Source organism: Triticum urartu, chromosome 6 (genome assembly GCF_003073215.2).
Source record: "Triticum urartu cultivar G1812 chromosome 6, Tu2.1, whole genome shotgun sequence".
In the NCBI taxonomy this organism is placed as follows: Eukaryota; Viridiplantae; Streptophyta; class Magnoliopsida; order Poales; family Poaceae; genus Triticum; species Triticum urartu.
Window position 1 is genome coordinate 559,839,475 of NC_053027.1, and position 72,089 is coordinate 559,911,563.

Sequence of the window (72,089 nt, forward strand, 5' to 3'; positions counted from 1 at the left end):
ATCTAGCTCTGCACTTGATTCACCTTCTGTTTTGAGTAAGCTTGCGACACCTACACCTGCTTCTGCTATTCGTTCTGATATGTCGCATGTTATTGATGATGCCACTTCTGCTATGCATGATACTTATGATGAAACTACCTCTATGCCTGATACTACTATGCCACTTAGTGATTTTCTTGATGAACAACTTGCTAGGGCTAGAGAAATTGAAAATATTGAATCTGATGAAAGTGATGATGAAGAACCACTTGCTATTCCTAAGGGTTATGTATTTGATCAAGATGCTTCTTTAGCCATTTTAGCTTGCAGAAATAGAACTGAACTTAAAAGATTATTAGCTAAATGGAGTAAGCAATCTCTAAATGCTAGAACGAAACCTGGCCCTGCTTTTGCTACTCCACCTATCTTTGTTACTGATAAGGATTATGAATTCTCTGTTGATCCTGATATAATTACTTTGGTTGAATCTGATCCTTTTCATGGTTATGAATCTGAAACTGTTGTGGCCCATCTTACTAAACTGAATGATATAGCTACCTTGTTTACTAAAGATGAGAGAACTTGCTACTTTTATATCCCTAAATATTTCCGTTCTCATTAAAGGGTGATGCTAAGATATGGTTTAATTCTCTTGATCATGGTTGTGTGCGTAGTCCCCAGGATATGATTTATTACTTCCCTGCTAAATATTTCCCTTCTCATAAGAAACAAGCTGCTTTAAGGGATATATATAATTTTGTGCAAATTGAAGAAGAGAGTCTCCCACAAGCTTGGGGGAGACTTCTCCAATTACTTAATGCTTTGCCTGATCATCCTCTTAAGAAAAATGAAATACTTGATATCTTTTATAATGGACTAACCGATGCCTCCAGAGATTACCTGGTTAGTTGTGCTGGTTCTGTTTTCAGGGAAAGAACACCGGATGAAGCTGAAATTCTATTGAATAATATGTTGGCAAATGAAAATAATTGGACACCTCTGGAGCCAATTCCTGAGCCTATTCCTAAACAAACTCCGAAGAAGAGAGGTATTCTATTTCTCAGTCCTAAAGATATGCAAGAGGCAAAGAAATCTATGAAAGAAAAAGGTATTAAAGCTGAAGATGTTAAGAATTTACCTCCTATTGAAGAAATACATGGTCTTAATTTACCGCATGTTGAAGAAACATATAATCCAAATCCTTTACCTATTGAAGAAACTCATGGTCTTGATAACCAGACACAGGTAGTAAAGATAAATTCTCTCTATAGTTATGATAAAGCTGCAATCCCATTTACTAAAATTGCTAGCCCATGCTTAGATGAGTTTGATAAATTTATGGCTAAGCAAGAAGACTTTAATGCTTATTTTGGTAGAAAATTCAAATATGCTTGAACACTTGGGTGATTATATGGCTAATGTTAAGGGTGAACTTAAACTTATTAGTAAACATGCTTCTATGGTCACCACTCAGGTAGAACAAGTACTTAAAGCTCAAAATGATTTGCTCAATGAATTGAATAGTAAAACTAATGATAATGTTGTTAGAGTTATGACTAGAGGTGGTAGAATGACTCAGGAACCTTTATATCCTGAGGGCCACCCTAGGAGAATTGAGCAAGATTCTCAGAGAAATAATATAGATGTACCTAGTTCTTCTAAAAAGAAGAAAAAGAAAAATGATAGGACTTTGCATGCTTCCAGTGATCCTATTGTTGAAACACCTTAGAATCCAAATGATATTTCTATTTCTGATGCTGAAACACAATCTGGTAATGAACCTAAAACTAATGATAATGTTAATAATAATGTTCATAATGATGCTCAACCTAGTAATGATAATGATATATAAATTGAACCTGCTGTTGATCCTTATAACCCACAATCAAAGAATCAACGTTATGATAAGAAATACTTTGTTGCTAGGAAACATGGTAAAGAAAGAGAGCCTTGGGTTCAGAAACCCATGCCTTTTCCTCCCAAACCATCCAAGAAAAAGGATGATGAGGATTTTGAGCGCTTTGCTAAAATGATTAGACCTATCTTTTTGCGTATGCGATTAACTGATATGCTCAAAACTAATCCTTATGCTAAGTACATGAAAGATATTATTACAAATAAAAGAAAGATACCGGAAGCTGAAATTTCCACCATCCTTGCTAATTACACTTTTAAGGGTGGAATACCAAAGAAACTTGGAGATCCAAGAGTACCCACTATACCATGCTCCATTAAAAGAAATTATGTTAAAACTGCTTTATGTGATCTTGGAGCCGGTGTTAGTGTTATGCCTCTCTCTTTATATCATAGACTTGATTTGAATAAGTTGACACCTACTGAAATATCTTTGTAAATGGCTGATAAATCAATTGCTATACCTGTCGGTATTTGTGAGAATGTGCCTGTTGTAGTTGCAAATGTTACTATTTTAACGGGCTTTGTTATTCTTAATATTCCTGAGGACGATAGTATGTCTATTATTCTTGGAAGACCCTTTTTGAATACTGCAGGGGCTGTTATTGATTGCACTAAAGGCAATGTCACTTTTCATGTTAATGGTAATGAGCACACGGTACACTTTCCAAGGAAACAACCTCAAGTTCATAGTATCAACTCTATTGGAAAAATTCCATCGATTATATTTGGAGGTTTTGAATTTCATCTTCCTACTATCAAGAAGAAATATGATATTCTTATTATTGGGGAGGTGCATATCCCCGTTGAGGTAACATAGTGTTATTCGAAATTTCTCCGGTTCCATGTTATTCAGAATGTGTTCGTTAACAAGACTTGATCAACCTTGTTAGTGGATTCCTTTTGATGATCATGAGAAGGATGAAACTAGAAGGCACAACCTTTTGTACCCCATTTTTACTTTCTGTTATTTATATTAAATAAAATGAAAATAAATATTTTTTGTCTGTTATCTGATTATCCATGCAATATAAAAATATCTCGAAAATAAAAGTTCCCCAAATGCCCTGAAAATTAAATATGAATTTTTTCTAGATTATTTAAGGATTTATGGAACAAAGAACACACCAGGGGGGAAAGACAGAAGAACCACATCGTGATGATGTGGAGGGATTTATTGACACTATCACTGTAGGGGAAACAAGGAAGGTTTCCGATGCACGAATCACTAGCTTACATTTTCCTGTTTTACGCTACTTTGCATTATTTGCTAGTCGTTGCTTAATTGGTCGTGGAAACTGTGGAAACCTGAGTATCCCTGATATTATTATTTTGCACCACGGTCTATACGGTGATAACTCTTTTAGTATGGGCAGCATTATTGCCAAACGGTTAAGTCTGAACCGTACCAAGGGCCCCATCTTTGGAGGCATCTATGCTACATGCCTAGCTGCACATTTTAACATACCTATTAGTCATGATGAGAAGGAAGAAAAAGTGTTGCCCCATGTTTATCTAGATTATAAAAGTATGGTAGCACATGATTTTATTGTTAAGAATAGGGAAGGAGAGCTTAAATATCAATTGTTCTTTAATAAACATTATCCTGAGACTATTACCTTGCCTGCTCCTTCTTTGTTTGATTTGACTGTAGGCATGCACCTTATTCCGTTGACGGCTATCCACGCCTACCGGAACCCTGCACCAGCCGAGGAGCCAGAGCCTGAACCACAATTTGATCCTTCACAACAGTCTAATTACCAGTGGGATCCGGAGATGATTGTTAGCCAGTGGCAATCTAAGCCTTCTTCTTCCTCATCATAGTACGACCCCAACAACTATTATTATGGATATCAGCCAGGCTAGCGGTGGCCATAGACCAACTTAGGCCAAAAGCCTAAGCTTGGGGGAGTACGTATTTCCCACCGACATTACATTTATGCTCACACACTCATTGCTAGATGTCGGTGCTTATACTTTTTCATTGCATCATCCATGCTAGTTTATTTCCCTTTTTATGCTTTCTTCTTGTGTGTTTAATAAACCTTACGACAAAACAAAAAAATTAGTTGTAGTTTTTAATCAGTTTACTTTCCATGCTTGTAGTAGTAACTAAAAAGAAAACCCAAAAAGATTTCCTATTCTTCATTTGCTTGTTGGGAGCTTTCCCGTGTAAATAGTTTTATTTCTTTTATTTTCTTCGGGGGTCGATAGGAGAAGACCATAATTAAATTGTTGAAGTGGCTCTTATATGCATTATTGTTGATCTGACAAAAGAGCTCATATTGCCTTGTCTTCTCCTGTTTATTGAATGCGTGCAGATTCCAACTTAGTCCAATGCACGTGCACTATTATTATTATTCACATCGTTCGGCCGTGCAAGTGAAAGGCAATTATGATGATATATGATGGACTAGCTAAGATGAGAAAAGCTGGTATGAACTCGACCTCTTTTGTTTTTGTAAATATGATTAGTTCATCGTTCCTGATTCAGCCTATTATGAATAAACATGTTTGCAATGACAACTAGAGATCATACTTCTTGTGCCATGCCTGATTGGCTATGAGTTATAATGGTTTACCTTGCGTGCCAACATGCTATTAAAATGGTTATGATGTGGTATGATAGGGTGGTATCCTCCTCTGAATGATTTAAGTGACTTGACTTGGCACATGTTCACGCATGTGGTTGAAACAAAATCAACATAGCCTTCACGATATTTATGTTCATGGTGGATTATATCCTACTCATGCTTGCATTTAGTGTTGATTAATTTTAATGCATGTTCATGACTGTTGTCGCTCTCTAGCTGGTCGCTTCCCAGTCTTTTGCTAGCCTTCAGCTGTACTAAGCGGGAATACTGCTTGTGCATCCAAACTCCTTAAACCCCAAAGTTATTCCACATGACTCCACTATACCTACCTATATACGGTATCTACCTGCCGTTCCAAGTAAATTTGTATGTGCCAAACTCTAATCCTTCAAATAAATATCATGTTTTGTATGCTCGAATAGCTCATGTATCAAATAGGGCTGTCTGTATCTTCCATGTTACGCGGGTTATTCTCAAGAGGAGTGGACTCTGCTCCTCACTCACGAGATAAATGGCTGGTCACCGGGGTGCCCAGTCCCATGCTTTATGCAAACTAAATCAAAATAGTTGCAAACAAAACTCCCCCTGGGACTCTTGTTAGTTGGAGGCACTCGTTGTTTCGAGCAAGCTATGGATTGATGCGTGTGGTGGAAGCGGGAGCATAAACTTTACCATTCTATTTGGGAACCGCCTATAATGTGTGTAGCATGGAAGATATCGCCATATCTTGGTTGTTATGTTGACAATGAAAGTATACCGCTCAAAATATTATTCACCTCTGTTTCAAAACCGAGCTCTGGCACCTCTACAAATCCCTGCTTCCCTCTGCGAAGGGCCTATCTATTTACTTTTATGCTGAGTCATCATCCTCTTATTAAAAAGCACCAGTTGGAGAGCACTGTTGTCATTTGCATTCATTATTGTTAGTTTACATTGAGTATGACTTGACTGGATCTCTTTTACCATGAATTACAATGTCTATTCAGTCCTTGGTCTTTAAAGGTGCTCTGCATTTATGTTTTGCGGTCTCAGGAAGGGCTAGCGAGATACCACCTTGTTATATCATATTATGATTGTTTTGAGAAAGTGTTGTCATCCGAGTTTTATTATTATGGCTCGCTTGTTGATTATGCTATTGATATGAGTAAACTTGAGACCTATGCGTTATTGCGAATGTGGTTAGTTATAATATTTGCTGAAAACTTGAATGCTGGCTTTACATATTTACAAAAACAAGAGCAAACAGAGTTTGTAAAAGTTTTTCTTTATCACTTTCAGTTTGTCAACTGAATTGCTTGAGGACAAGAAAATGTTTAAGCTTGGGGGAGTTGATACGTCTCCAACGTATCTAGTTTTCCAAACACTTTTGCCCTTGTTTTGGACTCTAACTTGCATGATTTTAATGGAACTAACCCGGACTGACGCTGTTTTTAGCAGAACTACCATGGTTTTATTTATGCGCAGGAGCAAACGTTCTCGGAATGACCTGAAACTTCACGGAGACACTTTTCAGAAAATAAGAAAAATACCTGCCAAAGATGAAGGCCATGGGGCCCACCACCTTGCCACGAGGGTGGGGGCGCGCCTGCCCCCCCTAGGACGCGCCTCCCTACCTCGTGGTCCCCCTGCTGCCTATCCGACTCCAACTCCACCTCCATATATTGAGTTTCGATGAGAAAAAAATCAGAGAGAAGAAATCATCGCGTTTTACGATACGGAGCCACCGCCAAGCCCTAAAACCTATCGGGAGGGCTGATCTGGAGTTCGTTCGGGGCTCCGGAGAGGGGAATCCATCGCCATCGTCATCATCAACCATCCTCCATCACCAATTTCATGATGCTCGCCGCCGTGCGTGAGTAATTCCATCGTAGGCTTGCTGGACGGTGATGGGTTGGATGGGATCAATCATGTAATCGAGTTAGTTTTGTTAGGGTTTGATCCCTAGTGTCCACTATGTTTTGAGATTGATGTTGCTATGACTTTGCTATGCTTAATGCTTGTCACTAGGGCCCGAGTGCCATGATTTCAGATCTGAACCTATTATGTTTTCATCAATATATGAGTGTTCTTGATCCTATCTTGCAAGCCTATAGTCACCTATTATGTGTTATGATCTGTTAACCCCGAAGTGACAATAATTGGGATACTTACCTATGATGACCGTAGTTTGAGGAGTTCATCTATTCACTATGTGTTAATGCTTTGTTCCGGTACTCTATTAAAAGGAGGCCATAATATCCCCCTTAGTTTCCGTAAGGACCCCGCTGCCACGGGAGGGTAGGACAAAAGATGTCATGCAAGTTCTTTTCCATAAGCATGTATGACTATGTTCGGAATATATGCCTACATTATATCAACGAACTAGAGCTAGTTCTGTGTCACCCTAGGTTATGACTGTTACATGATGAACCGCATCCGGCATAATTCTCTATCACCGATCCATTGCCCACGAGCTTTCCATATATCGTGCTTCGCTTATTTACTTTTCCGTTGTTATTGCTATCATCACTACAAAATACCAACAACATTACTTTTACTACTGTTACCTTTTGCTACCATTATCACCACTATCATATTACTTTGCTACTAAACACTTTGATGCAAATATTAAGTTTCAAGGTGTGGTTGAATTGACAACTCAGCTGCTAATACCTGAGAATATTCTTTGGCTCCCCTTGTGTCGAATCAATAAATTTGGGTTGAATACTCTACCCTCGAAAACTGTTGCGATCCCCCATACTTGTGGGTTATCACCATACATTATTTTGCTCTCTTCATAGGTAGATGCATAAATGGTAAAGATGAGGCATGTCACGTGTGTGTCCCTGACCTCAGTATTCTTAGGAGTGCTGTGTTAGGAGACAAATCATATAATTTGGGAGCCATTGTTGCACGTAGGTTGCATCTGAATAGACTTAATGGAGATTTCTTTGGTGGAATTTATGCAACCCACGTAGATAATTTTCTTGGTATAGATGTGCGCGAAGATCATATTGAATTACCTCCTGCCTACCTAGATTTTAATGCTATGGTTCACCACCAGTTTGTCGAGAGGAACGAATCACCTATCCAGTATCGACTAATCTTTGACAGACGTTGTGCTGTCCGTATTACTCTCCCTGCTCCTGCTTCCTTTGATTATCAGGCAAGAGGAGGATATACTATTGCCAGAGAGGAGGCACATGAGTACGAGAGGAGAGAGGAGGCTGCTCGTCGCCATGCTGCAGCTCAGCAGGCGATAGCTGCTGCATCACAGTATGACCCCAACAACTATTATTATGGATATCAGCCAGGCCAGCCATGGCCTCAGACCAACTTAGGCCAAAAGCCTAAGCTTGGGGGAGTACGTATTTCCCACCGACACTATATTCATGTTCACACACTCATTGCTAAATTTCGGTGCTTATACTTTTTCATTGTATCATCCATTCTAGTTTACTTTCCTTTTTCATGCTTTCTTCTTGTGTGTTTAATAAACCTTAAGAAAAACCAAAAAAATTTAGTTGTAGCTTTTAATTAGTTTAATTTCCATGCTTGTAGTAGTAATTAAAAAGAAAACCCAAAAAAAATCATGTTCTTCTTTTGCTTGTTGGGAGCTTTCCCGTGTAAATAGTTTTATTTCTTTTCTTTTCTTTGGGGGTCGATAGGAGAAGACCATAATTAAATTGTTGAAATGGCTCTTGTATGCATTATTGTTGATCTGAAAAAAGAGCCCATATTGCCTTGTATTCTCCTGTTTATTGAATGCCTGCAGATTCCAGCTTAGTCCAATGCACGTGCACTATTATTATTATTCACATCGTTCGGTCGTGCATGTGAAGGGCAATTATGATGATATATGATGGACTGGCTGAGATGAGAAAAGCTGGTATGAACTCGACCTCTTTTGTTTTTGTAAATATGATTAGTTCATCGTTCCTGATTCAGCCTATTATGAATAAACATGTTTGCAATGACAACTAGATATCATAGTTTCTTGTGCCATGCTTGTTTAGCTATGAGTTATAATGGTTTACCTTGCGTGCCAACATGCTATTGAGATGGTTATGATGTGGTATGATAGGGTGGTATCCTCCTCTGAATGATTTAAGTGACTTGACTTGGCACATGTTCATGCATGTAGTTGAAACAAAATCAACATAGCCTTCACGATATTTATGTTCATGGTGGATTATATCCTACTCATGCTTGCATTCGATGTTGATTAATTTTAATGCATGTTCATGACTGTTGTCGCTCTCTAGCTGGTCGCTTCCTAGTCTTTTGCTAGCCTTCACCTGTACTAAGCGGGAATACTGCTTGTGCACCCAAACTCCTTAAACCCCAAAGTTATTCCACATGAGTCCACTATACCTACCTATATACGGTATCTACCTGCCGTTCCAAGTAAATTTGTATGTGCCAAACTCTAAACCTTCAAATAAATATCCTGTTTTGTATGCTCGAATAGCTCATGTATCAACTAGGGATGTCTGTATCTTCCATGTTAGGCGGGTTATTCTCAAGAGGAGTGGACTCCGCTCCTCACTCACGAGATAAATGGCTGGTCACCGGGATGCCCAGTCCCATGCTTTATGCAAACTAAATCAAAATAATTGCAAACAAAACTCCCCCTGGGACTCTTGTTAGTTGGAGGCACTCGTTGTTTCGAGCAAGCCATGGATTGATGCTTGTGGTGGAAGGGGGAGCATAAACTTTACCATTCTGTTTGGGAACCACCTATAATGTGTGTAGCATGGAAGATATCGCCATCTCTTGGTTGCTATGTTGACAATGAAAGTATACCACTCAAAATATTATTCACCTCTGTTTCAAAACCGAGCTCTGGCACCTCTACAAATCCCTGCTTCCCTCTGCGAAGGGCCTATCTATTTACTTTTATGCTGAGTCATCATCCTCTTATTAAAAAGCACCAGTTGGAGAGCACCGCTGTCATTTGCATTCATTATTGTTAGTTTACATTGAGTATGACTTGAGTGGATCTCTTTTACCATGAATTACAATGTCTAGTGAGTCCTTGGTCTTTATAGGTTCTCTGCATTTATGTTTTGCGGTCTCAGAAAGGGCTAGCGAGATACCACCTTGTTATATCATATTATGATTGTTTTGAGAAAGTGTTGTCATCCGAGTTTTATTATTATGGCTCACTTGTTGATTATGCTATTGATATGAGTAACTTGAGACCTATGCGTTATTGCGAATGTGGTTAGTTATAATCTTTGCTGAAAACTTGAATGCTGGCTTTACATATTTACAAAAACAAGAGCAAACAGAGTTTGTAAAAGTTTTTCTTTATCACTTTCAGTTTGTCAACTGAATTGCTTGAGGACAAGCAAAGGTTTAAGCTTGGGGGAGTTGATACGTCTCCAAGGTATCTAGTTTTCCAAACACTTTTGCCCTTGTTTTGGACTCTAACTTGCATGATTTGAATGGAACTAACCCGGACTGACGCTGTTTTTAGCAGAACTACCATGGTGTTATTTATGTGTAGGAGCAAATGTTCTCGGAATGACCTGAAACTTCACGGAGACACTTTTCAGAAAATAAGAAAAATACCTGCCAAAGATGAATGCCAGGGGGGCCACCACCTTGCCACGAGGGTGGGGGCGCGCCTGCCCCCCTAGCCCCCCCTACCTCGTGGGCCCCCTGTTGCCTCTCCGACTCCAACTCCACCTCCATATATTGAGTTTCGGAGAGAAAAAAATCAGAGAGAAGAAATCATCACGTTTTACGATACGGAGCCGCCGCCAAGCCCTAAAACCTCTCAGGAGGGCTGATCTGGAGTCCGTTCGGGGCTCCGGAGAGGGGAATCCGTCGCCATCGTCATCACCAACCATCCTCCATCACCAATTTCATGATGCTCACCGTCGTGCGTGAGTAATTCCATCATAGGCTTGCTGGACGGTGATGGTTTGGATGGGATCTATCATGTAATCGAGTTAGTTTTGTTAGGGTTTGATCCCTAGTGTCCATTATGTTCTGAGATTGATGTTGCTATGACTTTTCTATGCTTAATGCTTGTCACTAGGGCCCGAGTGCCATGATTTCAGATCTGAACCTATTATGTTTTCATCAATATATGAGTGTTCTTGATCCTATCTTGCAAGTATATAGTCACCTATTATGTGTTATGATCCGTTAACCCCGAAGTGACAATAATCGGGATACTTACCGGTGATGACCATCGTTTGAGGAGTTCATGTATTCACTATGTGTTAATGCTTTGTTCTGTTTCTCTATTGAAAGGAGGCCTTAATATACCTTAGTTTCCGTAAGGACCCCGCTGCCACGGGAGGGTAGGACAAAAGATGTCATGCAAGTTCTTTTCCATAAGCACGTATGACTATATTCGGAATACATGCCTACATTATATCCATGAACTGGAGCTGGTTCTGTGTCACCCTAGGTTATGACTGTTACATGATGAACCGCATCCGGCATAATTCTCCATCACTGATCCATTGCCTACGAGCTTTCCATATATTGTGCTTCGCTTATTTACTTTCCTGTTGCTATTGCTATCATCACTACAAAATACCAAAAACATTGCTTTTACTATTGTTACCTTTTGCTACCGTTATCACTACTATCATATTACTTTGCTACTAAACACTTTGCTGCAAATATTAAGTTTCCAGGTGTGGTTGAATTGACAACTCAGCTGCTAATACTTGAGAATATTCTTTGGCTCCCCTTGTGTCGAATCAATAATTTTGGGTTGAATACTCTACCCTCGAAAACTGTTGCGATCCCCTATACTTGTGGGTTATCAGGAGTACGTTGGTGGAGCAACAGGAGGCCCACAAGGGTGGAGGGCGTGCCTGGGGGGTAGGCGCGCCCCCTACCTCGTGGCCTCCTCCTTTGTTTCTTGACGTAGGGTCCAAGTCTCTTGGATCATGTTCGGTGAGAAAATCACGTTCTCGAAGGTTTCATTCCGTTTGGACTCCGTTTGATATTCCTTTTCTTCGAAACCCTAAAATAGGCAAAAATAGCAATTCTGGGTTGGGCCTCCGATTAGTAGGTTAGTCCCAAAAATAATATAAAAGTGGATAATAAAGCCCAATAATGTCCAAAACAGTAGATAATATAGCATGGAGCAATCAAAAATTATAGATACATTGGAGACGTATCAAGCATCCCCAAGCTTAATTCCTGCTCGTCCTCGAGTAGGTAAATGCTAAAAACAGATTTTTTTGATGCGGAGTGCTACTTGGCATAATTTTAATGTAATTCTTCTTAATTGTGGTATGAATATTCAGATCCAAAAGATTCAAGATAAAAGTTCAATATTGATATGAAAATAATAATACTTCAAGCATACTAACAAAGCAATCATGTCTTCTCAAAATAACATGGCCAAAGAAAGTTATCCCTACAAAATCATATAGTCTGGCTATGCTCTATCTTCATCACACAAAGTACTTAAATCATGCACAACCCCGATGACAAGCCAAGTAATTGTTTCATACTTTTGACATTCTCAAACTTTTTCAATCTTCACGCAATACATGAGCGTGAGCCATGGATATAGCACTATAAGTGGAATAGAATGGTGGTTGTGGAGAAGACAAAAAGGGAGAAGATAGTGTCACATCAACTAGGCGTATCAACAAGCTATGGAGATGCCCATCAATAGATATCAATGTGAGTGAGTAGTGATTGCCATGCAACGGATGCACTAGAGCTATAAGTATATGAAAGCTCAACAAAAGAAACTAAGTGGGTGTGCATCCAACTTGCTTGCTCATGAAGACCTAGGGCATTTTGAGGAAGCCCATCATTGGAATATACAAGCCAAGTTCTATAATGAAAAATTCCCACTAGTATATGAAAGTGATAACATAGGAGACTCTCTATCATGAATATCATGGTGCTACTTTGAAGCACAAGTGTGGTAAAAGGATAGTAACATTGTCCCTTCTCTCTTTTTCTCTCAATTTTTTTTATTTTTCGTCCGGAATCTCATCCCGACTTGTGGGGGAATCATAGTCTCCATCATCCTTTCCTCACTGGGACAATGCTCTAATAATGATGATCATCACACTTTTATTTTCTTACAACTCGATACTTAGAACAAGATATGACTCTATATGAATGCCTCCGGCGGTGTACCGGGACATGCAATGAATCAAGTGTGACATGTATGAAAGAATTATGAATGGTGGCTTTGCCACAAATAGGATGTCAACTACATGATCATGCTAAGCAATATGACAATGATGGAGTGTGTCATAATAAACGGAACGGTGGAAAGTTGCATGACAATATATCTCGGAATGGCTATGGAAATGCCATAATAGGTACGTATGGTGGCTGTTTTGAGGAAGGTATATGGTGGGTGTATGGTACCGGCGAAAGGTGCGCGGTATTTTAGAGAGGCTAGCAATGGTGGAAGGAAGAAAAGTACATATAATCCATGGACTCAACGTTAGTCATAAAGAACTCATATACTTATTGCAAAAATCTACAAGTTATCAAAGCAAAGTATTACGCGCATGCTCCTAGGGGGATAGATTGGTAGGAAAATACCATCGCTCGTCCCCGACCGCCACTCATAAGGAAGACAATCAAAAAATAAATCATGCTCCGACTTCATCACATAACGGTTCACCATACGTGCATGCTATGGGAATCACAAACCTTAACACAAGTATTTCTCAAATTCATAACTACACAACTAGCATAACTCTAATATCACCATCTTCATATCTCAAAACAATTATCAAGCATCAAACTTCTCATAGCATTCAGCACACTCATAAGAAAGTTTTTACTATTCTTGAATACCAAGCATATTAGGATTATTTAAGCAAGTTACCATGCTATTTAAGACTCTCAAAATAATCTAAGTGAAGCATGAGAGATCAATAGTTTCTATAAAACAAATCCACCACCGTGCTCTAAAAGATATAAGTGAAGTACTAGAGTAAAACTATATAACTCAAATTATAAGCGGAGCACATAGAGTATTCTAACAAATTCCAAATCATGTATGGCTCTCTCAAATGGTGTGTACAACAAGGATGATTGTGGTAAACTAAAAAGCAAAGACTCAAATCATACAAGACGCTCCAAGCAAAACACATATCATGTGGTGAATAAAAATATAGCTCCAAGTAAAGTTACCAATAGAAGTAGACAAAAAGAGGGGATGCCTTCCGGGGCATCCCCAAGCTTTGGCTTTTAGGTGTCCTTAGATTATCTTGGGGGTGCCATGGGCATCCCCAAGCTTAGGCTCTTGCCACTCCTTGTCCATAATCCATCAAATCTTTACCCAAAACTTGAAAACTTCATAACACAAAACTCAAAATAGAAAATCTCGTGAGCTCCGTTAGCGAAAGAAAACAAAAGAACGCTTCAAGGTACTGTAATGATTGCACCAATCGTTCTAAGGAAAGGTCTACCAAGAATAATAGGACATGAAGGATTGCAATCTATGTCAAGAACAATAAAATCTACGGGTACATAATTCCTATTTGTGACAATAAGAACATCATTAATTCTTCCCATAGGTTTCTTAATAGTGGAATCCGCAAGGTGCAAGTTTAAAGAGCAATCATCAAAATCACGGAAACCTAACAAATCACACAAAGTCTTTGGAATCGTGGAAACACTAGCACCCAAGTCACACAAAGCATAGCATTCATGATCTTTAATTTTAATTTTAATAGTTGGTTCCCACTCATCATAAAGTTTTCTAGGGATAGAAACTTCCAACTCAAGTTTTTCTTCATAAGATTGCATCAAGGCATCAACGATATGTTTAGTAAATGCTTTATTTTGACTATAAGCGTGAGGAGAATTTAGCACGGATTGCAAAAAGGAAATACAATCAATTAAAGAGCAATTTTCATAATTAAATTCCTTGAAATCCAAAATAGTGGGTTTAGCAACATCTAGGGTTTTAATTTCTTCAATCCCACTTTTATCAATTTTAGCATCAAGATCTAAAAACTCTGAATTCTTGAAACGCCTTCTAGGTAAAGGTGGATCATATTCAGTCCCATCATTATTAAGATTCATATTGCAAAACAAAGATTTAATAGGGGATACATCAATAACTTTTAGATCTTCATCTTTATTTTCATAGGAACTAGAAGAACACGCTCTTATAAAGGCATCTTTCTTAGCACGCATCCTGGCGGTTCTTTCTTTGCACTCATCAATGCAAATTCTCATGGCTTTGAGAGACTCATTGATATCATGCTTAGGTGGAATAGATCTAAGTTTCAAAAAATCAATATCAAGAGAAATTCTATCAACGTTCTTAGCCAACTCATCAATCTTAAGCAAATTTTCTTCAATCAAAGCATTGAAATTCTTTTGCGAAGTAATAAATTATTTAATATTAGATTCAAAATCAGAGGGCATATAATTTCCATAAGAACTGTTGTAGGAATTACCATAATTATTAGAGGAATTACTAGGATAAGGCCTAGGATTAAAATTTCCTCTATACGCGTTGTTACCAAAATTGTTCCTACCAACAAAATTCACATCCATAGATTCCTGTTCGGTGAGAAAATCAAGTTCCCGAAGGTTTCATTCCGTTTGGACTCCGTTTGATATTCCTTTTCTTCGAAACCCTAAAATAGGCAAAAACAACAATTCTGGGCTGGGCCTCCGGTTAGTAGGTTAGTCCCAAAAATAATATAAAAGTGGATAATAAAGCTCAATAATGTCCAAAACAGTAGATAATATAGCATGGAGCAATCAAAAATTATTGATACGTTGGAGACGTATCAGACATCCACGCGTGCTCCTGCGCCGCCCGCCTCGCCACGCCACACCTCGTCACGACGCGCCGTGGGTTGCGGGAATGAGCCGAGCCGATGTCTAAATTTTTGCCACGCACTACGGGTATACGAAAGGTCACACGAAAGCTGAAAAGATTTTTGCTCTCTTCGTTTCACCTCCCGTCGCTGCCCTCTTGCCTCCTTCTCTTGTGCCTATAAAAGGGAGGTCGCTCCTCCCAGAGAGACGCACCAGAACTACTCCTTTCCTCGCCATCGGTTCCTTCTGTGAGCTGTTGCTGTCTTCCTCATCCCGGCTTGCAGCGTGCACCGCACGTCGGGGCAGTAGGCCTCCGAAACCACACCTTTTGAGTCCTGTACGGAAGAAGGGTGATAAGGTTTTTGGGGAGCGCTCAGCACGACTACTGGCTGCTTCATCACGGGCGATCCGGTCAGCGACGACTACTTCCCCGACGACGACTTCTTCCCCGACGTCCACGACCTCCTCGACGACATGGCAGACGAGGACACCGGCCCCAAGTCCAGCGCTTCTGCTGCTGCTGTCATGTACGTGTTCTTCTCCTTGTTCTAGTATTAGAGGTCCTACTACAGTTCCTTGTTCTAGTATTTGCCCTAGATATGTTAGACTCTATTTCATATATGCAACTTGCTATACTGTCTGCTCTAGATATGTTTAGTTACAGTTCATATATGAAGATGTTGTTTACCTTCTCTTTGTCAAATCGCATGGCTTGTTTTATCACTACTATACTGGTCATCCTTTATCTAGTATTTTTGTTAATAAAATCATTCGGTAAATTGCTCATATTTCCAACAGGAAGCTCGTGAAGCACAAATCAATTTCTAAGGAAAGTCCTTGTGGTGAGATGTTACACGATTTTGTTCCTGCATTCTTTCTACGTTGGCTAGGGGTCATTCTTCCAGGTTCGTTGTTCGGAAATCATGTCAGACAAGCGGTTATGGATGGTCGTCGGCGCATGAGCAACTTCTTCTTTGGCATCGGCAAATCTCTCGGTTTCACTGCCGTGGTTATAGCTTAATAGCCCGCGAGCCAAGAGGGGTCGTTAGAGTGTGTCGCGGGCCATCGGCAGTTTCAACGCGCACCTAGCTGGTCGCAGCCAAAGCATCCTTCGGCAGCGATGACATGGATGACATTCTCAAGTCTGAAGCAACACACATACTCAAGTGCTCAAGGCCAATGCATGGTCCGCTCAGAGCAAGTATAATAGTGGGGCTTATAGCCCGCTTACATGTCACCTTTGTCTATATGGAGGAGAGATGTAAAAAAGTAAGGGAAGTGAGCTCTCATGCAAGAGCCTAGTTATATACGCATTTCTAGGAAAATACAATAAATGTGAAAAAATAAATAGAGAGAAGATGAAAAAAAGTACTAATGCAATAGCCCACATTATTGTATGAGTGCCTATAGATGATGGCTATAGATGACATGGCAGTTCCATATAGCCATCAACTGGCTATATTATTAACTATACTCTCTTCAGCGGTGGGTGGCGCATGTGTCCTTTATGGATATATGTGTAAGTCTCTTTTTAAGCTGGGGTGTTTCTTCTTCTACTGACTTTACTGTCCTTATAAGGGCATCTCCAACGTTGATCCCCAAATTTCCTCCCGCATCCATCCATGGACAGGTGGGGACCAGTCCACGGACATAGATACGGGAGCTGACCATCCAATACTATCCGCATACAATTCAAAAAAGGTTTAAAATAACCGAACGAATTACATTCAAACTAGATGATTTTCATTCAAACCGAACGAAACACATTTATATATTGGACATATTTTAGCTAAACTATACCAGACTAGGCTAAACCTAGTGTAAAATGCTGGCCACGACGGATCTCCACTCCCACAACATGTCTTCCCCATCTCCGGTAGCCGCTCGCCAGAATCTCGGGAGCCTTGGAGGGATATGCTTCAGCGAGAGGGGAAGAATAGCCTCCATCTTGTTCGGCAGTGCCGCTCATCGTAGTGACACCAGAGAGATATGCTTCAGCCGGAGGGGAAGGGTGGCCTCCGCTTCCGTGAAGCACGGACTAGGGTTGGTTTTGGGGCTAGCGGAGCGGGCAAGACACTGCTTATGCATGCCGGCAACGCGTCGGTGGTGGCCTTCCTGGGACCCGAGAGGCGGCAACCTCTCCGCAAAGCCGGCTTCTTTCTGCCCCGCCAGGGCACTGTTTCTTCGAACGTTGACGATGAATGGCGCGACCGCTGGTGCGGGAGGAGCGGTACTGCACTGCCTCGTCCATGGCAGCCACGATGCCCGTGCCACTGTGCTCCCAGCGTGCTGGCCTGGAGCAACTCAGCACTCCTCCGTGAGCTGGCTTGGAGCGGTGAGTTGCTGAACCACGCGCCGGCTTGGAGCCTCGCCCATGGTACTGACGGTTGATACTCTCCAACGTATCTACAATTTTTGATTGTTCCATGCTATTATATTATCTGTTTTGGATGTTTTATATGCATTAATATGCTATTTTGTATGATTTTGGGGACTAACCTATTAACCTAGAGCCCAGTGCCAGTTTCTGTTTTTTCCTTGTTTTAGAGTTTCGCGGAAAAAGAATACCAAACGGAGTCCTAACGGAATAAAACTTTCGCGATGATTTTTCTTGGACCATAAGACACTCAGGAGACTTGGAGTGCAAGTCAGAAGAGCCACGAGGCGGCCACAAGGGTGGAGGGCGCACCCAGGGGTGGGGCGCGTCCCCCAACCTTGTGGGCCCATCGGTGGCCTCCTGACCTAGATATTCCTCCTATATATACTCTTATACCCTAAAAACTTCCAAGGAAGCCACGAAACCACTTTTCCACCGCCGCAGTCTTCTGTACTCGTGAGATCCCATCTTGGGGCATTTTCCGGCATCCTGCCGGAGGGGGATTCAATCACGGAGGGCTTCTACATCAACACCATTGCCTCTCCGATAAAGCGTGAGTAGTGTACCACAGACCTACGGGTCCATAGCTAGTAGCTAGATGGCTTATTCTCTCTTTTTGATTCTCAATACAAAGTTCTCCTCGATGTTCTTGGAGATCTATTCGATGTAATACTCTTTTGCGGTGTGTTTAGCGAGATCCGGTGAATTGTGGATTTATGACCAGCTTATCTATGAATATTATTTGAATCTCATCTGAATTCTTTTATGCATGATTTGATATCTTTGCAAATCTTTTCGAACTATCGATTTGGTTTGGCCAACTAGATTGGTTTTTCTTGCAATGGGAGAAATGCTTAGCTTTGTGTTCAATCTTGCGGTGCTCGATCCTAGTGACAGAAGGGGAACCGACACGTATTGTATTGTTGTCATCAAGGATAAAAATATGGGGTTTTCATCATATTGTTTGAGTTAATTCCTCTACATCATGTCATCTTGCTTAAGGCGTTACTCCGTTCTTTATGAACTTAATACTCTAGATGCATGCTGGATAGCGGTCGATGTGTGGAGTAATAGTAGTAAATGCATAATCGTTTCAGTTTACTTGACATGGACGTGATGCCTATATTCATGATCATTGCCTTAGATATCGCCATGACTTTGCGCTTTTCTATCAATTGCTCGGCAGTAATTTGTTTACCCACCGTAATAATTCCTATCTTGAGAGAAGCCTCTAGTGAAACCTATGGCCCCCAGGTCTATTTTCCATCATATAAGTTTCCGATCTATAATTTTAGTTTCCAATTTACTTTCTTTGCAATCTTTTACTTTCCATTCCATAAACCAAAAATACCAAAAATATTACTTTACTGTTTATCCATCTTTATCAGATCTCACTTTGTGAATAACCGTGAAGGGATTGACAAACCCTTTGTCGCGTTGGTTGCAAGTTGGTGTTTGTTTGTGCAGGTATTCTGTGGCTTGTCGCGTTGTCTCCTACTGGATTGATACCTTGGTTCTCAAAACTGAGGCAAAGGCTTACGCTACTCTGTTGCATCATTCTTTCCTCTTCAAGGGAAAACCAACACAAGCTCAAGAGGTAGCAACGGTCTGGAGTAGCATGTTGTCTGGTTCATATCTGACGGGCTCAGTGGTCCACCTAGCCGACTTTTATGCCGGAGAACTCCTCTTCCTACTCGTCGGATGCCATGGTGAGTGTGGAGAATATGGTGCAATGAGGAGATGGAGAGCGGAGGTGTGTTGCGATTCTTCACCCAGGTTCCAGCCTCGTTCAAATAGCGGAAGAACGCGAGGAGCCAACCGGCGTTGTGTTTAATGTCAGCTAGCTCGCGAACAAACCTGTGGCTAGAGTAGGTTTCTTGCACACACGTGAGTTTAATGGAGGTAGCGGGCAGTCTGTAGCCATTTGAGTGCGGTAGCAGGCGTGTTTAGCCAGGCGATGCTCTCTCGGTCGGTGCGCTGTTTCAGTGCCTGTAGTGACAGGTCGCGTCTGCTCTGAGCCGGCGCCAATGTGGGCAGCTGGACAGCGATCGGGACGCCCCTGTCTTCAGCTTGTGAGAAAAAAATGCGTCCGTACTGGCTTATGGACAGATGCAGGACCGCGTTAGATGACAAACCACGTCCATACCACACTATCCAGACGGTTGCGAGCGGATCGAGGGTCCGTGTTGGAGATCCTAATTTGTGCTTTGATTCAGGTATATCAATCAACTCAGTTTCCCCTTTTTTAAGGGAATCAACTCAGTTTCTTAATGAAAAGTACATAATATCATAAAAATTAGGAAACATTTACATCCGGATGACCGGCCGAACACTCTGTTGGCCTCGCGCGCTCCATTGGATACATGTGCGATCCAGCGTGCCTACTTGTGCCACGTCAATTTTTGAGGCCCCCACAAATCGTTTTTTATTTTCTCCCAGTCTCTCTTATCTTCTTCACGGATCCGCTCCTCCACGGAAACGGATCCTTTAACATTGAGAAGGAAAGTCACGGTGCTATAGTGTTAGACTAGTGTAAAATGAAGAAGGAAATTTAGGGACTGTTAGTAGGTTGTTTAGTGGTGGTATTTACTGTAGATATAAATAATTTAAAGTTAATTTTATTCACCATCAATTTGTTTGTATGTAATTACTATAAATGTACACAGTAGATCATCAATTTGTAAATTAATTTAAGTTGTTTTAGCTATAATCATATGGATAGAAAGAAGAAAAGTTAGGGCATTGTAGCTTCTCTAACTTTCCTTCTCAATACTAGAGGATCCGGTTCCCTCCTCCACTCGTTCCCATCGATCCTCTTCCTGTCTTTTTCTCTCGCCATTACCCAGTGACCAAGCTTCCCTCATTTCTCTCCCATCGAGTGCTTCCACCCTCCCAGCCACGGGACTGGTGCTATGATGGTCGCCGCTTCGGCTGGGACTGCTGCTATGGTGGGGGATGACGGAGGTGTGTGCCACCGTGGAAACGGCGGTGGTGTTTGCATCAGATGCTGGAACCAGTCACCGCTGGTGCTGGAACCGCCAAGGGGAGGAGCTACAACCAGGCGACGCTCGGTGTTGTGACTGTCAAGGGAGAAACTGCAACCAGGGGAAGGGATGTTGGAACCGCTATCTTGGATGCTGGAACCGATGAGAACTTTTTCTCCAACCGGCGTTGTCGATCATTTTTTTGCTGGAACCGTATCTTTATTTTGTTGGGACCTGCTAGAATTTTTGCTGCAATCCGGAGACGGCGAGTATTTGTTCTTGTTGGAACTAGGTGATTTTTTTTGCTGGAACCATGCATTTGTTTTGCTGGAACCATGATATTCTTTTGGTTTGGTTTGACTTGGTGTAATTTTTCTGTTATGTGGAGGCGAAACCATGTTTTCTGTTTTTTGCTACAAATGTGCCTTTTTTGTTGGAACCACTCATGGTTTTTGCTGCAATCAGATAGACCCGTGCTGGAACCGGTGACAGCGGCAGCCACCAACGGCGATGGCAGCCGTGCTTTTGCTCCAACAGGCAAGAACGACAGCTACCTCCGGGCAATGACGGGGGCCATTGCAACCAGCAACTGTGGCAGCTACCACCGGCAACCAGCGGACGTTTCTACATGCGGCGACGAGGAAGATGACACCAGCTGCGGGGCGAGCCGTCGATTTGCGAAGGGATGGCGTTCGCGACGGCGCCAGACTTCACAACCATGGTGACGGCGACTTTTGCGGCGAAGGGGAGTGCGTGCAGCGAGCGGTTGACTTTTTCAGAGATAGAAGACAAGGAGAGAGACGCACGAGAGGGAACAAATCAGACGGTGCTAATTACGTTTATCGGATGGCTAGCGCTGGACCGGCCCAAATTTAGACCGACGCGCCGACACCTAGCACTCGCCCAAAAACTAGCGGCACAAAATAATGATGGAGTGCCGTCCCAGCTCCATTCCCTCATGCGGTTTCTTCGTGCATGATTTTATTGAAAAAGATCGTGTTCGCGGTATCTTTTTCACTCAGGACTGGGTATCCATACCAGGTGTTATACCGGTAGCTTCAGGTGGTATTCAACTTTCATTGAAGAGAAGCAAATGAAACGCTTTCATAAAAATTCTTGTAGAATCGAGAATGAAGCTTTACTGTTTCCTGGGATTGGCTTTGGGCCTTTCCTGCGCAGCTTAGGTGGAAGGCGAAGAAGGCCCCCCTTCGAAGGGGGGGGGAGCCATCAATGAGATACCAGGACCTCTGAAGAAAAAAAAGACTGCAGTCGTAAACCACTTGCGTCGTCCGGCCGTGCCGTTCCGGACCCTAACCACCACCCCACACAGAAACGGCGCGCGGGTCCCGCGCCCGTCTCCACCCAACCACCCGAACGAGCGAACGAGCGGGACGACGACGGCTCGCGCGTGCGCCTCACGCGCGGCGGGCGAGCGGCGGGATCGATCGACACCGTCCACGCGAGGGCGACGGACGGCCCAGGTCTCCGCGCGAGCTGTTTCCGGGCCGGGCCGTGTAAACGCCCGGCGCAGCGTTTTGGGTGGCCCCGCCCCCACGCCCCGGGCCACCGCAGCCATGTCTCCTCTCCCTCCCTGCGCTCCATCCTCCCCGTGGTTTCTTGTGTGGCCTCCGCCGCGTGTATGTTTGGCTGGATCGATCCCTATTGTGGTGGAGCTGGAGCATGGTAATGGAAAGTGGCGTTAAAAGCATTCTCTCAAACTAAAGAACACTCAGTCAAAGCGCATTGTTTTTCACAAAAGATAAGTATACATTCGAACGTCTCATTATTACCTCATCTAAAACGAGCAAAAAGTACGCAACAGGTGGGAGAACATAACAGAGTGTTGTGTGCTAAAATACTCTTAGCCATGTCTGCACTTATTTTGCAACAACTATATTTGGTTAGAGATGTGACAATACTACTCATCTTCTCAGCGATTCTTTGTTTTACCCAGCGATTAAAATCGCCAGAGAAAGGAAATGGCGCCAGGAAAATTTCCCATCAAGGAAGGATCAGCGTTTCGCCCGCGATCATGGTTCTATCATTAGGATTTCCAATACAACCGCAAATTTCTTAGCACTCCTCGGCCGTTCATCTGAATTTATGGACATGTATTTGGGCGATGGCCTCTTTTCTTAAAAAAGAAATTGGCCGATAGCAAGACGCGAGCATTTGAGCATAATTGTTTCTGAAAAACGGCTTCACTTACGGTTGCCCTAGCGGCCCCTTTGTATCGTTTTTGCAATTCTCTTCTTCTTATTTAACAACTCGAGGTAGATCTTCTGTCTTTCAGACACCATATTAGTGTACTATAAGAGCATCTACAATCAGACTTGGCAATCTGCCCCCATCCTCCCTAAACGCCCGCGGGCGCGTCTGTAGATAGCGCCATGCGGCTCCTCATTTGTTCTGCCGGACACCCACACACACCTTAAATGTAATTCTCAAATCCATGCAAACCATGTACGTGGGTCATTTTGGTCAAAATTAGTTCAGTGCACACAAATACAAATTGTTCATACTTAAGATTCCAAGTATGGATGTAATCAACCGTGTTGGGCCGGCAGGGTTGGGGGTTTAGTCTCACCTCGCCGCACGAGGAGCGACACGATTGGCTTAAATAGTCGCGTCGTCCAAAAACGATAAGCTTCTTTCTCACTGTGAGTAGGCTATCAGTGCACACTTTATGAAGGATATGAACTGTCACTATGAACACAAGAGCGAGCATTGATGGTCCTTTTTAAAAGTTAAACCATTTTCTCACTTCCCCTTTGTTCACTTTGTTTTGAATAATTTTTATCTAGAAGTAATGACCATGGGGCGGTGTCCCGTGGTGGTGACCTTGACCGGTTGGAGCTGTGCGAACAAGGACAAACAGAAAAAAGAGGAGAGGGCTGGTCGGGCAAGGAGGGGGACGGGTATGGGTAAATTGGCGTGGGCCCTAACGATCAGTCCGACAATAAGAACGCGCCCAGGCCTTCCCATATCCGCCGCATATTTGGACTGGATATAAGGGGTGCCGATCAGCCAGGCGTTTGAGGCGCCTATTCTGATCGCCCTTTTTTTGACCGAACTGTCCGTCCGAACCCACCGAGCTGTGGATGCTCTAAGATTCTCTCTCACTGTGAGTAAGGCCATCAATGCACCCTTTGTGAAGGATATGAACTTCACAAAGTGAGCATTGATGACTCTACTCTTTCTTAAGTTAATCAATTTTCACTTACCCCTTGTTCTCTTACTTTTGAATAATCTACACCTAGAAGTAATGACAGCGTTCATCCGAGTGTTCGAGCCAGTTTTGCAGCGTCCGGCTGCAGATGGTCTAACCTGCGATCACCCTCTCTTGTAGACTGTAGACGGGGTTAATTTCAGTAGCAAAACAAAACAAAAAGTGAACATAAATACATACCCAAGCATTTCATAAGCAACAACCCCTAGCCAGGCACCATGTCCCGCCTATCTCACGAGGCAGGGCCACACAATTCCCCCAAACATATCCCGCTTCCACAAATAGGCCAGGCACGGAGGATCCATGCCTCTTCCGTCTAGATACCTCTTTTGTACAGGTACCCCATCACACTAGGCAACCATTTGCATACATATTTTTGATGGTGATCTTTCCACACGTACGTACGTTAAAAGGCTGTGTGCATACGTACGTCACCACCGGCATCAATTGCATCAGGGCAATACACAGCTGCCTACCTTACGTGCACATTTAAAGCTCCACCTGCGTTACAGCCAGCTGCCCTGCCATCCCTTACGTGCACGAAAGAAATTAACCAAAAGCCGAGCAGAAAAACTGCACACGAGGCCACGCACGCAGCGGGCCGCACAGGGGTGGCCACAGCGGTGCGGTCCGCATGGGATCCAGAACACGCGGGACATCGTCACTGTGAAAGCTCACCACACCTCGCCCCCGCCCTTTCGCGGATCCCGTGGCGAAACAGCAGACAGCGTGAGGGTCCAGTGGCTCGCCCCGCCCCATCATTTGCTCGCGCTGGGCTGGCTGGGTCTGGTGTTTGGTGTTCGGCGCGGCGCACCGGGAGCGCCATAGTAATCCGAGCCTAATCGAGTGCTCCAATCCCCACGCCTCCGAGCCTGCCGCCTCGGCTCCGAGTCTAGTCGGACGGATTCGCCTCGCGGTCCCTGTGTTTCCATGCGTATTGCCAGCACGGGCGTGGAGGGGCTTTGTGCGTAAAAAACGAGGTCTTTCAGTATACTTGTAGAGTATATTTTAACTTTGGCATGCACTCCTCTAGTTAGTCTTCTTATTTTCGAGGTTGGAGGCTAACGTCGCATGCCTTGATCTAAATGTGGATATTTCGTGTATAAATAAGCGACAACAAGTCAAAATATTTTTTGATACACCAGGGCGCGGCGCCCCATAAACACGATGTTTGTCGTGACCTGAGGCAGTGGAGTGTACGTCTAACTAATGATCTGATCAGATAGACTGGATGTAGCCTCACATGCCTCGACGTAAATGCGAATATTTTGTATACAAATAAGCAACACCGTATTTTGCAAAAATATATCAAAAAATTCTTTTGACACTAGCACACGGTGCCGGTGAACCCTCCCACATCTCCTACGCCAACCTTTTGATGTTGTCGTGACCTGGGCACGGTGAAGTGCACATCCGACTCATTATCCGGTCAAACAGCGTTAAGGCAACGTTGCATGCCTCGGAGTAAATGTGAATATCTCGTGTATAAATAAGCATGAACATATCATAATACTCCCTCCGTTCGTTTTTATAAGGCGTTTCAGACAGCTGAGTTTGAACTGTTTAGTACACTGTCTGAATTTACTAAAACGTCTTATATAAGTGAACAGAGGGAGTATTTCTTTTGATACACTAGCGCGCGGTGCCGGCAAACGCCCTCACGTCTCCTACGTCAAACTCGATGTTGTCGTGATCTGAGACGATGGAGTGCACATTGAACTCCTGATCCGATCAGAAGCCCGAAGGAAACATCGCATGCCTCGGCGTAAATGCGAATATCTCGCATATAAATAAGCAGCCACATATAAAAGAAATCTATGATGCACTGGCGCGCGACGGTAAATAGGTCTCCTACGCCAGCCTCGATTTCATCTTGACCCGAGACAATGGAGTGCACATCCGTCTCATGATCCGATCAGACAGCCTGGAGGTGACACTGCATGGCTCGACATAAATGTGGATATTTCACGTATAAATAAGCAGCCACATATTAAATGTTTTCCTAGGATGCACTAGCCTCACATCAAAATATTTATTGAGACGCGCTGGTGCGCGACGCCGGCAAGCGCACCCACGTCTCTCCCACCTCAGTCTCGATGTCATCATCGACTAAATGCGAATATTACACGTATAAATAAGCAACCATATATCAAAATATTTCTTGGGATCCGTAGGACAGAAATAGCCTTGAGGTTGTTTGACACATTCTTCTTCCAACAACCATTTTTTGTCATAATATCCTAGTGTTCTACTTCTACCACTGGCAGCAAGCCAGACTAGAATGCCACTCTACCAAAATAGCAGGTTCCTGGGGCGCGGTTCTGCAAAAAGCACTGCGGCGCCCGCCTGTCATCCGAACCTTCCTGAACCCGGCTCACGATTCCGAGCCGCGGATCAAACCCCACCCCCCCCCCCCTCCCCCCCCCCCCCCCCCCCCCCCTCCCTCGCTCCCTGTCTCCCTCCCCTGTCCCATCTACTCTACTCCTCTCTTCCTCCGAGGCGGTGGTGCTACCCGAGCCCAGCCACCCAGGAGCTCGCTCGCCCGCCCGCTCTCCAGCGCTCGGGGCGCGCGCCCGCACCCGCCCGCCCGAATTCGGCGCGCCTCCCCGCCAGCGCGCCGCGGCCGATCGAGCATTCCCGGCGCTCCCGCCGGCCGCCCCCTCGCTCGATTTCCGCGGGATTTCCGGGGCCCCGGGCCGCGGGACCGCCCCCAGCCGGTAATGTGGCCTCTGATCCCTTCGTTCCCCGCGAATTCGCGCCCGATTCGGCCGCCTCCCCGACTGATTTCCGCTGTTTTGGCTCTTCAGAATGGCGCAGAGCAATTGGGAAGCGGATAAGATGTGAGCGAGCTGCTTCCTTCCTCCCTCGCTCCCTCGATGTGTTGTTTGGGGGTGGGTTTTTCGCTGCTCTGTTTTTGGCTAATTTTTTGCTGGTGGTGGCGGTGCAGGCTCGATGTGTATATCTACGACTACTTGCTCAAGCGGAACCTGCAGACGACCGCCAAGGCGTTCATGGCGGAGGGCAAGGTCGCTGCTGACCCAGTTGGTGAGCATCCATCCCCAGCTGCCGCTTAGCTGTCTGAGTCCCTGTGCTGTTTTTCCGGGGTTAGGTTGGTTTGTGAGGGGCGTGCGCCTGTAGGTGGGGACGGGAATTCGGAATGTGGAGTGGTTTGCCACTTTCCCATTGTTCTCAGCTTAGGTTGCTCTGGGAATTCGAGTGTAATGGTGGGTTCGTGCTAGCTAAGTAGTAGGGCTGGGAATTCGTCATCTTAATTGACCCAGCGGGCAGTTTTGTGCCAAATCAGGGCAGGGAGTTCAAGGCCTTGAAGGTGGCTTTGCAGAGTTTTGGGGTGAAATTCGGCACGGTTGCTGGGTACACGGGGTGGAATTTTGAGAGTTCGAGCTGAATGAGGTGGAATATATTTTCAAATTTCAAGAGAGGTTTGAGATCTTTGAGGTCACGCTGGGCGCATGGCTTTTGGGGGAGTCATTCCCTGAGCTGTGTAAGTAGTCTTCAGTAACTATCATTATCACGAGGACGGCGGTAATTGTGGTGCATTTGTGTTCTGGATGTTGTTTGCATGCTTTTACTTATCTTACTTGATCAAGGCTACAATTTATTATACCTGCGCTCGGTGGCTTAATTAACTCTTGTGTTGATCTGGTTTGTTGGGAGTATTTCAGTTACTTGGCTGTTAGCGTCTTTTGTTGGGAGTACATGAATGTATTGTATGGATGTGCTGTGCTGTGCTGTGCATGCATGCAAAGCAGAACTGAATAGATCTTTTGTGGTCTTGTTCATACAGCAAATGTGAATTATCTTGGGATATCATTACCATACAGTAATGAGTTTCTTGATGGCTGTTATTTCCAAAAAAAGAGATCCATGGGCAATAGCACCCTGGACATATTTTTATAGAAGAAGCCCACCCGAGTGAGGTGTCAGAAATTCGTTCCGGACGGGATTCGAACTCTGGACGCAGGGTGCACCACTGTGAACCTTGGCACTAGGCTACTGCCTAGTTGTCAATTCGCTGTTATTTCTCATAGTGATGATTTGGATCATGTCAATGTGTTCTGTTTTGCTTAAATTGGGTTGAGGATTCAGATAGATTTACTATGTCTAGTAGGGTTAATTATACGTGTGAGTTCTTCAGATATATTATATAGATGAGTTGACGATGCATCTTTTCACAAGCTGTTGAGAGTTGTCACATGTCAGTCATGCATTCTATTGAATGCTACTAAAGAAGTAAACAACCTATAAATAGAAATTAAGAATGTACAGTTTGACCTGTTAGTTTCTCAAGTAATAACGGTTTAGAGTTTCATTGCCATGGGGTGCATACCTATTTTGAATGGTACTGTAGTTGTATAGCAGAATTGGTTGCGCACAGCTTCTAGAATCTACATTAGTTTATATCATGATATGAACAGTAGTAATCAACGTATCCTAAAGGCGCCTATCTACCACATGGCTAGTGGCACTCTGGAAAGAGAACTAGAGTGGAAAACAGCACCACACATGCAAGGTAAAATTAGTAACATGAGCATACTGGACAGGCACACAATGCCATACATGGGAATTGAACTCATATCCTTAGGAAATGGTGTGAAACAGAATATTGCCATTTTAGTCATATCCTTAGGAAATGGTGTGAAACAGAAACTGTTGCTGTTTTAGTACCCTGTGTGCCGTTTTAATACCTTCCAACACCTTATGCATGTGGTAGTCATTCATTTTATTAATTATATTGTTGTTATTATTATTATTATTATTATTTTATAGATGTAGAGGAGACTCATCCAAATACCACTGTGGTTCATTTTGACTTGTCATGCAGCAATTGATGCTCCTGGGGGCTTTCTCTTTGAGTGGTGGTCTGTCTTTTGGGATATATTTATTGCAAGGACAAATGAGAAACATTCGGAGGTTGCAGCAGCTTACCTAGAGGTAGATTGGGAATTGCCAATTTGCGTAGTCACTCACCATGCATGAGTTCATATTTTGATAGGACATCCTTACGCCATCTATATTTCTTTGAATACAGGCACAACAAATAAAAGCGAGAGAGCACCAGCAGCAGATGCAGATGCAACAATTACAACTCATCCAACAAAGGCATGCTCAAATGCAGCGAACTAATTCAGGCCACCCTTCGCTTAACGGTCCAATAAATGGCCTAAACTCCGATGCCATTCTGGGGCCATCGACAGCTAGTGTTTTAGCTGCTAAGATGTACGAAGAGCGCTTGAAGCACCCTCATCCAATGGACTCCGAAGGATCGCAGCTTATCGATGCTAGTAGGATGGCTCTTCTTAAGTCGGCTGCAACAAACCATACAGGGTGATCCTCCAGATCTCAGCCCAATTTTTTGATAGATTTTTCAAAAAGAGAAGACAGATTATGTATTTGTGTGTTATTGTTATTCTCACTAAAACATTTTTTTTTTTGGAAACAGGCAATTAGTTCCTGGAAATCCTGGAAATGTATCTACTACGCTGCAACAGATTCAGGCTCGGAATCAACAAACAATTGTGGGTTACAGCACCGCTTCTTGTTTTATTTTAGTTCACAGTTTCTTCCATTAGTCACTGAAATGAATACTCTGATTTCTAACAGGACATTAAGAGTGAAGGCAACATGGGTGTAGCCCAAAGATCTATGCCCATGGATCCATCTTCCTTATACGGACAGGGAATAATTCAGCAAAAACCTGGATTAGGTGGTGCAGGTAGCTTTCCTTGATTTCCTTTTTAGAGTCAGCAATTGGCAAGAAATGCATTGCTGTGTCAAACTTGCTGTCTTTCCTGTCTTTTTGTCATAGAATTGCGGGAACCAAATTTCTAGATGAAAGCTTATGCAATTTTTATGCTTCAAAGTGCATCGTTACCATCTCTTGTTTCTATCCTGATAAACACCATTTTGAATGATAGGTAACCTATTACGCTTATTGTATGATGGCGTAGATGGACTTCCAATAACCCTCTTAATTAACTTTCCTTTTATCTTTGTGTAGCATGAGTAAATTTGTGCAATAGCTTTATAAAGTTAGAGGCTAATGAATATTAAAGCCATACTAAATTTGTTTTTCTGAGGTTTTTTAGTCGGTGGGACTATCTCCTGGATATAACGTGATATATTACTTAGCAAATGTTCTCAAGATGAAAATTATCGTTCTCTCGTTTTGTTCATTCTGCTTTTGTGGTGAGGTGTCTTTTCCTGTCAACAGGACTGAACCAAGGAGTGAGTGGTCTACCCTTGAAGGGCTGGCCATTAACTGTAAGTTCTACAAATATTTATTGCCTCCCATATACTATGTTCTTGAATCTAATTACCATCTTACAGGGAATAGACCAACTTCGGCCAAATATAGGTGCCCAAATGCAGAAGCCATTTCTTTCAACACAGTCACAGTTCCAACTTATGTCACCACAACAGCAACAGCAACTCTTAGCACAGGCTCAAGTACAAGGGAACCTTAACAACTCAACTAATTATGGGGATATGGACCCCCGCAGATTTACGACATTGACCAGGGGTGGCATGAATGGTAAAGACGGACAACCTGCTGGGACTGATGGCTGCATTAGTTCCCCAATGCAATCAAGTTCACCAAAAATTAGAGCAGACCAAGAATATCTCATGAAGGTTTGTCTATTCTGGAAGTTTCTATTCCTTACATGGAGTTTGGTCTTAAGAGGTTATTTTATTTAGCTGTATACTGCTGGAATCTAACTATGGCAGAAAGTTATCCAGATGCAGCAAACATCTTCTCAGCAATCACAGGAACATCTTCAGCAGCAGCAACAGCAGCAGCAGAATCAGCAACAGCAGCAGCTAAATCAGCAGCAAATGCAACAGGTATTGACATCATGCCCAACCCAGGAAAAGACACTTGGCACAGTATTGTTTTTCTTTGTTGGTTTCCTTGGGAATAGTTCTCTTGGAAATAATGCCTGGAGGGAGTACAATCACGAAAAATCTATATGGAGATGACTATGGAATTTGTCGACTTAGTTATTCCATTGAAACAAATCTAAGTAAACTCCATGGCATTAAAAGTTTCAAATTTCATGTTTGTCTCCGCTCCCCCTCTCCCCATCCCCACCCCATCCCCCGTCCTCCTCTTTTGGGCGCACATGTGTGGGGTGATTTCCTGACAAGTTATTGACCTTCGATTTTGTTTCTTTACGAGCAACGTGCCAGTGCATTGCAACGGATCCAAAGTAGAATAATTCATGTCCACAAACTTGAAAGAAAAACACTCTAGTTTTGGTATATATGTATCACTAAAAATTTATTACGTTTCACTCAAAATATATTCCTTGGGCTGTTTTGATGAGGTGAGGAAGGGATGTGGTTGGTTTCAAGATACTAAGGGGTTTTCTGCAAATTGGAGCAGAGAAGTGGGGTATTGTTGCGAAAATGCCACAACTTACCTCACAGTCATTAGATGCAGATCTGATGGTCAGAAATGACGGGATGGTAGACACACCATCATCACCAACTGAGTCTTTTATAGGAAAAAGAAACTAGTAAGATGCCCGTGCATTGCATGGAACAGCAAGATTGGGGGTGGATGGCGCCGGCAGCGGCCATCACAACAGATTGTTCCGTGGCCTTCTGGATGTGGTGGGGAAGAGATAGGGCTGATTGTGAGAGACAAGGAGTTGTTTGTAAATATGAAAACAAGTGTCGGGCATCTTTTTGCAAAACTGCAGCAGTTTGCTTTGTATGCGTCAGATCTAGATTTGACGGCTACTGTTGAAAGATGGCAGGCACACCATCATCACCAACTCAGATTTTTATAGGAGTAGAGAAAGTAGAGAGTAGAGATTTTGTCCTACTATTTCGAACTAACTGGCGGCTACTGCAATTAACATCCCAAGTATCCATATCCATAACATTTCATGTGCTCAACATGTTGTTAACCTCAAATGTATTTTCCTTGTATTTTTTTGTTTCAGCTATTTGAACTAATTAATGCTGACTAGTGGACTGATTTTCCATGAAAAGATATCTGAATGCTTAAATTTGCTTCTTTGTGATGTAGTCATGGTTATCTTATATTATATCTGCTTGGTGTTATGTAACTATGTTTAATTGTTTATCTCCAGAACAACAGAAAAAGAAAGCAAGCGACATCGTCAGGCCCAGCAAATAGTACTGGAACAGGAAATACGGTGGGCCCTTCAGCCAACTCTCCACCGTCAACTCCATCCACACATACACCTGAAGGGCTTGCAGTAGCTGGCAATATGCGCCATGTTCCAAAAAATTTAATGATGTATGGTGCGGATGGAACTGGGCTCGCATCCTCTTCAAATCAAATGGTAGCTCATTTACCTTTTCTCATCTAATATGTTGTGCTGGATTTGTCTTACAGCCATTCTACGCCAGTTAGATATGTAAGGTTATTGTTTTATGTAACAGGATGATCTTGAACCTTTTGGTGATGTTGGCTCATTGGATGACAATGTTGAATCTTTCTTGTCCAATGACGAGGGAGATGCAAGGGATATTTTTGCTGCACTTAAAAGCCCAACAGAACCTAATCCACCTGCTTCAAAAGGTAGCACTTATGATGTTTTTAGTATTTGCAAACATCACATACATAACATACCCTTTTTTGTTTAGGTTTTACATTCAGTGAGGTTAACTGTTGGCGAACAAGCAACAGCAAGATAGTCTGCTGCAATTTTTCTTCTGACGGCAAGATCTTGGCAAGTGCTGGACATGAAAAAAAGGTACGAGTAACTGCCATGCTATAAATGAGCCTTTTTCTATGAAGAGTGGAACCTGCTTGCCTTTGGTGTTTATGGGTGTGCTTCCTTACTTGATTTTTGTTCTCTCAGGCTGTACTTTGGAATATGGAGACTTTCCAGACACAGTATTTACCAGAAGAGCATAGTCTCATTATCACTGATGTCCGTTTCAGACCTAACTCTACACAGCTGGCAACTTCATCTTTTGACAGAACAGTTAAACTATGGAACATTGCAGATGTAAGTTAGGCTTATCAGTTTATGTATGTGCCAGCAAAAAATATCTGTTAGAACAAGACTGAGTTTTCTGGAAATTCATAAATTTTGGTTCGAATTTTGTGAATCAAACTCAAAAGTTGTTCTAATTTTTTCGTATGAACGGGATCCAACCATACTGGTAGGTATCTATTCAATGCAGCTAGCCTAGTGGCAAGACCCCCCACACACAACCAGTAGATACCGTGTTCGACTCTCATGCAAGGCATGTTCTATTTTCACGCTTTTAAGCTGTGATACCAACATTTCAGTGTTTCTTTTAGAAAACAAGGCTAGGCAGATACGGTCACGGGATTCCTGACCAAGCGATACAACAAACAAGCAACAGCACCAAGCTGCTCATGTGTTTGGCATAGTTTGTGCTTTTCCTTTTTAGAAACCATTCAAGAAAACAGAAGAAGTTTGTCCAGTTTAAATTTTTACTACCAAAATCCGATTTCCAGTGAGTTTCGCCAAATGTTGCCCAATATTGCACTCCATGGCATGCTGACAAACTATTGCTCAGGGGTGCTGTTTTGCTATGCCTCACTGCCTTGTATAGCAACATAAGCCACAATATGCTCAAGCACAGTGTGTCTAAGTACTGATCTGTGCTTACTACTAGAGTACGGGAAACGGTGGTGGAAGTTATTTCAGTTATCCGTATAATTCGTTACTCAGATTATAATACGAGACATGACAATTGTGAAAATAAATTAGAGCATAATACAAATGTACTATCGGAGGTGAATGCATCCACTATGTGATGATTGTTTAAGTGTGCTACCATCAGACCCCTGAATTTTGAACTAGCTGTATGTACATATGTTTGCATTTTGTATATTGCCTGAAACTTGAATTTCTTGTTTGGCAGCCTGCATTCTCGCAGCATACATTCGCCGGGCATAATTATAGTGTTACGTCACTAGATTTTCATCCAAAGAAGACGGAACTTTTGTGCTCTTGTGATGGCAATGGTGAAATCCGATACTGGAACGTGACTCAGCATTCCTGTATTCGTGTCATAAAGGTTGGTACTCTTCTTTAGGTCCCCTGAAAATCTTCTTAATAACTTATATAATGAACAAAAAATATATGATTGAATAATCTGTCTTTTTGTAAGTCTGACTACTGTTTTTTGGACAGGGTGGTACTGCTCAAATTCGTTTCCAACCTAGCACCGGACAGTTTCTCGCAGCTGCTAGTGAAAGTGTTGTCTCCATATTTGATGTTGAAACACATACCAAAAAGTACACCCTGCAGGTCTGTTTTTCAACACAAACGCATCGATGTTGCACTGTTTCATCTCTTTCATGAGAAGTTTATCTGCAATGTTTTCTGTTATTGCCTCCGCAAATGCACATTCCAAATCCCTCGTCATTGGGAGTTTTTTTTAATGTGGCTGTGCTTGTAATCAATCAGATTGTACCAAGTAATCATGAAACTTAAGCGTTGATTATAATCTCAGGGCCATAACACAGACGTGCAGTCAGTGTGCTGGGACAACACTGGGGAGTACCTTGCGTCTGTCAGCCAGGATCTAGTTAAGGTGTGGTCAGTATCATCAGGAGAGTGCATTCATGAGGTCAGCTCAAATGGAAATAAGTTCCATTCTTGTGTGTTCCACCCAAGTTATACCAATCTCTTGGTGATTGGAGGCTACCAGGTAGTACTTGCTCTTCCATTGAGTTTTAAATTTTAATATTCTGCGTTAGGATTATGTCCAATGGTTTTGTGAAGTGTGCACCCTTGTATTATTTTTGCCAATGAACATCTTTAGTCATTTTCGTTCTTCTCGGCTGACAAGGAATTACTCTAACATAAGATTGCTAGTAATTTCCTACTCCCTCATATGCTACTCAAACTCTGATGTGACTGTTTTGTGTTTTATAGTCACTAAAAATTTATCGTCGGCATTTTTGTCGGTGCAGTCCTTGGAGCTATGGAACATGGTAAAGAACCAAAGCATGACGGTGCCGGCTCACGATGGTCTGATTGCGTCGTTGGCACAATCACCGGTAACCGGTATGGTGGCTTCTGCGAGCCATGACAACTCCGTCAAGTTGTGGAAGTAACAATAATAATAATAAAGCCGATGCGCCTAGATAGTTTTTCTTCTTCTCCAGATAAATTGATATTCCATCAGTCGAGGCATAGAATGAGTTGTTATCGATTGTGTTGTACCTCCATCAAGGCGAATAAGGAAAGAGTAGCTTGGCTGGTTGCCTGCCGCGGTCGAGCTGTTTAGGGCTGATTGCGGCGAGCCTGCGGAAGGAACTGTATGTATCTTGATAGGTGGTGTGTATGTAGCGTAAAGACAGGAAAGAAGAAATGTAACATTCCGGTGCTTAACTGGAAGGACTCATTGCAATTAGCCTCTGTCGGTTGGTTGTGAAATCTGTGGGTCTTGCGAGCAACAGTATATGGTAAGTTAGTTCTGAGTTACTGCTGCTGTTCGTGTTTGATCTTCTGCATAAAATTGGTACGCTGCTGCTAGCAACTATTGGTATGCATGCTCCAGTTTGTCAGGTTTTGAAGTGTGCAATCCGTCAGGTTGAGATGTCAAGCTGATAATTTAATCACTAAAAGGGATAGTGTTATATTACAGCTTCAGAAGGAATTATTTATAAGTCGGTTTTAGCAATGAGGAAATGGACTAATATTTGTTTCGCAAGTTGTCCTTTCTTTTCCGGAGGGAGTCGTACTTTTTTTGCAATGTCACATGCATATGATGTTCGTTTGATCGTGTTCAACAACTATTTTTGAGGTATTCCACAACTTAATTTTGATTGTGTTCCGTGACTTATTTTAGTTTGTGATGAACATATTGTTTGATCTTCTGCAAAAACAAATAAAAAATGTCCATGTGGGTGTATAGGAGTACTAGGTTGACAATTTAGCTAGCTAATTATGTATTGTATGTGATGGAAAATATATCACCTATTTAGTTAATTAAATTGATGATCTAAAACTACACGCCCGTCCTATACACCGAGACGGAGAAAGTGAAGTCATGATCCCACAGCACGCCAAAGGCAAACCAGCCAAAACGTCGAGCGGCCGTCGGTGGTTATAAGGGGAAAGCAGGATTATCCTTAATTAATTAACAACCATCAGCCCGACGGCCCCGTCCCTCTCACTGACTCACACCACACCAGCTCGCCCCGCCGGCTCCCTCTCCTCTTACCGGCTCCGTCCTTTCTTCTTCCTCCTCCTCGCTGCCGGAGACCTGTCCTTTCGGATCCACCTCCGGTGCATGGTCGGGGCGGGGCTCGTCGGCGTCCGTGGCTACTGCAACTAATATCCCTAGTAATCAGGCTTGAAATCAGCTTCTTTCTGATGTACCCAAAGTTATTATATACTCCCTCTTTTTCAAAATAAGCGTCGTGGGAGGGAATATTTGCTTGGCACTATGTACCTATGTTTAATTTCTTATTATCTCCACAGATACACCTGAAGGACTCTGAAATGGCTGACAATATGCGCCATGTTCCAAGAAATTCAATGATGTATGGTGGATGGAACTGGACTCGCATCCTCTTCAAATCAAACGGTAGCTCACTCTCACGCTTTGCTCGATGTAACTTACGGCCATTATACGTGGGAAAGATATGTAAGGTGATTCTTGTGTCTACCAGGATGATCTCGAAGATGTAAAGGGCATTTTTACTCAACTTAAAATAAGCCTGTCAGAGCCTGATCCGGCGGCTTCAAATGGTAGTAGTGTTTCTGATGTTCTCCAGTATTTTGCCAACACCATCGTGTATGTAACTCGCCCTTTTTCGCTTAGTTTTCACCTTCAGTGAGGTTAACTGCTGGCGACCAGCAAGCAGCAGGAAGTTAGTCTGCTGCAACTTCTCTTCCGACGGCAAGATCTTGGCAACTGCTGGACATGAAAACAAGGTACGAGTAAGATTAACTGCCATGCTGTGTGAACCTTTTTTCTCTTAAGATTGGAACTTCTGCACCTTTGGTGTTTATGAGTATATATGGTGCCTCATTTGATTTCTGTTCCCAGGCTGTAGTTTGGAACATGGACACTTTCCAGACACATCATTTACCAGAAGAGCATGCTTACCTTATCACTGATGTCTGTTTCAGACCTAACTCTACACAGATGGCAACATCAGCTTTTGACAAAACAATTAAGCTATGGAATGCCACAGATGTAAGTTATGCTTAGCTTTCTGGAAGTTCAAAATTTTGGTTCAAATTTGTGAATAAAACCTGAAAGTATTTTTTTTTAATATATGAACCGAACCGAACGTCCCAACCACATTGGTATATCTATTGAATGCAGCTAGCCTAGTGGCAAGGCCCACGCGGCACGCCCACAACCATACCTTGTTGGTACATGTCAGTGATTTTTCTTTTTTGGAAAAACAGGCTAGGCAGATATGTGTATCGTAACCCAGACCAAACGATACAACAAATAAGCCTCGGCACCAAGCTTCATGTGTTCGGCGTAGTTCATGCTTATCTTTTACTCAAGTAATCAATAAATTGGAAAACTATTGTCTAGTTTAAATTTTTACTGCTCAAATCTACTTCCCCTGAGTTTTGCCAAAGTTTGCGCAACATGCACTCAATGGTATGCTGACCAAATATTATTTAGGGGGGCCTATTTCTTTTATGCCTCATTACAGAAAAGGCTCAGCCCGAGCCTGAAGTAGGCTCGGACCTAACCCGACTTTGAATTAACAAAGCCATTAACCGGCCAAGATTACATGAAACATAATACAAATGACATGAAAAGAAACATCAGGAAACGCCCGAAAGGCACTCTCCACAACTTACAACACATCGCAAAGCTAGTAACTAGAGATACAGAGATAAAGCACAACTAGCAGAAGCAAATGACCACAACTCTCAAGCGCCAAGGACAAAGAGCAGTAGAAGCACCGCTGGGACAACTTGAACTGAATGGACGGCAAGAACAAGGATGAACACTGAAAAGGTTGAACGCAGCACCTCCCTCCACCACCGAAGAGGGTCACAACCCTCACAACGCTCACCGTCGGACTTGGGAGATGCTCACCGAGTGCTAGAGAGAGCCAAACTCAAAATCCAGGGCACCCACAGATCTTGACCTTCGTGACGAAGACAGCTCACCATGCCGGACACACTGACCCGGACCTAGAGCGCCTGATAGCAGCAGAGAGGCGGACAACAGGGCAGCGGGATAACACCTCAGCACTACACCCGCAGGAACCAGCTGCCGGCCAAAACCCTACCTTCAACAACCCACACCCGAATCCATAGCTCCCCAGGCAACACCTCCATGGAGGGGATGACACGCATGGCGCCACCGCTGCCCAACCAAGCCAGATTTTGGGTTTTCACCCGGGAGAAGAAACAGAGGTGGCAAGAAAAGGAACCACGACACCGCCTCCAAGAAGAATACGACACTCGAAGCCGACGTCGCTGTCGGGCCGAACCTAGGGTTTCCCCCGACCCTGATCTACACCACCATCCCCAAAAGCACCGGATCCAGCAGAAGCCGCTGGCAACAGGCGCAAAGGGGAAGGGGCGGGAAGGAGGGAGCAACAAACCTTCAGATCTGGCGAGGAAGAAGGCCTCCACGATGCTGCCGCCAAGCGCCGACACCCCACCACCCCTTCGGTCAAGGACGCCGACCCAAGCCCCTTGCACACACCATCCAGGGCGCGAACTGTGACGTCGCACCGGCAGGGGCCGCCGCCCTGTGGATCCATACCTCCGCGAACGGAGCGACGAAGGCCTTGCCTCACCGTCACCGGTGGCCGCGCGGGCTTGCCCGGCGACCTCCTCAGGTGGCGGCGAGGAGGGGGAGGAGATGTGTAGGTGGTGGCTCTTGAAACCCTAGCCACCGCTCGAGTCGCCCACGCACTCGACTTCTCAGTACTAAGATGTACTTACGGAAATCTGTTGGTGCTCCGGGAGCGTGCGCTCCTGCGTGCAAAAATATTTTTTGAAATGCCAAAAAAATTCCAACAAAAAATTCTATGTGTTCTTTGTCACATCCAAGTGCTACATACAAATTTGTAGGCAAAAAGATTAAACATTTTGTCCTGTGTAAAAAAACAAAATGAACACCAAATGTTACCCCAAAATGTCACCCTAAATTTGTTTTTTTTTTCACCGGAGAAAAGCTGCTGCTCCGTTTCGCATAAATTTTTTCAAGGATGCTTGCGACACTAATAGGAACATCAACAAAAAATTCAGAATTTTTTGAAAACATTTACCATATATTTTTTGTTTACTATTCATGTGGGAAGTGCGTGCTCCCGGGAGCCAAAACGCCATTCTCGATGTACCTAGCACTACAAGAGTACTGGAAAAGGTTGTGGAGGTTATTTAAGTTATCTATATTATTCATGACTCGGATTATAATATGAAACATGACTATTGTGAAAATGAATTAGAGAGCATAATTCATACTCCCTCCGCTCCTAAATTTAAGTCTTTGGAAAGATTCTACTATGAACCACATACGGATGTATGTAGATGCATTTTAGAGTGTCGATTCACTCATTTTAAACCGTATGTAGTTCATAGTGAAATCTCTACAAAGACTTATATTTAGGAACGGAGGAAGTATATGTGTATTATCTGTGTGTTTGCACTTTGTGTATTGCTTGAAACTTCAATTTCTTGTTTGGCAGACTCGATTCTCTCATCATACATTCTCTGGGCATAAATATCCAATTGTGTCACTAGATTTTCATCCAAAGAAGACAGACCTTTTGTGTTCTTGTGATAGGAATGGTGAAATCTGGTACTGGAACGTGACTCAGCTAACCTATCTGGGTGCCATGAAGGTTGGCACTCTTCTTTCTGATCCTTTAAAATCTTCTTAATAACTTATACAATATGATTGAATAATTTGCTGTTTTGTAAGTCTGACTTTGGACAGGACGGTCCTCTCGTTCGTTTCCAACCTAGCACTGGACAATTACTCGCAGCTACTACAGGAAATGTTGTCTCTATATTTGACGTTGACACACATACCAAAAAGTACACCTTGCAGGTCTGTTTTGAGCACAGATGCATCAATGTTGCAACGTTTCATTTCTTTCAATGAGAAGTTCATTTGCAATGTTTTCTTCTGTTGTTGCCTCTGCACATTCACATTTCAAATCCCCTGCCTCTCTCTCCCTTCCTCACTCTCTCTTTAAACAATGAAAAAAATAGCGCGCTACACAAAATAGTGTCGCCCCCTAAAAATATGCTATTGGCATATGCTATAGCATGCTATAGCGTGCCATTAACGAGACATTGTACACTGATTAATTTAGCAAGACAATTTCCTTCACGCTAGCGCGCTATTAGCGGTGCTATAGCGCACTATTTTTCCAGTGCTTTTAAATAAGCCCGTGACTGCAATCATTAAGTTTGTGCCAAGTAATCTTCAAACTTGAGCGTTTGATTATAATCTCAGGGCCATAACATAAGCGTGCAGTGGTTGTGCTAGGATAACAGTGGGGAGTACCTGGCATCTGTCAGTGAGGATCAAGTTAAGGTTTGGTCAGTATCATCAGGAGAGTGCATTCATGAGGTCAGCTCAAATGGAAATGCGTTCTATTCTTGTGTGTTCCATCCAAGTTATACCAACCTCTTGATGATTGGAGGCTACCAGGTATAGCACTCGCTCAAACATTTGAGTTTCAAACTCTTTACTATCTTCATTTGAAGCATGTCTAATTGTTTTTGCGAAGTGTGTACCCTTGTACTTTTCTACCAGTAAAGTTAATTAGCTATCTTTAGAAATCTTCATTTCTTCTTTGTTGTTAAGGTTTTTTTTTCTAATTATAATTTGAAGGCTGCTAATATTTCCCTATAACATCCATATGCTAGCCTAAGCTATGTTGATATGTCTTGTAATGTTTGGGTCCTGTTATTAGCTTATATAACATGTTAACAACAAATTTTGATGTTATTGTTTTCCGTACTTTAGTATCATATACGGGGTAATCCTCAACATAAAACTCTTTAAAATGGGGTAAAAGTTGGCAAAAGGCGCTGTAAATTAGTAGACGTAAATTATCCTCTGAAAGTGGCAAAAATCCCAAGTACCAGCCTCTGATATTACTGTTAGTAGACATAACTCCATCGGCCCTTTGTCTGGCAAAACAACCAGTAGAGGAGCTATATATCCGCAACATAAAATTCGTTAAAAGGGTTAAAAGTTGGCACACCAATCACTAATGGGGTAATCCGGATGAAAAATTGTTAAATGAGGTAATTCGCGTAAGAAATGTCAAAGTAAGGGGGTAAATACTGGAATTCACTCAAAATTTATCATCGGTGCAATCTTTGGAGCTATGGGACATGGTAAACAACCAAATTATGACGGTACAAACTCACGAAGGTATAATTACCGCGTTGGCACAATCACCGGTAACCGGGATGGTGGCTTCCGCGAGCCACGACAAATCTGTCAAGCTGTGGAAGTAAGAATAATATGTGAGAGGAAGGAAGTGTATTTATCTTGATAGGTGTGTATATGTGGCGCAAAGATAACAAACATGAAAAGGACTAAAGTTGCCCTCTCTCCGCCCCCTGTTCCGTTTTATGAATGCTTGTCAGATGTAAGATGTAACATTTCCTGTGCTCAACCGTAACTCATTTGTAATCGTGATCTCTTTGTAATCAGCAAAGTTGTGAAATCGTCGTGTGTTGTGAGTGACAGTATATATAGTAAGTTAGTTCGAGTTGTCGACTCTTGCTATGTGTGCTCCAAATTGTTAGGTTTTATCTGCCATTTCTGCTTCAGTACAACCCCCTATACCCCCTTCTAATTAAGGGTAGTCACTAGCTCGCTCGCTTCTGTGTGATTGAGCCACAATTTGTCGCAAGGAGCGGTAAATAGGTATATCCATCGTCTTTCCCTAAAAAAAGGTCTTTCCACCGTCTTTGGTGCCGTCAGCTTTTACTCAAATTTGTGAATCTTTTTCGGTTTCATGATTTTTTTTCAACTTTTTTAGTGGAAGCTTTTCTAAAATCTGTACAAAATTTACAGTTTTTTTACAAACTAGCGATTTTTTATAGGTAGAAATTTTGTTACAAAAAGATTCCCAAATTTTAAAAAAAGTTCACAAATTGGTGGATTAATTTTCTTTTTCAAAATCTCTGAATATTTTACAAAAATATTACGAAAAAAGAGATGCACTTTTTGGAAATCCGCGAATGCTTTGTTTGGCCCAACGGGAGCAATGTCGTCGCCTAGTAAGGGCCAAGCCCTAAAAGTTTTTTTTTCTTTTCTATCTTTCGTTTTATGTTAATTCTTTTTCTCTTTTTTGAACATCATTCTTCTTTTAGAAATCTGTTAAAAAAATAGAAATATTCTTGGGAATGCCAAAAAATATTCTCATCTTTAAATTTTGTTCAAATTTTTTAAGAATGTTTTCATTTTCGATTTTTTTGTTCACCAAATTAAGATATGTTTGTGTTTAAAAAATAGTTTATTTTAAAGTACATGTTCTGAAATTTGTGTTCAACATCAATTGTTAGGAATTTGTTAGCAATTTTGAAAAATGTGTTTGATTTTATAAAATTTTCATACACAATTTATAATTTCAAAATTATTGAAATTTTTAAAGAAATGGCCAGAACATAAGAAAATGTTCATGTTGATTGATAATGATAGAAAATGCGAATAATAGAATCATTCAAATTAAAAAAACTACATTGTCACGAATGCACCCGTTAGCCTAATCTAGCACACTCCTCTGAACTGGTGGTTTTCTAGACTATGGATAAATGTCTCTTCTTGCAGCAGTATGACACGGACATATGAGGCATAGGTCTGAACGACTTCTGACACCGTTTGCACATCGCGACATGTCCGACCATTTATTGACCCTTTTTCACCGAGAAACCATAAGAAAATGCAAAATTTGTCAAAAATCCAAATTACCTGGCATAATGCCTTGAATTAGTCATAGAATATGGTGGAAATTTGTTTGGGTCATTTGCTGGATGCCGAAAAAAATGTTATTTCAAGCGAATCCTTGTAGCCTACGCGAACACCCTCCGTCGCAACATACTTGAAATGACCCCAACTTTTGCAAGTAGGTGGGCATGACCATGATAGGCATCCATTGTGATACGCCTGACCATATATCGGTATTTTTTAGCATAGAAAACTCCAAAAAAATGCAAAATTTGTCAAAAACCCAAAAAACTTGCATGGTGCCTTGTATTGTTCATACAAGGCCATGAAAAGCAATCAAGTCATTTAAGGGATGTCAAGAATTAAGGTGCTCCCAAACGGACCCTTCTTGCCTATCCAAACACTCTCTGCTGAACATATTATTATTTAAAAAATCTCATTACTAACCGCAACTTTTCAATAGGTGGGTATGCCCATGTGAGCCATCCCTGTCTGGTTTGAACGACATTCGACCCCGTATGCATGTTGTGACACGTCCTACCATTTATCATCTTTTTCCCACGAAGAAAACTCTAGAAAATGCAACTTGTCAAAAACTAAAAAAATTGGCATGGTGCCGTGAATTAGTCATACAAGGCCATAGGAAAAAATTGGGGGACGTTTAAAGTATGTCGAGAAACAACGTGCTTTCAGACGGAGCCTTCTAACCTACACGAACACCGTCCTTTCAACATGGTGTATTTTTGGACATCCTTAAAATGACCCCAACTTTTGCAACCATGTAGGAATGCCATTGGTAGGTATACATATCATGTTTGAACAATTTCCGACACCGTGTGAAAATTGCGACACGCCTGACCATTTATTGGTCTTTTTTAACTGAGAAAACTCTATAAATTGCAAATTTTGTGAAAAACAAAAAAACCTGGCATGGTACCTTGAATTGGCCATACATGGCCATGAAAATAAAAAGTTGGGGCCATTTCAAGGATGTCGAGAAAGAATGTGATCTCAGACGGAGCCTTCTTGCCTACTCGGAACAACATCTGTTGAACATGGTCTATTTTGGATATTGTTCAAATGACCCCAACTTTTGCAAGAAGGTGAGTGAAAGATCATGGATGTTGCCTTAGGGGTGTGTGTGAATAAGCATTTTAAAATAATTATGGTTTAGGTTTGAACAAATGCGAGATAAAAATAGCATTTTATTTGTCAAGCACAAAACCTAAATCGAGTAGGCTCACCTATGTGCACCAACAACTTATGCTAAGTAAGATAAACAACCGAGTGATAGCAAGATATATAACATGTAACACTATGGCTATCACAAAGTAAAATACATAATTAAAGGGCTCGGGTAAGAGATAACCAAGGCATGCAGAGACGACGATGTATCCCGAAGATCACACACTTGCGGATTCTAATCTCCATTTGGAGTGGTGTGAAGGCATAATGCTCCCCCAAATGTCATTAGGGCCACCGTAATCTCCTCACTCCCTCGCACAATGCGCACAATGCAAGATGTCGTAATTCCAGTAAGAGACTCTTGAGGGCGGTCACTGATCCAATACAAATAGCAACCCTTGGGAGCGGTCACCGAACCCGTACAATTGACAACCCTTGGGGGCGGTCAGCGGAACCCGTACAAATTGCTCAGGGCAATCTCCACAATTTGATTGGAGACCCCGACGCTTAGCTCGAAGCTTTCCACCATAATGATTGATCTCCACGACACCACCAAGCATCTAGGGCGCCCAAGCACCCAAGAGGAATAAGCTCTAGGTTACCAAGCACCCAAGAGTAATAAGGTACTCAAACTTCACTTCCACGTATCATCATGGAGAACTCAAACCTATGCACCAAATGCAATGAAAGGGGCACACGAAGTGCCCATGTCATTCTCCCCCAAATCCCACCACAACAACTAATGCTATGGAGAAAAATGAGTGGAAGAACAAAGAGAAGAACACAAAGAGCTCCAAGTCTAGATCAAAAAGGGTTCCCCTCACTTAAGAGGGGAAAGTGATAGGTGGAAATGTGGATTTAGATCTCCTCTCTCTTTTCCCTCAAGAATTAGCAAGAATCATTGGAGGAATTGAGAGATAGCAAGCTCAAAGAAGGTCAACAATGGAGGGCAAACATCATCTCAACGGATAAGATCCATTAGGGAGAAGACCCCTTTTATAGGTGGGGACAAATCCAACCGTTATGGCACAACCCGCAGTAAAGTGGTACTACCGCTTCATGCGGCAGTACCTAGAGAACTACGATACTAAGTTGATCGACAGAGCGGTAGCACCGCGCTAAGCGGTACTACTGGGCAGTACTACTGCCCTAGTACTTTGAAAGCTGCAAGGGACTACAGAGCAAAAAGCTAAGCGGAAGTGTGATAGTAGTAGGCAGCAGAAGTATTGCGTCAAGCGGTACTACCGCTGGAGTAGGAGCGGTACTACCGTATGAAACCGTACTACCGTGCCCTACAGCCACCGATGCGGAAAAGAGTCCAGTAGACCAAATATAAGCGGTAGTTCCCATGGCACTGGACTGCGGAGGTACCGCGCAAGCGGTATTACTGCTAGAGAGCTTCAAAATAGCGCAAGCAAAACATATGGAAGTAAGAAGACCAGAACTGCCATAACTTCTGCAAACGGGATCTGAAATCAGCAAACTCAAGCTAGTTGGGTAGAGAACGACAAGTACTATCCAATGATAATAGGATAAGGAAGAGAACCTTCCCAAATATGACCCGACAAAAACCCCAACATAAAAAACACAACAGATGATGCATACGAAATCCATTTTCGATGAACTTGAGCTTGTCATGAAGATGACCACACACTAGAAAACTCACATTGAGAAAAGCCAAACAAGAACCAAGAAAGATGATGCCAATGATGCAATGGTTTAAGCTCTCTATAAATGATACGATCAAGCTACTCACTTGAGAGTCCCGCTTAGATAGTACGACAATCAATCCTATAACCCGGTCTCCAAACTAGCACCATGAGACCGGTAAAATAGAAAACCTATCAAGGTTAAACCTTTGCCTTGTGCAAAATCCACTTGAGCTAGATGATGACAATCTTGACCTTCTCAAGTTGGACCTGTTGGGTTTCGTAGTAATTTCAAAAATTTCCTACGCACACGCAAGATCATGGTGATGCATAGCAACGAGAGGGGAGAGTGTTGTCTACGTACCCACGCAGACCGACTGCGGAAGCGTTGACACAACGTAGAGGAAGTAGTCGTACGTCTTCACAATCCAACCGATCAAGCACCGAAACTACGACACCTCTGAGTTCGAGCACACGTTCAGCTCGATGACGATCCCCGGACTCCGATCCAGCAAAGTGTCGGGGAAGAGTTCCGTTAGCACGACGGCGTGGTGACGATCTTGATGCACTACGGCAGCAGGGCTTCGCCTAAACTCCGCTACAATATTATCGAGGATTATGGTAGCTGGGGCACCGCACACGGCTAAGGAATAGATCACGTGGATCAACTTGTGTGTTCTAGGGTGCCTCTACCTCAGTATATAAAGGACCAAAGGGGGAGGGGGGAGGCTGGCCGGCCACAAGGGGTGCGCCAGGAGAGTCCTACTCCCTCTGGGAGTAGGATTCCCCCCCAATCCTAGTTGGAATAGGATTCGCGGAGGGGGAAAGGAGAAGGAGGGGGCCGGCCACCTCTCCTAGTCCTAATAGGACTAGGGGAAGGGGGAGGCGCGCAGCCCATGTAGGGCTACCTCTTCTCTTTTCCACCAAGGCCCATCATGGCCCATTTAGCTCCCGGGGGGTTCCGGTAACCTTCCCGGTACTCCGGTAAAATCCCGATTTCACCCGGAACACTTCTGATATCCAAACATAGGCTTCCAATATATCAATCTTTATGTCTCGACCATTTTGAGACTCCTCGTCATGTCCGTGATCACATCCGGGACTCCGAACAACCTTCGGTACATCAAAATGCATAAACTCATAATATAACTGTCATCGTAACCTTAAGCGTGCGGACCCTACGGGTTCGAGAACAATGTAGACATGACCGAGACATGTCTCCGGTCAATAACCAATAGAGGGACCTGGATGCCCATATTGGCTCCTACATATTCTACGAAGATCTTTATTGGTCAGACCGCATAACAACATACGTTGTTCCCTTTGTCATCGGTATGTTACTTGCCCGAGATTCGATCGTCGGTATCCAATACCTAGTTCAATCTCGTTACCGGCAAGTCTCTTTACTCGTTCTGTAATACATCATCCCGCAACTAACTCATTAGTTGCAATGCTTGCAAGGCTTATGTGATGTGCATTACCGAGAGGGCCCAGAGATACCTCTCCGACAATCGGAGTGACAAAATCTAATCTCGAAATACGCCAACCCAACAAGTACCTTTGGAGACACCTGCAGTACTCCTTTATAATCACCCAGTTACGTTGTGACGTTTGGTAGTACCCAAAGTGTTCCTCCGGTAAACGGGAGTTGCCGCATAATCTCATAGTTATAGGAACATGTATAAGTCATGAAGAAAGCAATAGCAACATACTAAACGATCGGGTGCTAAGCTAATGGAATGGGTCATGTCAATCAGATCATTCTCTTAATGATGTGATCCCGTTAATCAAATAACAACACTTTGTTCATGGTTAGGAAACATAACCATCTTTGATTAACGAGCTAGTCAAGTAGAGGCATACTAGTGACATTAAGTTTGTCTATGTATTCACACATGTATTATGTTTCCGGTTAATACAATTCTAGCATGAATAATAAACATTTATCATGATTATAAGGAAATAAATAATAACTTTATTATTGCCTCTAGGGCATATTTCCTTCAGTCTCACACTTGCACTAGAGTCAATAATCTAGTTCACATCGCCATGTGATTCAACACTAAGAGTTCACATCACCATGTGATTAACACCCATAGTTCACATCGTCATGTGACCTATACCCAAAGGGTTTACTAGAGTCAATAATCTAGTTCACATCATTTATGTGATTAACACCCAAAGAGTACTAATGTGTGATCATGTTTTGCTTGTGAGATAATTTTAGTCAACGGGTCTGTCACATTCAGATCCGTAAGTATTTTGCGAATTTCTATGTCAACAATGCTCTGCACGGAGCTACTCTAGCTTATTGCTCCCACTTTCAATATGTATCTAGATCGAGACTTAGAGTCATCCAGATCTGTGTCAAAACTTGCATCGACGTAACTTTTTACGACGAACCTTTTGTCACCTCCATAATCGAGAAATATTTCCTTATTCCACTAAGGATAATTTTGACCAATGTCCAGTGATCTACTCTTAGATCACTATTGTACTCCCTTGCTTAACACAGTGTAAGGTATACAATAGATCTGGTACACATCATGGCATACTTTATAGAACCTATGGCTGAGGCATAGGGAATGACTTTCATTCTCTTTCTATCTTCTGCCGTGGTCGGGCTTTGAGTCTTACTCAACTTCACACCTTGTAACACAGGCAAGAAACCTTTTCTTTGACTGTTCCATTTTGAACTACTTCAAAATCTTGTCAAGGTATGTACTCATTGAAAAAACTTATCAAGTGTCTTGATCTATCTCTATAGATCTTGATACTCAATATGTAAGCAGCTTCATCGAGGTCTTTCTTTGAAAAATTCCTTTCAAACACTCCTTTATGTTTTGCAGAATAATTCTACATTATTTCTGATCAACAATATGTCATTCACATATACTTATCAGAAATGTTGTAGTGCTCCCACTCACTTTCTTGTAAATACAGGCTTCACTGCAAGTCTGTATAAAACTATATGCTTTGATCAACTCATCAAAGCGTATATTCCAACTCCGAGATGCTTGCACCAGTCCATAGATGGATCGCTGGAGTTTGCATATTTTGTTAGCACCTTTAGGATTGACAAAACCTTCTGGTTGTATCATATACAACTCTTCTTTAATAAATCTATTAAGGAATGCAGTTTTGTTTATCCATTTGCCAGATTTCATAAAATGCGGCAATTGCTAACATGATTCGGACAGACTTTATGCATAGATACGAGTGAGAAAATCTCATCATAGTCAACACCTTGAACTTGTCGAAAACCTTTTGCGACAATTCTAGCTTTGTAGATAGTAATACTACTATCAGCGTCCGTCTTCCTCTTGAAGATCCATTTATTTTCTATGGCTTGCCGATCATCGGGCAAATCCATCAAAGTCCATACTTTGTTCTCATACATGGATCATATCTCAGATTTCATGGCCTCAAACCATTTCGCAGAATCTGGGCTCATCATCGCTTCCTCATAGTTCGCAAGTTCGTCATGGTCTAGTAACATGACTTCCAGAACAGGATTACCGTACCACTCTGGTGCGGATCTCACTCTGGTTTACCTACGAGATTCGGTAGTAACTTGATCTGAAGTTTCATGATCATCATCATTAGCTTCCTCACTAATTGGTGTAGGAGTCACAAGAACAAATTTCTGTGATGAACTACTTTCCAATAAAGGAGAAGGTACAATTACCTTATCAAGTTTTCTACTTTCCTCCCACTCACTTCTTTCAAGAGAAACTCCTTCTCCAGAAAGTTTCCAAATTTAGCAAAAAATCTTGCCTTCGGATCTGTGATAGAAGGTGTACCCAACAGTAACTTTTGGGTATCCTATGAAGACACATTTCTCCGATTTGGGTTCGAGCTTATCAGGTTGAAGCTTTTTCACATAAGCATCGCAGCCCCAAACTTTAAGAAACGACAACTTTGGTTTCTTGCCAAACCACAGTTCATAAGGCGTCGCCTCAACGGGTTTTGATGGTGCCCTATTTAACGTAAATGCAGCTGTCTCTAATGCATAACCCCAAAACGATAGTGGTAGATCGGTAAGATACATCATAGATTGCACTATATCCAATAAAGTACGGTTATGACGTTCGTACACACCATTACATTGTGGTGTTCCAGGTGGCATGAGTAGTGAAACTATTTCACATTGTTTTTAACTGAAGGCCAAACTCGTAACTCAAATACTCTTCTCTACGATCAGATCGTAGAAACTTTATTTTCTTATTACGATGATTTTTCACTTCACTCTGAAATTCTTTGAACTTTTCAAATGTTTCAGACTTATGTTTCATCAAGTAGATATATACTCATATCTGCTCAAATCATCTGTGAAGATCAAAAAATAATGATACTTGTCGCGGGCCTCAATATTCATAGGACCACATACATCAGTATGTATGATATCCAACAAATCTGTTGCTTGCTTCATTGTTTCGGAGAACGGCATTTTAGTCATCTTGCCCATAAGGCATGGTTCGCAAGCATCAAGTGATTCATAATCAAGTGATTCCAAAATCCCATCAGCATGGAGTTTCTTCATGCGCTTTACACCAATATGACCTAAACGGCAGTGCTACAAATAAGTTGCACTATCATTATTAACTTTGCATCTTTTGGTTTCAATATTATGATTATGTGTATCACTACGATCGAGATCCAACGAACTATTTTCATTGGGTGTGTAACCATATAAGGTTTTATTCATGTAAACAGAACAACAATTTATTCTCTTACTTAAATGAATAACCGTATTACAATAAACATGATCAAATCATATTCATGCTCAACGCAAACACCAAATAACACTTATTTAGGTTCAACACTAATCTCAAAATTATAGGGAGTGTGCGATGATGATCATATCAATCTTGGAACCACTTCCAACACACATCGTCACTTCACCCTTAACTAGTCTCTGTTTATTCTGCAACTCCCGTTTCGAGCTACTAATCTTAGCAACTGAACTAGTATCAAATACTGAGGGTTTGCTATAAACACTAGTAAAGTACACATCAATAACATGTATATCAAATATACTTATGTTCACTTTGCCATCCTTCTTATCCGCCAATCACTTGGGGTAGTTCCGCTTCCAGTGACCAGTCCCTTTGCAGTAGAAGCACTTAGTCTCAGGCTTAGGACCAGACTTGGGCTTCTTCACTTGAGCAGCAACTTGCTTGCTGTTCTTCTTGAAGTTCCCCTTCTTCTCTCTGCCCCTTTCTTGAAACTAGTGGTCTTGTCTACCATCAACACTTGATATTTTTCTCGATTTCTACCTTCGTCAATTTCCGCATTACGAAGAGCTTGGGAATCGTTTCCGTTATCCCTTGCATATCATAGTTCATCACGAAGTTCTACTAACTTGGTGATGGTGACTAGAGAATTCTGTCAATCACTATCTTATCTGGAAGATTAACTCCCACTTGATTCAAGCGATTGTAGTACTCAGACAATCTGGGCACATGCTCATTAGTTGAGCGATTCTCCTCCATCTTTTAGCTATAGAACTTGTTGGAGACTTCATATTTCTCAACTCGGGTATTTGCTTGAAATATTAACTTCAACTCCTGGAACATCTCATATGGTCCATGACGTTCAAAACGTCTTTGAAGTCCCGATTCTAAGCCATTAAGCATGGTGCACTAAACTATCAAGTAGTCATCATATTGAGCTAGCCAAACGTTCATAACATCTGCATCTGCTCCTGCAATAGGTCCGTCACCTAGCGGTGCATCAAGGACATAATTCTTCTGTGCAGCAATGAGGATAAACCTCAGATCATGGATCCAATCCGCATCATTGCTACTAACATCTTTCAACACAATTTTTCTCTAGGAACATATCAAAATAAACATATGAAAGCAATAACGCGAGCTATTGATCTACAACATAATTTGCAAAATACTACCAGGACTAAGTTCATGATAAATTTAAGTTCAATTAATCATATTACTTAAGAACTCCCACTTAGATAGACATCCCTCTAATCCTCTAAGTGATCACGTGATCCAAATCAACTAAACCATGTCCGATCATCACGTGAGATGGAGTAGTTTCATTGGTGAACATCACTATGTTGATCATATCTACTATATGATTCACGCTCGACCTTTCGGTCTCCGTGTTCCGAGGCCATATCTGTATATGCTTGGCTCGTCAAGTATAACCTGAGTATTCCGCGTGTGCAACTGTTTTGCACCCGTTGTAATTTGAACGTAGAGCCTATCACACCCGATCATCACGTGGTGTCTCAGCACGAAGAACTTTCGCAACGGTGCATACTCAGGGAGAACACTTCTTGATAATTTAGTGAGAGATCATCTTATAATGCTACCGTCAATCAAAGCAAGATAAGATGCATAAAAGGATAAACATCACATGCAATCAATATAAGTGATATGATATGGCCATCATCATCTTGTGCTTGTGATCTCCATCTCCGAAGCACCGTCGTGATCACCATCGTCACCGGCGTGACACCTTGATCTCCATCGTAGCATCGTTGTCGTCTCGCCAAGCTTATGCTTCCACGACTATCACTACCGCTTAGTAATAAAGTAAAGCATTACATCGCGATTTGCATTGCATACAATAAAGCGACAACCATATGGCTCCTGCCAGTTGCCGATAACTCGGTTACAAAACATGATCATCTCATACAATAAAATTCAGCATCATGTCTTGACCATATCACATCACAACATGCCCTGCAAAAACAAGTTAGACGTCCTCTACTTTGTTGTTGCAAGTTTTACGTGGCTGCTACGGGCTTAAGCAAGAACCAATCTCACCTACGCATCAAAACCACAACGATAGTTTGTCAAATAGACTCCGTTTTAACCTTCGCAAGGACCGGGCGTAGCCATACTTGGTTCAACTAAAGTTGGAGAGACAGTCGCCCGCAAGCCACCTATGTGCAAAGCACGTCGGGGGAACCGGTCTCGCGTAAGCGTACGCGTAATGTTGGTCCGGGTCGTCTCGTCCAACAATGCCGCCGAACCAAAGTATGACATGCTGGTAGGCAGTATGACTTATATCGCCCACAACTCACTTGTGTTCTACTCGTGCATATAACATCAACATAAATAACCTAGGCTCGGATGCCACTGTTGGGTTTCGTAGTAATTTCAAAAAATTTCCTACGCACACGCAAGATCATGTGATGCATAGCAACGAGAGGGGAGAGTGTTGTCTACGTACCACGCAGACCGACTGCGGAAGCGTTGACACAACGTAGAGGAAGTAGTCGTACGTCTTCACGATCCAACCGATCAAGCACCGAAACTACGGCACCTCCGAGTTCGAGCACACGTTCAGCTCGATGACGATCCCCGGACTCCGATCCAGCAAAGTGTCGGGGAAGAGTTCCGTCAGCACGACGGCGTGGTGACGATCTTGATGCACTACAGCAGCAGGGCTTCGCCTAAACTCCGCTACAGTATTATCGAGGATATGGTGGCTGGGGGCACCGCACACGGCTAAGGAATAGATCACGTGGATCAACTTGTGTGTTCTAGGGTGCCTCTACCTCAGTATATAAAGGACCAAAGGGGGGAGGCTGGCCGGCCACAAGGGGCGCGCCAGGAGAGTCCTACTCCCTCTGGGAGTAGGATTCCCCCCCAATCCTAGTTGGAATAGGATTCGCGGAGGGGGAAAAGAGAGAAGAGGGGGCCGGCCACCTCTCCTAGTCCTAATAGGACTAGGGGAAGGGGGAGGCGCGCAGCCCATGTAGGGCTGCCTCTTCTCTTTTCCACTAAGGCCCATCATGGCCCATTTAGCTCCCGGGGGGTTCCGGTAACCTTCCCGGTACTCCGGTAAAATCCCGATTTCACCCGGAACACTTCCGATATCCAAACATAGGCTTCCAATATATCAATCTTTTACGTCTCGACCATTTCGAGACTCCTCGTCATGTCCGTGATCACATCCGGGACTCCGAACAACCTTCGGTACATCAAAATGCATAAACTCATAATATAACTGTCATCGTAACCTTAAGCGTGCGGACCCTACGGGTTCGAGAACAATGTAGACATGACCGAGACATGTCTCCGGTCAATAACCAATAGAGGGACCTGGATGCCCATATTGGCTCCTACATATTCTACGAAGATCTTTATCGGTCAGACCGCATAACAACATACGTTGTTCCCTTTGTCATCGGTATGTTACTTGCCCGAGATTCGATCGTCGGTATCCAATACCTAGTTCAATCTCGTTACCGGCAAGTCTCTTTACTCGTTCTGTAATACATCATCCCGCAACTAACTCATTAGTTGCAATGCTTGCAAGGCTTATGTGATGTGCATTACCGAGAGGGCCCAGAGATACCTCTCCGACAATCGGAGTGACAAAATCTAATCTCGAAATACGCCAACCCAACAAGTACCTTTGGAGACACCTGTAGTACTCCTTTATAATCACCCAGTTACGTTGTGACGTTTGGTAGTACCCAAAGTGTTCCTCCGGTAAACGGGAGTTGCATAATCTCATAGTTATAGGAACATGTATAAGTCATGAAGAAAGCAATAGCAACATACTAAACGATCGGGTGCTAAGCTAATGGAATGGGTCATGTCAATCAGATCATTCTCTTAATGATGTGATCCCGTTAATCAAATAACAACACTTTGTTCATGGTTAGGAAACATAACCATCTTTGATTAACGAGCTAGTCAAGTAGAGGCATACTAGTGACATTAAGTTTGTCTATGTATTCACACATGTATTATGTTTCCGGTTAATACAATTCTAGCATGAATAATAAACATTTATCATGATTATAAGGAAATAAATAATAACTTTATTATTGCCTCTAGGGCATATTTCCTTCAGGACCACCTTTCTCGATTTCGCACGCTCGATGAAGACTAGTAGATTGCTCCCCACTCCACCATGGGTGAGATACTCTTCGTCACATCTTCACAAGTCCATTGTCAACACAATGAACGGCAAGCTTCAAGCACGTGATCTCTTCATGATGCTCCGCTTGAACTTGCACACCGCAGCCTTGATGACGATATTCACTTGATGTCATCCTCCATAGGTTATATATGTCTTCCTTTTGATGCACGCCCATGAAAACATACCTAACCCCAAAAAGAACTCTCACGTAGACCATGTGTTAGTACACAAAGCATAATGGACAATGCTTACCATACCAAGAGGTCACTTGATCCATCGGTACATCTTCTACAATTTTGTGAGTTGATCAACTTGATTCACTCTTTGACTTAGTCTTGGTCGTCCTTGTATTGTATCTTCTTATAACCTTGAAACCAACAAATGGTCTTCAATCAAAACCTACGGACACACCCTTAAAATATAATTCAAGGTAATAATTACTCCATAGGGATTGGTATCAATTACCAAAACCAAACATGGGGACCATGCTCTTTCGGTGAGCATATCCATGGTAGACATCCATGCCAGGTTTGAACAATTTTCAACACATCGTATGCAAGTTGTGACATGTCCGACCATTTATTGGCCCTTTTTTCAACGAGAAAACTATAGAAAATGCAAAAGTTGTCGAAAACCCAAACAACTTGGCATGGTGCCATGAATTGGTCATACAAGCCCATGAAAAAATTAGGCCATTTCAAAGATGTCGAGAAACAACGTGCTTTCAGACATAGCCTTCTAGCCCACCGGACACCCTCCATTCAACATGGTCCATTTCTGGACATTTTTGGACTCCAACTTTTGCAAGCAGGTGGGAATCCTTATGTAGACATCCATGCCAGGTTTGAATGATTTTCGACATGTGTATGCAAGTTGCAACACGTCCGACCATTTGTCGGCCTTTTTGACCGAGAAAACTCCAGAAAATGCAAAATTTGCCGAACACTAAAACAACTTGGCATGATGCCTTGAATTAATCATATACAAGTCAATGAATGGGGTCCTTTGATGGATGTCGATAAACAACGTGCTGTCAAGCGGAGCCTTCTGGCCTACCCAAACACCCTACGTTAAACACGGTACTTTTTGGACATTCTTGAAATGACCCCAACTTTTGCTAGGCGGGCCCATGATAGACATCGTTTGAAGAAAAAAGTACTTAAACTTATAATTTAAACAGGTACTTAAAACTGTTATATTAAGTTTTTAACATAACTAATAAATACAATGGGGTTAAATTGAAAACAGTTAATGTTTTTGTTAAAAAACATTTAATAAATATTTGCAGGAAAATATAATTTAAAAACATAAAGTAAAATAGTTACTTAAAACTATTATTTTGGTATTCCAAAAAATATTTTAAATTATTTAAAATGTTAAAATGAAAAATTTTCAGAAAGGAGGAAAATGAATTAATGAAAAAACAGAAGAAAAAAGGAAAAAATAGAAAATGAATTAATGTTTTTATTTTTCTATTACTGCTTTTCCAATATTATCTTTTTTTCCTGTTCTTTTTTTCCTGTTTCTTTTACATTGTTTTAATTTTTCTTTCTTGATTGCTTTTCAAATTTATTGCTCTTTTCAAAAAATGTTCTTGATCACGATTTTTTGGAAATTTCGGAAAATGTTAATGTTTTGAAAAGTTGTTTATAATTTCAAAAAATGTTTGTTTTCAATTTTTAAATAAATTTTAAAATTGTATGGGATTTTCGGAAAAATGTTATTATTCTCAAATTGTTCAGAATGTTAAAAAATGTGCCCATTTTCGATTTTTTCTCAAAACTCAAATATTGTACATGTTTTAACAAATGTCCGTTTTTACAAAAATTGTTCGTAATTTAGAAAAACGTTCAATTTTTTCAAATATTCGTGTTTTCCTATTTTCTCATAAATTCCAAATATGTATTCTTGTTTTTGGAAAAAATTTCAGAATGTTAAATCCCGTTTTCATTTTTTTCTCTAAACTCAAAAAATGTTTGGGATTTTTTTTAAAAAATCACACTTTTGAAAAGTTGTTTAGAATTTGGAAAATATTCCCACTAACAAGTTTTGTTCTATAATTCAAAAAATGTTTGCATTTTTTTTTAAAAACCGGATTTTCAACAATTGTTTCTGTCATAAAGGCATGTTTTTTGAAAAAAGATAAATTTTCAAATTTTGTTCGAGTTGTTCAAACAATTGTCGGAGTTTTAAACATTACTCACTTCTTGGAAATTTCTTTATAATTTCCCAAAAAAGATCAAAAAATATCCAAAAATTCGCCGGATTCTGTGTTGCACTTAGCTCTTAAAGTGGCGTGCTCAATGTTAGTCACCAGTCAGGTCGAGCTCTTCTGTGTGAGCTATAGGTCCGGAGTTTGAATGCTTGCATGGTCGTTCTTTGTTCTTTTTTTGGACATTAGGGGCGTGTTTGGTTGAAGTTTACAACAGTAGTTGTATTGCATGTCCATCTCTAACCAGTTTGGTTGCTGAAAAACAACCTCATATGCAGCAGATGCAACCTGTTTGGTTGCCTGCATCGCATCGAGAGGCACTTACCCCCCTGTTGTTTGGTTGCCCGCATTTGTGCTTAGGGTGTGAGCAGATGCAAACTTCAGCTGTTTGGTTACAAACAACATTTGTGTTCTGCTCACCCCATTCAAATGTGATGGCCTTACCACCACACATGATCAGCACAACAACAACATCACAACAGCAAAATCAAACAAAGCAAGCAATGTAATGACAACAAACTTAACACAGCAAACTACTCAACTAGATAGCATAAGTCTAGATTAAGAGCAGGGGCATCCTCCTTCCCTGCTGTGCCAGGCTGCTACTCCTGGCCAAAATATGAACATGTTCCCAACACAAGTCTCGCCACACACCCTAAAAGTTCTCCACTAACACCTGACTTAACTTAACTACATAGCCTGCTCGATGCCACCAAGGCAGTTGTGCTTGCTGCAACGATACCTGCACATCACCGACGAGTCGTGGTTGTAGACCTGAACCTACAGTCCGAGTCCGGAGATGCGCACAACGACGAGGTCGCCGGGGACGATGCGGCGGCGGCGGTAGAAGTAGTTCCACCCCCGGCCAAGCACCATCTGGCCCTCGAAGTTCTGGACCTACACCCAGAACACGCATCGCTTGTTGGCTGAGAGCCTGACCACGCGCGGGAGTCGCTTGATGACCAGCCAGGTGTTCATCACCTCCACAAACTTGGGAGGGACGACGAGCATGGCGAGGTCCTCGTTGTCCTTGATCTGCTGGTAGAATCTCATCGGCTCCCTAGCTCCCTCCTCGTGGCCCTGCCTCGGAGATCGTCCCCTTGAACGAGGCACGCTCATGAAGGCGATCCTGTCAGGCAGGTCCACCGTCCCAAGCCACCTGTTCGTGGGGATGAAATCCTCGATGTGCTCAGCTCCGGCCACGACCTGAGCTCCTCCACCCGCCACATCCCAGTTAGTCTTCAGTATCTTGTCAGGCAACATGACAAGTATTAGTATCAAACAAAGCAAGCAAGCAAACAAGCAAGCAAATGTCACTAATCAGTGGCACTGATCAGTGGCATTTGCCCAACAGCAAGTACCATTGATCAATGGCATTTTCCCAACAGCAAGTGCCACTGATCAGTGGCATGTGCTCATGGCCAAATGGCAATGATCAGTGGCACTTGGTGTTGGGCAAGAGCACTAATCTACTTGCTGTAGTGCAAATGGCATTGATCAATGACACTGATCAGTGACTTGCCCAATAGCAAGTGCCATTGATAAGTGCCATTTTGCCCAACAGCAAGTGCCATTGGGCAAATGCCACTTACCAATGACACTTGTTGTTGGGCAAGTCACTGATCAGTGGCATCTTCTTTGCTGCAACTGGCATTGACCACTGCACTATCCTAAACAAGGAAACATCTAAAAATAGCAACAGTAAGTGCCAATAGCACCCATGTGCAGCCATGCAGATTTGGGACCATCCTAAAATGGTCCTACTACATGCACGTATAGCATCCACTCATGGCACAAACCCTAGCTTCAACATGCAACATGAAACAAGGACATGATCCTAACATGAACATGCCATCAGTCAACATGATTCTAGCATTCATCACTCAACATGAACATGATTCTAGCATGAACACAGCTACTAGCATCTAGCACAAATCTAGCATGTAGTAGGACTCGGACTAGCATGATTCTAGGATTCTAGCATGAACATGAATCTAGCATGTAACACAGCTACTAGCATTCTAGCATGAACACAAGCATTAGCACACGCACTGTACATAACAAGAACAGATCAGTCCGATTGGATTCAATTGGGATCACATCTAACCGGATCTGCTAGAATCCTATCAGTCCTAGCACATGCCTAAGAAATTAACCGCAAACCTACATCTAGGAGCAAGATTTGAGGGGATTTGACTCACCGGAGCACGCGCAGCGCGGCGAATCGAGGCCGGGGTGAAAACCCTAGCGGGGACGATAGAGGTGGCGGAGCAGAGGACGAGCCGGCCCCGACGATGGCCTGCGGCATTGGCCCCGTGCTGAACGCCATGCCAGAGGTCGAGAAGGACGGCCCGCCGACCGGAGAAAACCCTTGGACGGGGGTCAAGAAAACCCCCGAGCCCAATGGTGTCCTAAGAAGGGGCGGCTCCGTCGACGGCGCCGACGCCGAGCCCAGGACCACGAGGTCCGGAATCGGCGGCGGAGCAGGAGAGGCCGGCACCGCATTGGCCGACGCTCGTGGAGGCCGGCAGCAGATGGGAGACGGTGCCCGCAACGCCGAGGCCAGGTCGCGACCCGAGTTCTGCAGCCCGGCCAGCCAGCGCTCCTGGATGCTGGCGATGCGCTGGTCGACCGGGGTCAGAGGACGGCACGGCGGTGGGCGTGGCGGAGCCATCGGAGCAGAGGAGAGGAGAGGGATGGGCGGTGAGGGAGAGAGAGGGAGCGGTGGGAACAGTGCGCCTGGGCGGTGACAGGAGAGTGGGGGCGAGTAATGAGACGTCGCCTCCGTCTCTCGCGCTGCCCGAGGCGTGCAACTGCCCCGCACGCGCGGCCGCGCCCGGCCAGGCTTGCGAGAAACTGCCGATTCGGCAGTTCCCGCCGGGCCAGACTGCGGGCTGCTTTGAGGTTCGTGCGGGTCTCAAATCGCATGCAGCCCAACCAACCAAACAGGCCGTGTACATTCCGCGCGGGCCTGGTTGGGCTACATGCGGGCAACCAAACACGCCCTAGATCGCTGCCCTACTGTATGTGTGCGTTCGCTACAGCGGCCAGCTCTATGGGCGGGCCCAATCGGGGGTGCATACGGCGTGTACATGCAAAAATAGGTATAAGTTGTTAGAAGTCCATATTACGCTTTATATGTTTATAGTAAAAGGGATTGTACCGAAGTGGGACTCTCTGCCTGCATAAAGTTCTAAAATGCCATGCCGATAACTTAATTCAACACAAGAGATGGCGGCTTTAGAACGAAATGATTTGTAGGCCATTTTAGCAACAAAGAAATGGACCAATAACACTACTCCCTCTGATTCATATTAAGTTATCAGCGACAATTAATATGGATTGGATGCAGTACTTTGTACTAAATCAGTGACAATTATTCATTTTGATTCTGTAAAAAATCCTTGCACCTGCAGGAAGGTAAAGAAATGGAGTATGCTGTAATTAGCCCTTCTGATTCTGTCAAATCTCACAAGCCTTTCATAGCGCGAACGCATTAAACACAATAGAGAGACAAATCCTTTGCATTTACCAGGCGGATCACAAATCAAATTTAATTTACCCGCCTATATATAGCATCGACCTACGTCCCCCCAAATCACAGGCAAAACACAAACAGGATCGCAGCACGAGGAAAACAAACCTTCTTCGTCCCCAGAGGAAAAAGCAGTCGTTCCACTCCCAGTCCCACTCCCACCCACAATGGCCGCCAGTCCCAAGCCCCAGCTCCTCCTCGTCGTCGTCGCCGCCGCCGCCCTGGTCGTCGCGTCCTGCCACGCGGCACGGCTACCACAGGCCACCGCAGGTACAGATCACTCTGCAACTCCGGCCGGTCTCACTTGCATACATTTAGTAGTACATGTTTTCTCTCTCCCTTTCTTTCTGACGTGGTCGGTCGGTCGGTCTCGACGTTTGTGCGTCCGTGCAGGTGGAGGCTTGGCGGCGGAGAAGTCGCACAGGGACTCCAGCTGCCTGGAGCTCACGCAGGTGCAGTGCCAAATTACGCCGTGCACCAATTACTGCTTCAGCATCGGGCTCAACACCACGGGCTGGTGCACCTTCAAAGGCCTCAACGTCTACTGCTGCTGCCCTGTCCCGGCCGCCGGAGCCACCACCGCCGAGCTGCCGGCCTCCTTGTCTCCCTCTGGCCCTCAGGCCGGTTTAGTTTAGCCACGTAGGCCTAGCTAGATCATCATGCCCACTGTGGAATGAACCGCTTCATATATATTTTTACCAACATTGTAGAGAGAGATGTTGAAACCCACGTGTGATGTATCATCATCAGCAATAAAGTTTGCAAAACTCAAATGTATCGGTCGGCTGTACAGGTTGGCTAGGCATTAATTACCGAAAAAAAGCCTTTTCCCCACTTTATACATAAAGCAATATGACCGAACCGACACAAAGTGATGAGGGAACCCATTTATGAAGTAGATCAAGGATAAACATATAAATAAAAGTAGCCACACCCCAACAAGAAGCACCCAAGACTACTGGCTAGAGGAGGAAACCACGCCTTCAAAAGAAACCACCGGATATCGCTGCAATGTACACACCAAACTGTCGCCGGAGAGGGCCCCCCGCCCTCTCCCTCCGCGCCGTGGAGCACCGATCTGGAGCCGAAGGGACTAGCCATTAATTTGATGATACGATGCTGTTTTTTGTGACACTATCAGGGGGACTACGACAGGGTGACTCCATGTCCCCAATGTTATTTAACATTGTCGCTGACATGTTGGCTATTCTGATTGAGCGCGCCAAGCAGGACGGCCAGATTGCAGGAGTAGTGCCACACCTTGTGGATGGTGGCCTCTCTATTCTGCAATACGCCGATGACACAATTCTCTTTATGGAACATGACCTAGATAAGGCTCGAAACCTGAAACTCTTGTTGTCAGCATTTGAGCAAATGTCGGGTCTCAAAATTAATTTCCATAAAAGTGAACTTTTCTGCTTTGGAGAAGCTGTTGAGGCGGCGGCCGATTATGCTGACCTGTTCGGTTGCACACATGGCCAATTCCCGATTAAATATCTGGGAATACCGATTCATTATCGGCGTCTCACCATTGCGGAGTGGAAGCATGTAGAGGAGCGGCTAGAGAAACGTTTGAGCAGTTGGAAAGGCAAATTGCTCTCAGTTGGAGGACGGCTGGTTTTGATTAACTCTGTCCTCACAAATATGGTTCTTTATATGCTCTCTTTCTTCCAACTCCCAAAAGGGGTCCTGCAAAGACTGGACTATTTTAGATCCAGATTCTTTTGGCAAGGAGATGGTGAAAAGAAAAAATATAGGTTGGCCAAATGGAGTGTGGTTTGTAGGCCAAAAGACCAAGGTGGCCTTGGAATTCATGACCTGGAAGTCAAGAATGAGGCCCTACTTAGTAAGTGGTTGTTTAAACTTCTTACCGAGGATGGTGTTTGGCAAACCATGCTGCGCAACAAGTATCTAGGTCAAAAGGCGGTGTCTCAGGCATATTGGAAACCTGGTGACTCGCACTTTTGGGCTGGCCTAATGGCAGCAAAGAAACATCTCTTTCGCTTTGGGTCTTTCGCGATAAAGGACGGGTCGGAGATTCGTTTTTGGGAAGACATCTGGCTAGGCAATGCCAGTCTCCGAGAACAATATCCAGCCTTGTACAACATCGCTCGCGATAAGAATAAAACTATTGCGCAGGTGCTCAGTTCATTCCCGCCCAATATTTCTTTTAGGCGGGATTTGATTGGCCCCCGTCTTACGTCATGGCATAATCTTTTATCCCGTCTGGATTTGATCAATTTGACACAAGGTCGGGATGTGTTTCGCTGGAACCTTACTGCATCGGGGTCTTTCACAGTAGACTCTATGTATCATGCGCTCACGCATTCTGAGGTACCAGTGAGTAATAACAAGAAAATCTGGAAGTCAAAGATTCCACTAAAAGTTAAAATCTTCATGTGGTATCTTCGTAGGGGAGTTGTTCTAACCAAAGACAACCTCGCACGGCGCAACTGGCCAGGGAGTAAGATGTGTTGTTTTTGTACTCATGAAGAGACAATCAAACACCTCTTTTTCCAATGCAAGTTTGCACGTTCTACGTGGTCAGTCATCCAAATAGCGTCAAATTTGTATCCGCCCACAAGTGTCGTCAATATTTTTGGTCATTGGTTGGATGGTATTCCAAATAGGTTGAAAACGCTAATAAGGGTGGGAGCGTATGCCTTACTATGGTCGCTTTGGCTATGTAGAAATGATTTGGTTTTCAATAACAAAAATGCTTCTCCTTTGCAGGTTATTTTCCGTTGTACGCACTCGCTTCGTATGTGGTCTACGCTACAACGAGTGGAGTACCAACCGCTGTTCAAGGCGGTGTGTATGCGGTTGGAGCAGGTGGCTACGGAGGTTTTTACCCAACATGGGTGGCAGCATAATCTCCGGATCGGTCCACCACCCCTTTCGACATAGGCATAGTGTCGGTCTATATGACTCTACTGTCGCCCATTTGTCGTTTTTTCTTCCTTTCTTTTTATCAGACTTTAGGTGATTGGCTGTGTGCATCTTAGTTATGCAGAGGCCGGGTGTTACTCATAATGCTTTGTATCTTCTTGATGCTACTTTTGAGATAATAAAAGCGCCCTTTATGGAAAAAAAAATCAGGAGGAAAGGCTCCTCGCCGGAATTTTTTCATTTCAAATGAATGGAAGAGTGTATACAAGTACGCTTATCATGGGGAAATTACATCATGGCATAGACCGGCGTGTTCCTTTTTTATCACTGAATTTGAATTCCAAAAGGTCAGATCATCAATGATGTTGATAACTGTCACCGAGGCATCTACGTGGAGTTGTCGAAGAACCATAGCCTTTCTAGCGTCCCAGATTTTCCATAGCACGACGAGTATGATGAAGGGGCTGGTGGAGATCAAAACTCGTCGAACGACCTAAAAGGTCCGCTGAATGCCGATAGCACGTGAGATGCCCCGAGCAATAGGGTATGTGAAGGATATGTGTTGACAATCCTCTAAAACATCTGGGGTAGGTCGAGTCGTCTTGCAAGGTTTTTCTGTAGAGGGTCCAGCTGAAGATCTTGAACTTTGCCGGCACACGCGATTCTCAGATGGCGTATAGTTTGGAGTTTCTCATTTGATTGTGGAAACTGTCGCACTTATGTCAAGGATTTGGCTACGAAATATATTTACCGGTGAGGGGTGGGGGAATTAAACCAAAAATTACCAGACAAAATCTCTTAAATTTTTTGAATTTGAATTTCTTTTATTGTATATAAGGAATGTGAACGGTGAATCTAGGTAACGACTCAGGAACGGTCTTATCTCGGTGGTGGACATGCTTTCCATGGTAGTGGGTTCGGTCCCTCCACTTTCTCTGGCTTACTATTTTTTTTACGTTAATGTTTAAAAATTTATAAGAAGAAGACTCAGAATTCTCTATCTGAATGAGAAAAGGAGTAATTTCCGCACAAAGTCTCACAAACGCAAAACATAAAACCAAGACCAAAGAAACCAAGTACTCTTCACCTTTAGTTGGAATTCACCTCATAGGAAACCAATGGCCTAGAGCATTACCTCATAAGAAACTAGACCACACGATTTGGAAGCCAGACCGACATGACACAAATCCCACATCTTGAGTGATAAGCCAAGATAACAATATCACACCTGAAGGAATAAAGAAAAGAAAAAAAGCAGCCCCTCCTTGTGATGTTGTAGAGACCTTTTGTTATAGTGAAAAACAATGCTGATAGAGGGTGGATGCTCGTAGTTGATCGGGTCGGCATGCTGCAATGTTAGTATTTATCACAACTGGTAGTTGGCAAAGCAGCCATATACAAAGACCGTGTGTAATGGGTGTGCGTATACTTGAGAGAGTTGGACAAATACATTTGCCATCCCGAATAACTACATCTGCCATCCCGGATGGCAACTAAACCGCCATTCCGCGTGTATCTAACGTAGCTCCGCCAGGACGGGAACATATCTGGTGCACCGGAGCTTGTGGTGCTACCGGTGCACCGAATTCATATTGTGATTTTAAAATGTTCAAAAAATTCTGAAATTTTTTTAGCACACTCACACAACATCAATGTAGGTTGTCACAAAATTTCAAGTCAAAATTTGAATTATAACTCGAAAAACGAAAACGGCAAATTCAACACTGAATAGTACATAACATAACTTGGGCTTCAGATTTGGCCCGTTATCACACTGACGTCAAATTTGTCATTTTTGTATCTCAAAAAATATTTCAAATTTTTACACTAATTTTTGTGAAATCATACATTGATGTTGTGTTAATGTGCTAGATTTTTTTTAGAATTTTTAAAATATTCTATGGCATCCGGTGCACCAGTAGCACCACAAGTGCGGGTGCACCAGATACAGTCCCCCGCCAGGATGTGTGGGTATATTTGTTTCGTGCCACACGCGCAGGGTGTTGATGAGTACTAGTTGGGCACGAAGTAGCTGCGTCCACACGTGTGGGCAATTCTAATGTTCGCCCACACAGCCCGTGTGGGCTTCCTCCTGCTCACGTCACACATGGTGTATGGGCGGATGTCTAATATGCCGCACGTGTGGGCGTTGACAAGACCCTGCTTTTATTCTGTAAAATCCGTGCAGAATTTGGCTAGTGTAAACAAGATCGTGCAAATCAGCTCGTAGAAGAATTCACTCGAAGGTGGATCTCTAGCAGAGAAATCCTGCATTTACACAGGCAAATCCTGCATTTACCAGGCAAATCCCAAAAAAGTCCTGCATTTTCGGATTTATCAAAGCGAATCAATAGCAGATTGACCAAAATTTCACTCGCCTATATAACCACCACGTACGTCCAACTATACGACACACACCTCAAACAATCGAGCTAGCAGTATTACTATTTTCTTCTCCACGATCATCACCAAGAAAATGGCCATGGCCAGTCCTAGCACTGCTCTCCTCCTCGTCGCGGCCGCTCTACTCTTGGCGTCGTGCTGCCAGGCATCGCCATCACCACCGCACGCCATCTCAGGCATGTTCGTCCACGGCTACACACCATGCATATGCACAACGATCGTGCCCGCGGAGAAGTGCACATGTTGTTTCTATGTTGTCCTGACGTATGCAGCTGTGCTCGTGCATGTAGGCGGCGAGGCGAAGAAGGCCGCGGACGTCGTGCCCGCGGAGACGGACCCGGCCAAGTGTGAGATGATGGTGCCCTGCGACGGGGAGAAGTGCACCGAGCAATGCGTCCGCATCGGGCTGGGCAACGCGCGGGGCTTCTGCTCCTTCCACGAATTGCACTTCGAGTGCTGCTGCCCCATGCCGCCGCCCCTGCGCTCGCGCCGCCTCTCCTCCTCCGGCTCGGTTTAGATAAACTAGCTAGGAAGCTCTTCACCCGTGCGTGTAAGAGATGGATCCCTCGTCCGTGTGTGCTTGCAAGCGTGGTGTGGACAGAGATCGGAGTACACGCGTCGATCAGCAATAAAGTTTGTTCTGGCCTTCTGGGGCAGTACAGATATGCGTCTTGTGTTTCCAAAACAAAAAGAAACTAAGAAACTTTTGAATGTTCTTGCCAAAAGAATAACTTTGAATGCGTCGATCAACTTCTATATCAAAAAGACTTTCTCACGGGCAAAAGGTTACAAAGATCCAACAAATCTCACCCGTTCAACAGTGGTCTAGGTATATAGCGTTAAACATGTGACATCAACTCGTAATTCATGTCTTACCTAATATCAACATCAATGTTAACCAAGTAATTCAAATATCAACGTGCAATATACATCTTATGAATGTGCATTGCACGTACTATTCCTAGTAAGCATAAGAGGTCAAGTGATTTTTTTAAATAAAAAACTTGCCTTGTTAATTGTTCAGTTTTTGGAGAGCATGGAAAGTAGATGTGGTCAATACAAACATGATGTACTAGTAATTGGCATTGTATCTTATGAATCCGCCATCCCTTGTGCATCCCTGTAGCCAGTCATCGTCTATCGTCCGATTGTAATCCTCAGCCGCGCGTGCATTGGCCCATATTTTACAGAAAATGCCCACCTGTAGAAAATTAGGCATGTGAATTTTCTGAAAATCCCCCTGAAGCTAGCTCTCCCAATTCCTTACTCCCGGTCGTTTCTCTCCCGATCTCAAATCAAACCCGCGACCCGTATCTACCCTATCAAAGAAAAAAAAAACTACGTCGTATTAAGTGAATCTGACATCTGTCGTGAATCCTTGTATCCTCTTCTTTCCAGCCACCCGATCTAAATCGAGCGTGTCTACTTTGTTTGAGCAGGTTTTTTCTTTGACCGGAGAGATACGGGTCGCAGGTTTGATTTGAGATCGGGAGAGAAACGATCAGGAGTAAGGAATTAGGAGAGCTAGCTTCAGGGGGGTTTTCAGAAAATTCACATGCCTAATTTTCTACAAGCGGGCATTTTTCTGTAAAATATGGGCCAATAATGCACGCGAGGCTGAGGATTACAATCGGACGATAGACCATGGCTGGCTACATGGATGCACGAGGGATGCCGGATTCATAAGATACGATGCCCTAGTAATTTGCACACCCTTTGCATGTCAAGCTTACGGTGTAATACCAAATCATCATACTAACTGGTAATTATAATGGAATGTTAAAATTCTAGTGCAAAATTGTGGAAGCTTATTGCGCAAAGTATTTTTTTTCCCAAAGAAGGCTCTCGAGGCGCATTGAAATCCTTTCGTTTTCCAAACACAAAATCGAAATATTGGAAGAAAGGGAAAACATGATATTTGATGTAATAATAACTATTCACATTCTTATCTTTTATCTACTTCTATTGTCATGTCAGAAGTTTCACTTATGTTTTCTTGTGCACTCTGCCCCATGGGTGCTCATAAATTGACGTTCAACAAATAAAAAAGAGCAAAATATAGTGACTTTGTACTGTGGTTCTTTTCATGTTTGTGTCCATTCTAACTGGCCTCGCTAATGTCATGCTCGTTTTTCATTTGAAATAGAAGAAAGAAGATGAGGAAAGACATGTATGATGCATGTATGCAAGTACCATGCTGCTCCTACATCTTCCTAGACAGATATAGCGGATTTGTTATTTCGCAGGTGCCCGAAATTCCTTTTTGTGTCAGTCACTTCTTTTCCTTCCTTCCCTCTTGACTGGACCTCGCCGAAGAAGAAACAATCTCGTCGAAGAAGAACCAGCCCCATCATCTATCTTAGGGTGAAGTCATGGGTGGTGCAGGGAATCACTACAACATCATTATCTATCTTAGGGAGGGCGTCGTATCATGTGAATCCGACACCCCTCGTGCATCCCTGTATCCTTAGCATTTTGGTTCATCCGATCTACATCGTGTGTATTTGCTCAGCTGTTGACAACTTTTGCAACAAACCGCCCGCCTTCAGCCCTGTGCCTCCGCAAGTTAACCAGGTAAATTTGCACGGGCACCCCCTGCACATACCAGACGCGCGAACCCCATGTCCCGATCACCATGGCGGCGACTGGCGGCGACTTGCCGGTACATACAGAAGAACTGAACATACACCCTAACCTTCCACAAAGAAGAGATCCCGGCGGCCAGACGCGTATACTCGTAGGTCAATACAGTATCTCAAAATCATCCCTCTACCCTTGCCTTGTCCGCTTATCGTGCATAGTGTTTGAAAGCAGATCGCTTTTCTTCAGCCCAGGAGAATTAATGAGTAAAACAATGATCCGATTTGTATGTATACATGGATTCTTCTTAACTTGATGTAAACAGGGATTTCTGTGGTACACATGATGCGATCAAGCTCATACTCATTGTTCGAAATTTTGCTAGTGTGTAAACTTTATTCTGAATACACCTCGTCATGCTGACATCTCTGTGGGTGCCGCCAATTTTGCTGTAAAGCCGGGAATAGTTCTTCCTGCTTTTACCTGCACATACATATATTGATGGTAGACTCTAATTCTACCCCAAGTGTCATTTGAAATGTCATCGGGCCTTTCCATTAGCAATGTTGGCTAAATCAAAATTGGGATGTACTTCTCATGGCAACTAGTGTCCCCTTTTTCTGGTTACTTTCAGAGGCTTATCGTGTATACTTATTGCTGCAGCAATGGGATCTGCAAATAGTTGGCAAATGCAGATGAACAAGGAAGGATTTAGTACACCCATAAAGAAAGCAAGTATTCCTGTCACTATAAGTCAATTCCTTTCACCGACCATTGTCATATTCTGTTCAGTTATTTGTGCATGAAGGTTCTTACTGATTAATTATTTATTGTGTAGTGCTCATCTTTTATACCTGAATGTGAAGAAAATTTGAAGCCTAATGTGAGAGAAAAACTGAGAGCTTTCAAAGGAGTTTACATTGTCATTTTCAGTCATCAGTCATAGGATAAACGAAAATGTTGGGCAGGACCATGGTCCAGCCGAACCTACACTCGAAGCCATTGGTTCCTGGACACTGTTCCTATAGATCTGTGCATGGTTGATTAAACAAGTCATGGCGGGAAGAGTTTGCATGGTAAAGAATGCATGGCGCGAACCGTTGAAGGGAGTTGACGGGTGTGGTCATGCATGGGGCGAGTAGTTTACTCTAGGTTATGAGCCAAACATCACTAAGCAAGCCTACTCAATTCTTATATAATAGGCAATATAATAGTCAGACTCCAACGGGCATGGAAATGTTGTCTTCATGCATATCAACACTGTTCACTATTTGTTTATTTGTTTGATATGCGTGATAGCTCTCTCCCCAAGAGTAGCAATGAGTAGGCTATGGCTGACAAAACGAAGCCTAGTGCCTTCAGTTTATATGATGGTGCCCGAAAAGAATGATAAAAGTAAGTATATTTCTTGTTGTCATAATAATTTTTGTGTTTTTTTGTGTGTGTTTACACAGTTTGCAAAGACTATTCTCACCTACTCCATCTCATGCAGGAACTTTATGAGTAAACATTTGCAAGCTTAGAGCATCTCTAGTGGCTTGTGTAAATTTGGTAGTCTATATCTTCACATACACAATGGTGTAATTTTTTTTTCATTTTAGACAACCTCAGTTTTTCAGTGGATTGTCTAAATTTGATAGTCTATGTCTCCAACGGTTATATTTTCAACAGCTACTTTTCCAACGACTCTATTTCCAACGGCTATATTTTCAACGGCTATATTCCAGGTCTATATATACCACCCCTCCCACCTCTCATTCACCAATCCTGGTTGTGCCTTCTCATTCCTCTCCTGAATTCCTTTGTCTTCTCTCACACAACAGAATGATGAGTGGAAACATTTCTTCTTTGGATATGCTCATGAATTCGTCCTCGTCTTCATCTGACGACGACGAACTCATTCTTGTAGCATTTGCAGAGCGCGAGAAGGAAGAGCAGAGGAATCGTCGATGCTATGGCGGTTCCAAGCATGGACGTCAGAGAATCAATCGAGCAAGAGATGCATGATTTGTTCTACTATGGAATGACTACTTCAAAGAAAGTCCTCGCTATCCCGAAAACTTATTTCGGTGAAGGTTCGTAATTAGTACATTTACTTAATGTCTGCCTAGTTTTCACCTCCCTATCTCATTTACATTTTTACGAACAGGTTTAGGATGTCTCGTAATTTGTTTAATCACATAGCTGAAACTTTACTTCAACATGATTATGATGGTTATTTTACGCAAAAAAGAAGTGCTTGTGGATTTCTTGGGTTGCATCCGTTGCAAAAGATGACCGCAGCAATGCGAATGCTAACTTATGGAATAGCAGCTGATAGTGCCGATGACTACATCCGGTCTGCAGAAGCTACTAATCTAGAGGCTTGCAAGAAGTTTGTGATCAAAATTTGTGAAGTCTTTGGGGACCAATACCTGAGATTTCCAAATGAAGAAGATACTACAAGATTACTTGCAATAGGGGAGGAAAGAGGATTCCCTGGTATGTTAGGGAGTATAGATTGTATGCACTGGGGTTGGAAAAATTGCCCAAAAAAATGGCATGGCATGTTTAAAGGTCATGTGAAAGAGCCCACAATGATCTTGGAAGCAGTTGCTTCCCAAGATCTTTGGATTTGGCATGCTTTCTTTGGTTTACCAGGGTCAAACAACGATCTGAATGTTCTTCAACGTTCTCATGTGTTTGCAAAGCTAGCTGAAGGTGAAGCTCCAGAAGTGAATTATACCATCAATGGTCATCAATACACAATGGGGTATTACCTTGCAGATGGCATATATCCACGGTGGGCAACATTTGTGAAGACCATACCATCTCCACAAACAAGAAAGAAGAAACATTTTGCCCAAAGGCAAGAGGCGGCTAGAAAGGATGTGGAACGAGCCTTTGGAGTTCTGCAATCCCGTTTTGCCATTGTCCGAGGACCTGCGAAAGGATGGAAACGTAAAGAAATCGGTGATGTCATGAAAGCTTGTGTCATAATGCACAATATGATAGTTGAAGACGAACGACACACTGGTCAGCAAAACAACACTTATGAGGCAATGGGAGAAAGAGTCAGGGTGTCCTCTACTCATGCGGAAGAGCTGAGTGCATTTATTCAGATGCATCAGCAAATTAGAAACAAAGATGAACATTCTCAACTTCAAGATGATCTAGTTGAGCACCTCTGGCAGAAGTTTGGACACGAATGATGTAGTACAAGTAACTTTGTAGTCTATTTCCTTTCATCTAGTTTTTCATGTATGCATAAGAAATAGTTGAAGTGACAAATAGTTCAAGTCACAAATAGTTGAAGTGACAAATAATTCAAGTGACAAATAGTTCAAGTGATAAGAAATAGTAGACAGAACAACAAATGAAGGTCAACCAGATGTGTTCTGGCAGCAAGCAATGATCTCATCTTGTTTATTCTTGTAGAATTGCTTCTGTGCATCACTCATATGAGATGTGTCCATGAGCATGATTTTCTCATCTAATTCAAACTGTTTCCGTGCATCCTCCTTCTCCTGCAATGCAATTTGCTTCTCTTGCAATTCAAAAGCTCTCGCGTAGCGAGCAATTTTTGTGGCCTCTTTGATATCATCCTTCTCTATCTTCTGTGCCCACACACTTTCTAATGATAACTTGCAACCACTATCATTGGATTCAGAAGTTTTACCTTTCCTCAAACGTTCATTCTTGTCATGCTTCGTACCAGGAGGTCTTAGCTCTTCTTCAAGAGCATCAGTGCATGCGCCGAAGTCTTCATCGTTGGAGGTTGTACCCGGACTTGCATCCGAGGTCTTCTTTTGTTTCTTCTGAGGAAGCGGACGTGTCTGCCACTTTGGATACTTCTCAAACTCTATGTAGCAATGCATTAATGTAAATGGCTTCTTTTTCTCATCCAGTTCAATGTACATGCGGTGTGCATCTCTTTCCTGAAAAAGGAAATGAAGAGTTAACACTTCCATACAACACATGGTATATTAGAAGCGAAAATCAT

At 42.9% G+C, this 72,089-nt stretch overlaps 3 protein-coding genes across 4 annotated transcripts; 2 read left to right on the forward strand and 1 right to left on the reverse strand.

Moving 5' to 3' along the window:
• The first annotated feature begins 26,281 nt into the window (after positions 1-26,281).
• On the forward strand, positions 26,282-35,318 carry LOC125515392 (transcriptional corepressor LEUNIG_HOMOLOG). Its single transcript, XM_048680858.1, has 18 exons — positions 26,282-26,567; positions 26,658-26,690; positions 26,798-26,895; positions 28,694-28,803; positions 28,901-29,196; positions 29,312-29,387; positions 29,473-29,584; positions 30,083-30,132; positions 30,199-30,501; positions 30,610-30,714; positions 31,971-32,186; positions 32,287-32,425; positions 32,491-32,600; positions 32,709-32,858; positions 33,748-33,903; positions 34,020-34,136; positions 34,342-34,539; positions 34,805-35,318. Exons 2-18 carry the CDS (start codon positions 26,659-26,661, stop codon positions 34,946-34,948), a joined length of 2,412 nt encoding a protein of 803 aa, XP_048536815.1. The 5' UTR covers positions 26,282-26,567; position 26,658; the 3' UTR covers positions 34,949-35,318.
• A 139-nt stretch (positions 35,319-35,457) lies between these two features.
• On the forward strand, positions 35,458-41,536 carry LOC125515393 (transcriptional corepressor LEUNIG_HOMOLOG-like). 2 transcript variants are annotated; one of them, XM_048680859.1, is made up of 8 exons: positions 35,458-36,182; positions 36,321-36,426; positions 36,512-36,590; positions 36,664-36,776; positions 36,892-37,041; positions 39,518-39,673; positions 39,754-39,882; positions 40,294-41,536. In XM_048680859.1, the coding sequence occupies exons 2-8, from the start codon at positions 36,385-36,387 to the stop codon at positions 40,324-40,326; spliced, it is 702 nt and encodes a 233-aa protein (XP_048536816.1). In that variant the 5' UTR covers positions 35,458-36,182; positions 36,321-36,384; the 3' UTR covers positions 40,327-41,536. The 2 variants fall into 2 exon arrangements, with proteins under 2 accessions (XP_048536816.1, XP_048536817.1); XM_048680860.1 differs by having other exon boundaries at positions 40,315-41,536.
• Positions 41,537-71,469: 29,933 nt separating this feature from the next.
• On the reverse strand, positions 71,470-72,066 carry LOC125517017. The gene has a single exon (XM_048682248.1). The coding sequence runs from the start codon at positions 72,064-72,066 to the stop codon at positions 71,470-71,472; it is 597 nt and encodes a 198-aa protein (XP_048538205.1).
• Between the last annotated feature and the right edge of the window lie 23 nt (positions 72,067-72,089).

Excerpts from the sequence above, each read along its gene's own strand:
- LOC125515393 (XM_048680859.1), top strand. The coding sequence starts at position 36,385 with ATGGTGGATGGAACTGGACTCGCATCCTCTTCAAATCAAACG. Across the intron at positions 36,591-36,663 it reads TGATCCGGCGGCTTCAAATG|TTTTCACCTTCAGTGAGGTT; the intron begins GTAGTAGTGTTT and ends TTTTTCGCTTAG. Across the intron at positions 39,674-39,753 it reads CCTATCTGGGTGCCATGAAG|TCTGACTTTGGACAGGACGG; the intron begins GTTGGCACTCTT and ends CTGTTTTGTAAG.
- LOC125515392 (XM_048680858.1), top strand. The coding sequence starts at position 26,659 with ATGGCGCAGAGCAATTGGGAAGCGGATAAGAT. Across the intron at positions 26,896-28,693 it reads GGTCGCTGCTGACCCAGTTG|CAATTGATGCTCCTGGGGGC; the intron begins GTGAGCATCCAT and ends CTTGTCATGCAG. Across the intron at positions 32,187-32,286 it reads CATCCTCTTCAAATCAAATG|GATGATCTTGAACCTTTTGG; the intron begins GTAGCTCATTTA and ends TTTATGTAACAG.
- LOC125517017 (XM_048682248.1), bottom strand. The coding sequence starts at position 72,066 with ATGTGTTGTATGGAAGTGTTAACTCTTCATTTCCTTTTTCAGGAAAGA.